At 41.7% G+C, this 72,089-nt stretch overlaps 3 protein-coding genes across 3 annotated transcripts; 1 reads left to right on the forward strand and 2 right to left on the reverse strand.

Moving 5' to 3' along the window:
- Positions 1-17,776: 17,776 nt before the first annotated feature.
- Positions 17,777-23,060, reverse strand: LOC128317188 (uncharacterized). Its single transcript, XM_053227825.1, has 6 exons — positions 23,018-23,060; positions 19,867-20,238; positions 19,367-19,621; positions 18,825-19,181; positions 18,016-18,270; positions 17,777-17,889 (listed from the first exon to the last, which is right to left on the reverse strand). The coding sequence occupies exons 1-6, from the start codon at positions 23,058-23,060 to the stop codon at positions 17,777-17,779; spliced, it is 1,395 nt and encodes a 464-aa protein (XP_053083800.1).
- A 6,691-nt stretch (positions 23,061-29,751) lies between these two features.
- Positions 29,752-33,716, forward strand: LOC128317045 (sialic acid-binding Ig-like lectin 8). Its single transcript, XM_034298042.2, has 5 exons — positions 29,752-29,794; positions 32,023-32,388; positions 32,936-33,190; positions 33,307-33,415; positions 33,563-33,716. The coding sequence occupies exons 1-5, from the start codon at positions 29,752-29,754 to the stop codon at positions 33,714-33,716; spliced, it is 927 nt and encodes a 308-aa protein (XP_034153933.2).
- A 17,384-nt stretch (positions 33,717-51,100) lies between these two features.
- Positions 51,101-56,292, reverse strand: LOC117595783 (uncharacterized). The gene is made up of 6 exons (XM_034298035.2): positions 56,250-56,292; positions 53,202-53,573; positions 52,700-52,954; positions 52,150-52,512; positions 51,340-51,594; positions 51,101-51,213 (listed from the first exon to the last, which is right to left on the reverse strand). The coding sequence occupies exons 1-6, from the start codon at positions 56,290-56,292 to the stop codon at positions 51,101-51,103; spliced, it is 1,401 nt and encodes a 466-aa protein (XP_034153926.2).
- Positions 56,293-72,089: the final 15,797 nt, after the last annotated feature.

The raw sequence follows: 72,089 nt of genomic DNA on the forward strand, positions 1-72,089 counted from the left end.
ACTGAGGACCATCAGGGGAGAAACCTCTAACTACTCACTACAGAGAGCTAACAATGGAAAAAAGAGGTTTTTTCCCCCAAGAGAAGGAAGCTGAAGACATGAGAGGGTGGCTAGGTTGACAAGGTGAAGCCAACCCAGCACAGAGGAAAGGACCAGAGAACAGCTCTAGTTTTCAAAATACCAATACCAGCTTAGTCTTGCCCTCACAGGATAAACTCAAGACTGAGCATTTGAGCAACCTGTAAGCAGCCCTCAAATAGGCCAGTCACAGGTGGCACAGGTTACCACTAATTACTGAGAGGCAGCTCTCTGTCTCCCTCTGGTGGCAGTCCGGGGCCACGGCAGCTGCCCCTTTCACCAAAGCATTTGTACAACCTGATAATTTGACTGTGGATAATAGTAACTAGAGGGAATGAAGATACTGAATCCTCTCACAGCACAAACCGGCTCAGGATATTCCACACCCCAGTATCTCTGCATGAGATCACCTGCAAAATAAGTGTGTAGAAAAATCATTCCAAACCTAAAGAAAAAAGAGACTGATAAAGTGTCAGTCATATTTATATTTACATTTATGGCATTTGGCAGAAGCTCTTATCCAGAGCGACTTACAATAGTGCTTTCAAGTCTATCAAAAATACATTCTGATATTGGCTCACTAGGTCACAAACTTACGAATACCATCAGTCCAAAACCCTGTTGGGGAGGTAATAAACAAGCGCTCAGACAGTACTTTTTTGTCGCTCAGACAGTACTTTTTTGTCGCTCAGACAATACTTTTTTTTTTTTTGGTAAGTGCTAACTTCAGTACTTTATGAAGAGGTAAGTCTTTAGACGTCGCCAGTGACTCAGCTGTTCGGACATCTAGGGGAAGTTCATTCCACCACCTTGGTGCCAGAACAGAGAAGAGTCTCGATGCAGGCCTTCCTTGTACCCTGAGAGATGGTGAGAGCAGTCGAGCAGTGCTAGAGGATCGGAGGGAGCATGGTGCCGTGCGAGGTGTGATAAGTGCTTTGAGATAAATGGGTGCTGGTCCGTTTTTGGCTTTGTAGGCAAGCATCAGTGTTTTAAATCTGATGCGGGCATCTACAGGAAGCCAGTGGAGGGAGCGCAGCAATGGGGTGGTGTGGGAAAATTTAGGAAGGTTGAAAACCAATCGTGCAGTTGCATTTTGGATCAGTTGCAGAGGACGAATGGCGCTCAGAGGCAGACCTGCCAGTAGTCCAGTCTTGAAATGACAAGGGACTGAACAAGCACCTGTGTGGCCTGTGAGAAAAGAAATGGACTAATTCTTCTAATGTTATAAAGGAGAAATCAACATGAGCATGTCAGATTAGCAATGTGAGAGGAGAAGGACAGTTGATTGTCCATGGTTACCCCAAGGTTGCGTGCAGTAACCAAAGGCGAGATCAGAGAATTGTCTAGGGAGATTGCAAGAGCCTGAGATGGGGATGAATCACCTGGGATGAACAGCAGTTCAGTTTTGGTGGGATTAAGTTTCAGCTGATGAGCTGTCATCCAGACATGCTGATATCCGAGCGGAAACATGAGTGTCTGAGGGAGGAAAGGAGAAGATGAGTTTAGTGTCATCTGCATAGCAGCGGTATGAAAACCCATGTGAGGATATGACCGCACCAAGAGATCGAGTATAGAGGGAGAACAGGAGAGGACTGAGTACTGAGCCTTGTGGGACACCAGTGGAGAGTCTGCAGGGAGCAGATGTGGATCCCCTCCATGTCACCTGATATGACTGACCTTCCAGGTAGGAAGCAAACCATTGCCATGCTGCACCATGAATTCCTAGGCTCATGAGGGTGGACAAGAGAGTCTTGTGGTTCACTGTGTCAAACGCTGCTGAAAAGTCAAGGAGGATGAGGACTGAAGACAGTTTGGCTGATCTAGCAGCATGTAGCTTCTCAGTGACATCCAAAAGGGCAGTCTCTGTGGAGTGTGTCAGTTTGAAGCCAGATTGATTGTGATCTTGGAGGTTGTTCTGTGAGAGATAGCAAGACAGCTGATTGTAGACGGTTCGTTCAAGGGTTTTAGAAAGAAAAGAGAGAAGTGATACCGTTCGGTAGTTGCTGATGTCAGAGGGATCTAGAGTGAGTTTCTTCAGGATGGGAGTAACCCTTGCTCTCTTGAATGAGGTTGGTACATGACCAGATGTTATGGAGCCATTGATGATAGTGGTGATGAAGAGGTCTTGAGAGATGGTCTGGAGCATTGCGGAAGGGATTGGATCCAATGGGCAGGTGGCAGGATTGCAGGATAAGATGATTTGCAGGATCTCTTCTGTTGTTAGTTTAGAAAACTGTGTCAGCGAATGAGAATCCTCAGTGTGTAGTGTAGAAGTAGGAGTAGAAGTCAATGTCTGGCAGATTTTTCCAATCTTCTCATCATAAAAAGTGGCAAAGTCTTCAGCAGTCAGGGAGGATGGAGCAGGAGGAGCCGGTGGGTTGAGTAGTGAAGAAAAGATGTTGTGGAGCTTGCGAGGATCTTGTGCAGAGGATTCCAGCTTTTCTTTGTAGAAGGCAGTCTTAGCAGAAGTATCTTGAGATGAAAATTTGGACAGGAGAGCACCGTAAGAGACCAGATCTGTGTCGAGTTCTTCCACTTTTTCTCTGCTGTTCTTAATTCTCCCTGATTACTGCGTAACACATCTGATAGCCAAGGAGCAGGGCAGGAAATCTTCCTGGGTTTAGAGGATAGAGGACAGAGGAGGTCCATGGATGAGGAAAGTGAGGAGAGGAAAGTGTCAGTGGCTACCTCCAATGGTAGGGAGGAAAAGGAGTCAGGGACAGGAAGGGATGATAGGGTGCAGGAAGCTAAGGAGGAAGGGGAGATAGAGTGGAGGTTTGGTGGGAGAGAAGTATAGATGGCTGGTTGTTTTAGGCAGGATAGGGAGGGTGATGGTGAAGGATACCAAGAGATGGTCAGAGATGGCTTAATTTGACATATCATTTGTAAACTTAAGTGCTCCTACAACACATACAAAATTCCAGGACAAGGACAGTTATAGTGATGACTTTTAATTAGTCATTTTATTTAGTTTTTCTGTAAGTAGATTTTTATGATGACTGGGTTATTTAAAAATAAAAAATAAAAACATGGTCACCATTGGTCAATCAGTGTTCACCAGGCATTTCTCAGTTCTTGGACCCCACAGATTGCTGCTTGTGTCTAGCTTTATTGTTTAATACATCATCAGCATTGTTAAAGGCATTACAATCAAAGTTTATAACTATATTTATAACTATAAAAGTGTGTGTTGTCATTTAATAATAAATATTCTCATTAAAGAAGAAATGTACAAATGCAATTCCAGTAGTGTGACGAATCAGTGCTAAATCCAACTCACATGAACCAGAACCACTGGCTTAATGCACCAAAACAACGACAAACTGACACCAAATCTCACACACTCACCTTTTCATAATCCCTCTCCACCACCCAAAGGGCTAAGCAGGAACTGAAAAATCATTTTCACAAAACTGTTTTCAGCTCTATAGAAACCTTTTATAAGGAAACATTTTACCACGGCTTAATGTGTTAAAACTGCGAGTGAGAAACACCAAATTTTCTCTCACATTTTATTCATCATACTGTCTATTATAGTAAACTAAATGTACAGTCAGGTCCATAAGTAGTTGGACAGGGACACAATTTTAATAATTTTTGCCTCTGTACACCACCACAACAGATTTGAAATGAAGCAATCAAGATGTGATTGAAGTGAAGTCTTTCAGCTTTAATTCAAGGGGTTTAACGAAATTCCTCATTAATTGTTTAGGAATTACAGCCATTTTCTACAGAGTCCCTCCATTTTCACAGGCTAAAAGTAATTGGACAATTGACTGATAAGCAGTTTCATGGCCAGGTGTGGCCTGTTTCCTCATTATTTCATGACAAATTAAGGAGATAAAATGTCTGGAGTTGATTCCAAGTGTTGAATTTGCATTTGGGAACCGTTCATGGGAACTCTCAATATGTGGTCCAAAGGGGTGTCGATGCAAGTGAAAGAGGCCATCATTAGGCTCAAAAAAAAACAACAGACCTATCAAAGAGAAAGCAGAAACCTTAGGAGTAGCCAAATCAACAATTTGGTACATTCTTAAAAAGAAGTAATGCACTGGAGAGCTCAGCAGCACAGAAAGGCCTGGAACACCACGGAAGACAACGAAGGCACAATCGACGTGGTGCTGGCAAACATAGTCCCCTATGTATGTAGACTTTTGGGACACCCTGTAGTTAATAAATATGCATCAGTAATGTTTATTTTAAAATATTGTGGGGGATTTTTTGATGGATTGCAGGAAACCAGCCTTCTCATGGTTGTTTCTATCTCCTGGTTTGTTCTCTCTGATTCACCATTGGATTGGTGAAGGAACTCAGAAGACAGGCTGGCTGAGGCACCATTAAGCTGTCAGCATTCCAGAATCAAGAAACAATCTAAGGGCCTCAATTTAAGTATGCAACCTGATGACATGTTGGAGCATAATTTTAGCAGTCTCTTGACTAAAGGGAACTTTGGGCAATGGTGTGAGGTGACAGGCCTTCGAAAATCTATATACCATGACAAGAATAACTGTATTACCATGTGAAGATGGTAAGACAGTGACAAAATCCATGGAAACATGCAACCAAGGGTGAGAGGGGTGGGATGAGGATGTAACAGGCCTTGTGGGGAAGATCTGGTGTTCCTGGTCCATGTACAGGTGCTACAGACGGCTACAAAAGATCTAATGTCCTACACCATCTTCAGCCACCAGAGACATCAACAGACGAAGTCTGAGGTCTTTGACACTCCTGGATGAAACTGTGAAGAATGCCTCCACTCCAAAACAATGGTCGGATGATCACCTCTGGGGACTAGGCTAGCTCAGAAGGGTTAAAATCCCTGGAAAGAGCATCAGGTTTCTCAGTTTTACTACCTGGTTGATAAGAGAGAATAAAATCAAATCTATTAAATAAAAGGTTAGGAGAGCTCGTATCAATGGTCTAGCAAGACTAAGGTTTCATTTTTGGCATCCACATCATCTTATTTGAAGTTAACAAATGTTTTAAAAAGGATTATTTTGGATTTTTTTTAAACTGAGTGCAACAGCACCACCAGCACTCATAAGAAACACACAGAATATCATGAAGGGCTAAGAGTATAATTAAACATTTAGTTACATTTTGTTACATTTAATTACATTTAGAGTATATAACAAATGCCCTTATCCAGAGGAGCTTGCAGATGATAAGGATCATTATTATTATTATTATTATTATTATTATTATTATTATTATTACTACTACTGTTGTTGTTGTTCAACCCTAGTTAAATTGTCCATTGCTATTGATAGATTTTAGCCCTCCCATTTAATATCAGCTGCCACTGCACATTACGTTTTAAGACCTATTAGTATTAGAAATGTGAGTTTATTTCCTGTAAACATCCTGTCTAGAAGAACATTTAAATCAATAACAATATAATACACTATAATATAAAAAGAATAATTCTTGTTATCTATATTTTCTCCATTTTGTAGTTTATAAGATAAAAACCCTTGTCATGTTACAGAGAAACCACAAAGAAGTGGAAACAACTCTGTCCTGAAGATGTGGAAAAGCTTAAAATTACAGCTTTACCTCTGACTGTTTCAAAGCACTGACACTGGAGACTCCTTCCATAAATAATATACAAACATCTCCTTGAAGAAAACTTTACCATATCAAAGACTATACAAGTTTTTTTTAATCAGTTTATGTGGCGCGTCCACTGTAATGAGCCGGTGAATGAGTTGTGAGTGAGCTTTTTCTACAGAACCAATAACATTTTAGAACAAGTGCATTAATATAAACCTGTGATATGCAGCTGTGCTACTGTCAGAGCTGCTGGTATAGAAAATTAATCAACACCTTCTGACCAATCACAATCCAGAATTCGACCGTGCTGTGGTGTAAGGTTGGTTTAGAAACAAGTGCTACTGATACTTAGCTTCTGGTTTATGTTCGCTTACTGCTTTAATGAATCTTTGTATCTTTAAGTTAATGTAATAATTTTCCCTCCTTTTCTTTTTGTCTGCTGTGGCTTGGCATTCATTTGAATAAAGGTTTTGTTATTTGAACTGGCTTCTCTTGTCTGAACATTTAATAAATAAATGTATAAATCTTTCAGTGTAAGGTTAGACTATACATTTCTGCAGAATTAAATTAAATGAAATTGATTTAGAGCTATAAATTGATCAATGCTTCCCTCTAGTGGCTGAATCCCAAAGAGCTACTGAAGTTCTATATTGAATGAATGGAGAAAGGCCAGGTGGACAGTGGGTCCGCCTCTCACCCACCCATATTAGTGATGGACACTTGTGCCTCTCGCCCACCCATATTAGTGATGGACACTCATACCTCAAACCCACCCATATTAGTGATGGACGCTCGTACCTCTGACACACCCATATTAGTGATGGACGTTCGTACCTCTGACCCACCCATATTAGTGATGGACACTCTTACCTCTGACCCACCCATATTAGTGATGGACACTCTTACCTCTGACCCACCCATATTAGTGAAGGACGCTCGTACCTCTGACCCACCCATATTAGTGATGGACGCTCGTACCTGAGCATGCACCCTGATATTACCTGAAGTGCAACATAAGATAAGCTACCATTTGCTAGCTAGCTGATGTTATCCATCATTTTAATCAAAGTAATGAAAGTATAAGTAGTGAATGTAATGTACCAACTGAAAATATAAAGAGATCAGGGTCAACTGAAGAATATTTCCAAAAATATTTTGTGGAGATTGATCTTAAAACGGAAGTTCACCACCTTTAACATTCACTAATGAGAATAGGCAGGGTTTAAAATTGTACTGCAGCCAGCCACTAGAGGGCCTCAGAGGCATTTTTGCTGTCAATAAATGACTCCGGACTGCTGTTAAAAAACTAAAACTATAGTTTGATTTTGTTCAATACTTTTTTATATATGTGCTATTTCATTATTTTTATTTTATTGTTAACCTTGAAATAGTACAAAATATTAAAAAGTGAATAAAACCATTCTTGAAACAGGTGTATTCAAACTTTTGACACACGCAGTGTGTGTGTCTATATATATATATATATATATATATATATATATATATATATATATATATATATATATATATATATATATATATATATAACATACACTGCCTAATATTGTCCCACCAAATCCTTTCTGATCCCTTGTTGCATGGACTCCACAAGACCCTGTAAGTCCTGTAAGTTGCGAGGTGAGGCCTCCATGGATAGAACCTGTTTGTCCAGCACAGACGCTGGATGGGATTGAGATCTGGGGAATTTGGAGGCCAAGTCAACACCTTGAACTCTTTGTCATGTTCCTCAAACCATCCCTGAACAATTTTTGAAGCGTGGCAATTTCCTGCTGAATGAGGCCACTGCAATTAGGGATTACCGTTGCCGTGAAGGGGTGTACTTGGTCTGCAACAAGGTTTAGGTAGGTGGTACGTGCCAAGGTAACAGGCACATGTATGCCAGGACCCAAGGTTTCCCAGCAGAACATTGCCCAGGACATCACACTGCCTCCACTGGCTTACCTTCTTCTCATAGTGCATCCTGGTGCCATCTTTTCCCAGGTAAGTGAAGCACATGCACCTGGCAAGTCCACATGATGTAAAAGTAAATGTGATTCGTCAGACCAGGCCACCTTCTTCCCTCACTCCATGGTCCAGTTCTGATGCTTACATGCCCATAGCAGACTCGTTCGGCGGTGGACAGGGGTCAGCATGGGCACTCTGACCAGTCTGCAGCTACGCAGCCCCATATACAGCAAGCTGCCATGCACTGTGTGTGGTGTTTGACGTTGTAGCTATAATAGGTGCGTTCTTTTGATCCAGGAAGTGGTTTTAGTTCTCACATATCATGACAAAGTCAGTGAGCTCAGTGTATATACATAGACCCAACACTTAGTGTGTGAAGTTCTTACTGAAGAAGAGATGAAGATGCTGCACTTGGCTACAATTCTGCTCACGCTGTCCGGTATGAAACATCATCTCACTCTTACACAGAATTATTGTTCAGAGTTTTAACTCTTTGCTGATTGATGTTGCAGTGTGTACGGTCAGTTATTGGCTTATCTAATATAAGAGAACATTTAATTTTTGATCAGATGAAAGAATTCTGATGATTTAGCAATAAGTAAGTTTCAGCTCTGTTGAGTCAATAACATGATAATTAATAAAAAATGAAACACAACATTGGTAATTATTAAAATTGCTGTTACTGTTAAAATCATGACATCAGTTACCATTTAGGAATTACAGCAAAGCCATTTTCAGTAAAGTACTTTTTCAGGGGCTCAAATGTATTGTCAGGAAATACAAGGCGGATTCAAGTGCGAGTTAAATATTGTAAGGGACCAGACGTGGAGGCAGTTTCTGAATCCATGTGCGGAGAGTTTATTAAACACAAGCAGCAAAAAACTCCAAACAATGAGGCAAAGAGGCGAGGTCGTTGAGTCAAGCAAAAGTCCGGTAATGTGAGAGGCAGTCCAACCAGGCAAATAAAACAAAGCAGTAATCCAAAAGACGTAATCCAGAAGTCAGGCACAAAGATCATGTAACAAGATACAAACAATAGGCAATGAAGAAACGCTCGGTAAGGCAGTGGTAAGCTGACAATACTTCGCAATGAATACAGGTGAGCTAGGCCCTGAAATACATGTGCCAAACAGGAAGTAGGCATAGAAGAAGAAGTACATCAGTATTCGGGAGAGGGCTCCCTCTGGTGGACGGCTGAATGGATATCAGCCTCAGTTGTGACAGAACCCCTCCCTCTACGAACACCTCCCGGTGTTCTTCTGCTGGGACGTCCCCTTGGTCGTGGTGCTGGGTGGTCAGGGTGTGCTTGGTGAAAGTCATGGATCAGCGACGGATCCAGTATTTCTCTGGCAGCTACCCAAGTTCTCTCCTCCGGTCCATAGCCCTCCCAGTCCACCAGGTACTGCATCTGGCCCCCTCTTCGTCTCGAGTCCAAGATCTCGTTGACCATGTATGCTGCCGCTCCATCACTGTCCAATGGAGGTGGGGGTTCATGACCCGTGGTTCCGGGGCCAGACATTGGGTGGACCAGTTTCAGCAGGGACACATGGAAGGAGGGAGAGATACGGTAATTAGTAGGAAGCTCCAAACGGTATGTAACTGGGTTAATCTGACGTAATATTTTGAAAGGCCCCACATACCTTGGGCTGAGCTTCCTACAGGGTAGCCACAACTTGAGGTCATGTGTGGATAGCCATACTCTTTGACCTGGCTGGTATTTTGGGTGAGGATGTCTTCGTCTGTCGGCCTGGATCCGTTGGGCTCGTACTGCCCGCTGCAGCCGAATGTGCGCACTATCCTACACCCGTTCACTCCACCTGATCCAATCATCCACCGCTGGCACTGAAGACGGTTCTCCCGACCAAGGGAACATTGGAGGTTGATAGCCCAGCACGCATTGGAAAGGAGTGAGGCCAGTAGAGGAATGAGTAAGGGAGTTCTGTGCATATTCAGCCAATGAGATGAAGTTGCTCCACCTTTGTTGCTCTCGGCTGCAATAAGACCTGAGATATCTGCCTATTTCCTGATTAAGTCTCTCTACCTGTCCGTTTGTTTGTGGATGATATCCCGAAGTTAAGCTTACGTTGATATCTAGTTGCTTGCAAAAGGCATGCCAGACTCTGGAGGTGAGGTCTCTGGAGTTTTAGACTGGGCACAAATTTGACAAGATTTGATATAAGCAGTAACATCGCTTGTTAGAGATGGCCACCAAAATGAGTTATGTACAAGATTGATTGTTCTCTGAATACCTGGGTGTCCTGTGCTCAAGGATGTGTGGACCCACTGGATAGTTCTTTGTTGCAGAGTTTGAGGTACGTAGTGTTTCGTTGGTGGACATTCAGGTGGTGCAGGATCAGACTGCTGCGCTCTTTGGATCTCCTCCATGATGTCCCAGGTAATGGGTGCGATGATGACTGAGGGTGGTAATATGGGCTCAGTATGTGATAACGCATGAGGTGGATCATACCTGCGTGAGAGGGCATCTGCTTTGCTGTTCTTTCTGCCAGGGTGGTAGGTGACTGTGAACTGGAACCTAGTAAAAAACAATGACCATCGGGCTTGACGGGGATTGAGTCTTTTGGCACTCGTAATGTATTCAAGGTTCTTGTGATCAGTGATGATTTGGAAAGGATGGATGGCCCCTTCTAGCCAGTGTCGCCATTCTTCTAGGGCAGCCTTCATAGAGAGTAGCTCTTTATTCCCAACGTCATAATTTCTTTCAGCTTCATTCAATTTCCTAGAGAAGAAAGCACAGGGGTAAAGTTTGCCTGGATTGCCATGACTGCACCAATACCACAGTCAGAAGCATCTACTTCCACAACAAAAGGGAGGTTAGGGTCTGGATGCTTGAGAATTGGTGCTGTGGTGAAGCTGGTCTTGAGGGAAACATAAGCTTTTTGTGCCTCATCAAAGTTTGCAAAACCCAAAAATCATTGAAGCTCTTTGACTGTATTGGGTCTTGGCCACTCAGAAACAGCTTGTATCTTTGAGCTATCCATTTCTACACCTTGGTGGCTGATGTAGTAACCGAGGAAGGTGGTTTGAGTACTGTGGAACTCACATTTTTCTGCCTTAACATACAGTTGGTGTTGTTGGAGGCGTGAGAGGACTGTCTTAACATGTTGTATATGTTGGGCCTTATCTTGAGAATATATGAGAATGTCATCTATGTAGGCTATCACACACTGGTTGAGGAGATCACGGAAGATTTCATTGATGAATGACTGGAAGACTGCTGGTGCATTGGCTAGCCCATATGGCATTACCTGATACTCATAGTGCTCCCTAGTGGTGATGAATGCTGTTTTCCATTCGTCCCCTTCTCTGATTCAAACGAGGTTGTAAGCACTTCTCAAGTCTAACTTGGTGTAAATATGTGCCTCCCGAAGTTGTTCAAGGGCTGAAGGAACAAGTGGTAGTGGATATCTATATTTTATGGTTACTGCATTTAATCCTCTGTAATCTATACATGGTCAGAGGCCTCCGTCCCTCTTCTCAATGAAGAAGAAGCCTGCTGCAGCCGGTGAAGTAGAAGGACGAATAAATCCAGATGCTAATGCCTCTTCTATGTAAGTCTCCATGGCTAAGGTTTCTGGTCGTGACAATGGATATACCTTGCTTTTAGGGGGTGTCATATTCGGTAGTAACTCAATTGCACAGTCCCAAGGTCGGTGAAGAGGGAGTTGAGTTGCCTTAGCTTTACTAAAAATTTTGGAGAATTCTGCATACTCATCAGGGATCTGGGCTTTCAATACTGGTAGTAAAACATGGCAGGGAAATTGCAACATGAAGACAGTGCGAGTAACAGTAGTCTGACCATTGTGTTAGCTCACCATATTTCCAGGAAATGGATGGGTCATGAGTAGCCAGCCATGGATGCCCCTGTAGAATAAACAAGAACCTGTAGAATAAACAAGATGTAATATATTGTATATTCTGTCTGAATTGACATGTTGATAAAGATTGCATTATATCCTGTGGGAAAAGAGTTTTTGTGCTTTTTCTTCAGTATAAAGACAGGAAAAGTTCCATCTTTTCTATTGTCTCCTGCCAAAACAGTTACTGACTTACTACTAGCCAGGGACATTTACATTTATGGCATTTGGCAGACGCGCTTATCCAGAGCGACTTACAGAAGTGCTTTTGAAGTCTCTATCAATAAATACATCCTGATGCAGTTCTTCCTTGTACCCTGAGAGATGGTGGGAGCAGTTGAGCAGTGCTAGAGGACCGGAGGGAGTGTGGTGCATTGTGTGGTGTGATAAGTGCTTTGAGGTAAGTAGGTGCTGGTCCGTTTTTGGCTTTGTAGGCAAGTGTCAGTGTTTTAAATCTGATGTGGGCAGCTACAGAAAGCCAGTGAAGGGAGTGTAGCAATGGGGTGGTGTGGGAGAACTTAGGAAGGTTGAAAACCAGTCGTCCAGCTGCATTCTGGATCAGTTGCAGAGGTCGAATGGCGCTCAGAGGCAGACCTGCCAGGAGCGAGTTGCAGTGGCAGGTACAGCCTGTATACATGTTATAGTCATGTGACCTCCTGATGCGCAAGCACGACTTGTGGCCACGCCCCCTCACAACCAGCACTTACTGTATAATAAAGGGCAAAGCAATCCGTTTGGATTAAATATATAAGGTGTGTGTAGTAGGCTACTTTTAGTGCAACGACCATGCGTACATCGTGAAGACACGCCCATCTGTGGGATTCATACAGAGAGCCCTGATCCTGTGTGATTTTGCTCAGAATCACTACAAACGTCCTCCAACAACATTACTTATGTCAGGACCAGAGCAGGATTTGAACCCAGGATCTCTGGGTATAGGTCTAATGCTCTACTGGTGGAGATAAACATAGATGAGAGGACCCAAAAGCAGAGGCTGGTATAGGAGTAGTTTGAATGGTTTAATAGGGGAAGAGCAAAAAAAGACAAGGAATGTCAGCAGGGTGACTAGTAGCAAAAGGCAAAAAATCCAAAAGGGAAAAAAAGGGAAAAAACTAGGCGAGCAAAAAACTCAAACAATGCAACGCTCAGAAGACATCAAAAATAAAACACAAAAGCTAGGGCAAAAATTCCAACAAAATACAAAAAACAGGGCAAAGATCCAAGGCAGGATTTTAGCAGTCACAGTCCATAAAAAAACTAGCAAGGTAGTCATACATGACAAAAAGCAGAAGAGCAGGGCAGAGACTTACAGAAGGTCAAAACCAAGGCAAAGACTGAGCAAAGATTCTAGCAAACAGGGCAACTTAATTACACAGGAAAATGAGACACAGCTGAAACACATAAACTAGTCTGGAGCTCTAATAGAAAGTCCTCAGGGTCACCATCAGGTGGCCAAAAGGCAAGTCTGAAACCTGACAGAACCCCCCCCGTTTATGGACGTCTCCTGACATTCCCAGCTGGACGATCAGGGTGTTGGGTGTGAAAGTCCCTAATGAGGTCCTTGTCCAGGATATCTCGGGCAGGAACCCAGGAGCGCTCCTCCGGACCATACCCCTCCCAGTCAACGAGGTACTGTAGGGCTCCACCGCAGGCTTTGCGGGAGACTAGGAGGCAACGAACAGTGAATGCAGGCTGACCCTCGATGATACGGGGTGGCGGTGGTGGTTTAGGGGCAGGGGCTAGAGGGCAGGAGACAACTGGCCTTAACAGGGACACATGAAATGTTGGGTTGATCTTCATGGATGCAGGAAAACGAAGCCGATAGGAGGTGACCAGTAGGTGGGATTGGAAACCAAACACCGCAGCATCATCTCCAGGACCTGGTAGATCCGTTCTGTCTGACCATTAGATTGAGGGTGGAACCCAGAGGACAGGCTGGCAGTGGCCCCAATCAACTTGCAGAATGCTTGCCAGAAGCGTGATGTGAACTGAGGCCCCCGGTCTGAAACAATATCCTGTCGTAGACCACAGACTCCAAAAACACGTGTGCATATTAGTTCAGCAGTTTCTCTAGCAGTGGGGAGTTTGGTCAATAGCAGAAAGAGACAGGCCTTAGAGAACCCATCAACAATAATGAGGATAACTGTATTACCTTGGGACGAAGGCAGTCCGGTAATGAAGTCAAGGGAAATGTGGGACCAAGGCCATTGGGGAATGGACAGAGAATGAAGCAACCCTTGAGGACGGAGGTGTTAATCCTTACTTTGGGAACAGGTCTGGCAAGCAGAGACAAATGCCCTGACATCCTCCCTGATGGTGGGCCACCAGAAGTGTCTCTGCAGGAATTCCAGGGTCCGCTTCGCTCCTGCACGGCAGGTGAGATGGGAGGAATGACCCCACTGTAGGACCTGAGAACGGACAGAATTGGGAACAAAGAGACAACCAGCAGGAACCCCGACAGGACTGGACTCACCTCGCAGGGCTTGTTTAACTACAGTTTCTATTCCCCACCGAACCGGCGCCACAATCTTAGTGCTGGGTAGTATGGGACTTTCATAGGCTCGAGGATCTTCCTGGAGGAAAACCCGAGACAGTTTGGCCTGCTGGAGATATTGGAGGTTTTTATGATCAGTCCATACCATGAAAGGATTTTGGGCTCTCTCCAGCCAGTGCCTCCATTCCTCCAGAGCCAGTTTCACTGCGAGCAGCTCCCTGTCTCCCACATCATAGTTCCTTTCAGAAGGTGACAATCTGTGAGAAAAAAAAGGCACAAGGGTGAATCTTATTATCAGCCCCTCTCTGTGACAGCACCGCCCCTACCCCTAGATCTGAGTGTTAAAAGCAGTCTTCCACTCATCACCCTCCCTGATGCGGACTAGGTGGTAGGCATTGCGAAGGTCCAGTTTAGTGAAGATGGTGCCTCCCTGCAAAAGATCAACGGCAGTAGTCATAAGAGGAAGAGGGTTTCGGTTTCTCACCATGATTTTATTCAGCCCCTGATAATCAATACAGGGGCGAAGACCCCCATCCTTCTTGCCTACAAAAAAAGAAACCAGCCCCAGCAGGAGATGTTGAGGGGCGAATGAGTCCTGAGGCCAGTGCGTCTCTGATATATTCATCCATGGCAACACGCTCGGGTGCAGACAGAGAAAGAATACGCCCCTGGGGGGGCATGTGCCTGGGAGCAGGTCAACACCACAGTCATAAGGGTGATGGTAGGGAGGTGGCTTTTCCTTTACTAAAAACCTCCTTAAGGTCCATGTACAGGGAAGGGACTTGAGATAAAACTAGGGACTCGGGAGACTCGGGAGGTTTGGGAGCTGGTGAGATGCTAGGAAAGTGTCAGGTAACAGAACATATGGAACTCCACTCAAGAACAGTACAGGTAGACCAGTTAATGTGAGGATTATGATAAGTAAGCCAGGGGTAACCAAGGACTACTGGAAACTCAGGGCAGTGGATGAGGTAGAATTGAATCTTCTCCTGAGTCGTGCTCTGGCAGATGCTGCCTTTACCCAGAGGGCGACCATCGAGGGCAGTAACAGACAAGGGAGAAGGCAGAGGAGAACAAGGAACTTGAAGTGAGTGGGCTAATGAAATGTCCATAAAGTTGCCAGCAGCTCCGGAATCCATGAGAGCCTTAAGATAGTGTACTTTAGCTTTACCCCAGGAGATAGTGATAGGCAAAAGAAAGCCTGGACTGGAGCAAGTGGGAGGGGAGGTAGTTCCCGTTAACAACCCTCCCTGTGCTGGACGGGGTCGGGCTTTTCCCAACAGCTCTGGACAGCTATCATGAAAATGGTCTTGCTTTCCACAGTACAAGTAGCATCTTTCCCTCATACGACGTTCACACTCTGCGGGAGAAAGGCGGGTGCTCCCCAATTGCATAGGTTCGGGTGTTTCTCGGAGTAGGTGAGAGTCCCCTTGTGGGTTGAAGTGGAGAGGGGGTCGAAAATCAGTTACAGAGGTGTGTGGGAGGGTGAGGGCAAGAGCCCTTTCCCGCAGTCGGTTGTCCAGGCGAAGGGACATCTCAATAAGATCCTCCAGTGAGAAGAGTGATAATGTAAGCTATACCAGTGAGAAGAGTGATAATGTAAGCTATACGGGAGCGATTAGTGGGGAAGGAGGAGGGCTGAAGCTCGAAGGTAAGTGAACACTTTGTCAAAAATCCTGAACAATCACTAGAATTCCCATCGTATTGCTGAGGGGCTGGGAGAGGAGGATTTGAACCCAGGATCTCTGGGTACAGGTCTAATGCTCTACTGGTGGAGATAAACATAGATGAGAGGACCCAAAAGCAGAGGCTGGTATAGGAGTAGGTTGAATGGTTTAATAGGGGAAGAGCAAAAAATGACAAGGAATGTCAGCAGGGTGACTAGTAGCAAAAGGCAAAAAATCCAAAAGGGAAAAAACAAGCAAGCAAAAAATTCAAACAATGTAACGCTCAGAAGACATCAAAAATAAAAAACAAAAGTCAGGGCAAAAATTCCAACAAAATACAAAAAACAGGGCAAAGATCCAAGGCAGGATTTTAGCAGTCACAGTCCATAAAAAAACTAGCAAGGTAGTCATACATGACAAAAAGCAGAAGAGCAGGGCAGAGACTTACACAAGGCCAAAACCAAGGCAAAGAATGAGCAAAGACTCGAGCAAACAGGGCAACTGAAACACATTAACTAGTCTGGAGCTCTAATAGAAAGTCCTCAGGGTCGCCATCAGGTGGCCAAAAGGCAGAATACAGCCTGAAACCTGACAACTTAAGTCCGCAAAACTAATCCTGTCTGAATACAGCTTTAGAAACAAGATTTTCTGATTCTGATGTTGATCATTACCATTTAATGCAGGGAATTTTTAATTATATAAAATCCCGGCACTGCCAAGCTGCCACTGTTGGATTCTTGAGCAAGTTCTTTAAACTTCATCTGCTCTGCTCAACTGTAAGTCACTTTGGATAAATGTGTCTGCCAAATGAGTAAATGTAAATGATTGTTCGCATCCTCATTTTAGCAGAGTGCTTTATTGTTTTTTCCCTAACAAAAACTTATTTTAAGCATAATGCAAAAAAAAGGGTTGTCTTTTTATGTATAAGGTAACATACATGCTGTGTGAAGTTTTTTGCTCATGCTGCAGGAGATTAGATTTCTTCCTATTTTTAAGCTGTTATTTATCTTTAAATTTTGTTACTGTAATAATTAACACAGTAACAGTGATGATAATGATCATGCCCACTGCTATGTTAATGTATTTGCCTACTTTGAATAATATAGACAAAGTTTTTTTTTTTCGCTATTACACCAGATCCTCAAGTCTCTAGTTTGATTTTCCAGAAAATATATGTATGAAGTTTGAGTGTAACAGCAGAGGGGATGCATGTTCATGTCTTCAAATACAGAAAATGTGTTGAGGTCTGCTGCAAAGAACAACATCGCCATCCAGTGATGGAAACCTGAACCTCTGTACGTTTTCTCTTCAATTACTGAGCAGTTGTAATAAAGCATCTGGTTAATCAGGCTACTGTGGATGTGAATTCATTCATGTCTTTTAACCATCATCCTCCCAAAAAAGAAAAAAATCACACACTTTAGAAGATAAACACAATTTTATTGTTCTAGAAGTTTAATGTGAAACAAGTCTGAGGCCTTAAAAATAAAACCCCATCATTCTGCAGAGGAAGTAACTGTAAAAGATGTGGTTTAACACAAAGAGACTGGAAGTATTTACTAAATATGCCGTGTATACAGACAAGTGTGTGTTGGTTTCTGTTACAGGTTGTGTAGGTTTCATTTGTGTATCAGTTGTAATTATACAGCAAAAGTAATAAATAAATAGAAATTAAGAATCGTTTCTAAACCAACTTCAAAAATTGCTCCATGACTGAAATTCCAATAAATGTAATAAATGGCTAAGTTGTCTATCTTGAAATTAAGCTCAAATGCAACACAAAGGAAATGTAAGTGATGTGTAACTTTTTCATCTCACACAGGAAATTCACAAGAAGAAGACTATGTTGAGCATGAGGTGTGAAACTGTGGTCAGCTCATTGCTATTACACATTAGCATAGATATCAGAATCGTCCTCCTTCTGCTGGACATTAGCATAGATATCAGAATCGTCTTCATTCTGCTGCTCAGTGTCGACACTCCTGCGCTCACACAAAAACCTGTTTGAGACACAAACTACACGTTAACTGCTGTTTACTACTAAATTAACAGTTTGGTAGTACAGCTTGTGACATGTCAAAATTGTATGCTTTTATAAAGACATTTTTTGTTTCACAAAAAGATTGTGAGTTTTTAAGACTGTTTTACCTCCTGTTGTAAATCACAGCTAGGATAGCTACGATGATGAAAATCAGTCCGGCTGTCACTAAAACAATGATCCAGATTGGCCAGTGATAAGGATTTTCAGGATTTTCACCTGTTAAACAACAGTATTTTAACATGTGAATATTTAACTGAACACAAGTCACATTATTTCCTTCAGTAATCATTAGAGACAGTCTGATATTTAAACTTCAGGAATGTTGTGAGCAGATGGACCCACCCTCGACCTGAAGGCTGATCGTTTCAGATCCTGACGTCTCATTGGTTTTCCAAGTGCAGGTATAATTCCCAGAATCCCTCACAGTTAGAGCAGGAAAGTGAAGAACGGGTCCTGGTGTGTTTAACTGCTCGTTGTTCTTAGACCACACAAACTGTGAGGAACTGTGTGTGCAGTTCACATCACATGTCAGATTTAACGAGTCTCCTTGTTTAAGGATTCCGTTTCCACTGAGCCTGATTAGTGACACCTTTAAATCTTTTTCAGAGAGCAGGAAAGACTCCACGTCAGTGAATCAGGACTGAGAGGGGGTTAATAATTATACTACAGTCGCATCCTAAAGTCTGAGTCAACAACACAGTCTTATATAATGTGCTTTGTTATTTTAAAAAAATTATATTTCTTGAAAAAGATTCCATCATTTTTATTAATATATGTTTTCTATGTAATGTCTACACCACAGAGCTGTTGAATTTTGGATTGTGATTGGTCAGAAGGTGTTGATAAATTTTCTATAACAGCAGCTCTGACAGTAGCACAGCTGCAAATCACAGGTTTCTATTAATGTGCTTGTTCTGTTATGAGAAAATAATCAACATTACGTCAGGCTGCATCACACCACCAGGTCATTGATTATTTTCCAATAACAGCATGCCCCATCATATTCTGCCATTAATTTATTAGCAGCTGAAAATATTTTTGATAACTGGTAGAATAAAAACACTCCTTCGCAGTGGAAACTTATGGAAAGTTCATTATGCACATAAAGAATATTTTATTTTAGCTTTTTATTTTTAAATCACAGCATTTACCTGCAACTTGTAGAATCACTCCAGGTTCACCGGTCCATTTGCCATCGATCACATTAGTTACAAATCTGAATCTGTACTCTCCAGAATCACTGGACTGTAGATTGTGGATTAACAAAGTGCAGTTTGATTTGTCGTCTCCAGCGTACTCAAAGTCTGACTTGGTGTTTGATGAGCTGTTATACGGTGGGCCAGGACACTGATCTCTGTTTGAGTTCATTGAGCACCAAAGCTTTTCTATCACCTGATAATTTTGCTGTGGATAATAATAACTACATGGAATGGAGACACTGAATCCTCTGACAGCACAGATCGGCTTATCAGGATATTTCACACCCCAGTCTCTGTGATTGAGAACACCTGCAAAATAAGTGTGCACATAATGCCATCAAGATTTAAAAAGGTAAAATTAAAAGAAAAAATCTCCCAACAGATCTATATTAGAGAGGAAGCATGTACAGATCCTATCAATAATTTTAGACATGTCTTCAAATATTCCGACACACACACACAGAGGCAGGAATGTTGTGAGCAGATGGACCCACCCTCAACCTGAAGACTGATCGTTTCAGATCCTGACGCCTCATTGGTTTTCCAAGTGCAGGTGTAATTCCCAGAATCCCTCACGGTTAGAGCAGGAAAGTGAAGAACGGGTCCTGATGCAGGTAAGCGCTCGTTGTTCTTAGACCACACAAACTGTGAGGAACTGTGTGTGCACTTCACATCACACATCAGATTTAACGAGTCTCCTTGTTTAAGGGTTCCGTTTCCACTGAGCCTGATTAGTGACACCTTTATATCTTTTCAGAGAGCAGGAAAGACTCCACGTCAGTGAATCAGGATTTCTCACACAGTTAAAAATGTATTATTGAATAATAAACATCAGCTAAATGAGATTTCTTGATAAAATTAAAGCTGATCTCGGCAATGGATTCAACAAGTTCACAACAAGAAAGATTTGCAAAACTATAATTTATTCCTATAGGGGAGTAAACTATACAGATAATGAATAATTTGGATTTTTATTTTAATCATTAAAATTTACCTGCAACTTGTAGAATCACTCCAGGATCACCTGTGTATCTGTCACTAGGCTGATCAGTTATAAATCTGAATTTGTACTCTCCAGAATAACTGAACTGTACGTTGTGGATTAACAAAGTGCAGTTTGATTTGTCGTCTCCAGCGTACTCAAAGTCTGACTTGGTGTTTGATGAGCTGCTATAAACATACGGTGGGTCCAAACACCTTCCTGTGTTTGTGTTCATTGAGCACCAAAGCTTTTGCGTCACCTGAATATTGGAATTTGATGTTGGATAAGAATAACTACAGGGAATGGAGACACTGAATCCTCTCACAGCACAGATCGGCTTATCGGGATATTTCACACCCCAATCACTGCTCTGAGAGAGAACACCTGTGTAGAGAAATAAATGGAGATTAAAGGAGATTGATGAAGTTACACTGATATATTGTTTTATACAGTATATTGTGTGTATTCATGTGTGTTCATCTGATACATATACATGATACATGGGAATAAGAAAGTACAGCTTCTTCAATTGTACTTTTATTTATCAGGGCCTAAATGACAACTGTGTGGTCTTCACCAACTTCAATAAACAAATAACCTCAGGTGACAAAAAAAAAAAAAAAACAGATTACAGAATGTAGTCATTTTTTTCCCAAAACTTAAACCAACGTACAGAAACCAGGTGGGGAAAAAATACGTACACCCTACATGTCGCATGTAAAACCACGTTTAGCAACAATAACAAAGTAAAACATTTTCTTTAGCAGTTTTTCAGTCTCTCATGTCGTTTTGGAGAAATTCTGGCCCACTCTTCTTTGCAAAGTTGCTTCAGTTCACTGATGTTTGAGGGCATTCGTTTATGCACAATTCTCTTAAGATCTCACCACGGCATCTCAATGGGGTTGAGATCTGGACTTTGACTTGGCCATTCCAACACCTTCATTTTTCTCTTCTTTAGCCATTGGGTTTTCGAATTGCTGCTGTGTTTGGGATCATTGTCCTGTTGCATGACCCAATTTCAGCCCAGCTTAAGCTGCTGGACAGATGATCTCACATTTATCTCAAGAATATTCTGGTATAACGTGGAGTTCATCGTTGTCTCAATGACTGCAAGTTTCCCAGCTCCTGTGGTTGCAAAACAAGCTGAAATCACCCCCTCCCCCTCCATCACCACATTTCACAGTTAGTATGAGGTGTTTGTGGTAATATGCTGTGTTTCATTTTCACCAAACATGGCACTGTGCATGATAACCAAACATCTCCACCTTGGTCTTATCAGTCCAAAGGATATTGTTCCAGAACTTTTGTGGTTTGTTCAGGGTACTCAATCTTCCATGAAAGTCATACTTGTTCAGTCTTTTTCTGATTATGCTGTGATGAACATAAACATTTAATGTACTTACAGAGGCCTGTATGTCACATGATAGCTCTGGGGCTTTTCTTTATACCTCTGAGCATTAAAGGGTCTGTTCATAGACTAAATTTGCTCACACACCCACTCCTGGGAAGATTGGCAACTGTCTTGAAGGCTCTCCTTTTGTAAACAATCTGTCACACTGTAGAATGACAAATTTCAAATTGTTTGGAGATGGCCTTATAATCCTTCTCAGATTGAGAAGCAGCAACAATTGCCTCTCTGAGGTCATGGTCCTTTCTTCTTGGTATGATGTTGACACACACCTGAGTGCTCCAGAACCCCAAACTGCCAAAAGTTCTGCTTTTATAAAAGGTAGTCACACTTCTTGATGATTAACTAATCTACAAATCTTGTGCATTTCTTTAGTGTGACACCTGGCTGCTAATCTCTGTCTTATGCATCATTGAGAAATAAATATTAACAATCATGGCAGCCAGATTTCAAATTAAATTTATTCATCTCCATTAAATTGACATGTTTTGAATATTTTAATAGAGATAGTAGACTAGACCTGAATCAGTATTTTAATAGTGTTATTAAGTGTTTTATTAGAATGTTTTAAAAAAAATGTACAAAGCTCTTGCTAAGGCCACAGCCCTGTAGTTAGCTAATCTTGTTAAATAATCCTGAATACTGAATGTTTAAAACTAATTTACAATATTTTCTAAAGAGGTCATATAAATGAAAATGAGGTGCGACACAACAACAAACACTAAGAACATGGACTAGAAAAACAAGAACCTTAACGTGACTCAGGTGTGCATGATCTCATGATGTGCATGGGGCTGATGGGTAATGTAGTCTTGACAGGTAGATTCACATTTATCCATTAATACTTTTTCAAAATGTTCCACGCAACTATTTATCCTATCTTCAAAGTCTCATGTGTCTCTCTGCACTCTTTCAAAAGCTAATCTCAGAAGCAGAAATGTTTCTGTTTCTTCAAAAGCTCCTTCAGCACACACCAGTCTATTTCTAAGTTATTCTTTTAACTTACTGCATGATTTTGCTGCCATCAAAAAGACTTTCCAAAAGAAGCAAAACATGACAAACATGACTCCTCATAAAATGTCTTCATCTTAATATTACCTCTGGAAAAAACTGACTTTCCTTACATGATGATATGAATGGTTTTATCAGCACATGGCAACCTGTCTGAAATGTAGTACAGCTACCTGGGGCTCAGTCTTTTCTGTCTGTTAGTTAAAGGTCAGAGGTTAGATGTACAGCAGGAGTCTAGTGGGTGCTCTTGTGTTCTTTGTCTTATCTGTTTTTGATCTATAATCACACTATTCAGTGTCTCCCAGATGAGGATGGGTTCCCTTTTGAGTCTGGTTCCTCTCAAGGACCCTTGCAACCGTCACCTCTGGCTTGCTCATTAGGAATAAACTAATAAATTTCAAATTTATATATTTCTGTCCAGCCTTTTTGTAACACTGTCCATTGTTAAAAGAGCTATACAGTACAAATAAAATTGAATTGAATCTTGATCTTAACAGTGCACTGAGATTTTAATGAGAGTTAATTACTAATGTTGTTTTGTTTCTTATTACTGAAACTTACTTAATCACCACCATTAGAAATCTTTTATCAGCTTGAAATCAAACATTCACTGACATTAGACAGTATAATGTGTTTGTCCAAGTGTATAATCCAATAACTGACCGTACACACTGCAACATCAATCAGCAAACACTTAAAACTCTGAACAATAATTGTGTGTAAGAGTGAGATGATGTTTCATACTGGACAGCGTGAGCAGAATCGTAGCCAAGTGCAGCATCTTCATCTCTTATTCAGTAAGAACTTCACACACTCAGTGTTGGGTCTATGTATATACACTGAGCTGAGCTCACTCACTTGGTCATGAAATATGAGAATTAAAAGTACTTCCTGGAATAATAGAATATACCCAATATAGCTACAAACTAAGCCACCACAAGAGTGTCAAAGCATTAAGACAGGAAGACGAGCAGAGGCCTCATGCACTGTCTTTCTCACACACACACACACACACACACACCCAGAAGTTATTAAAAAACAATTTTGATTCAGAAATACACTGTATGGCCAAAGTATGTGGACACTTGACCATCACATATGATCTTGTTGGACATCCCATTCCAAAAGCATGGACATTTACATGGAGCTGTTCCATCTCAGCAGTATAGATCCTGATGCATAACGTACAGAGGAGCATTCTGAGTTAAGATCATGTGATAGTCAGTACAAGAGCTCAGTGTGTGTGAACAGAATACATAAATAGATTTGTTGCCTATTGTTTTTTCCTCATTTATTTTTTATCGGTTTTAAATAATGCATTTTGAATCCTGTATTAGTTTTTGATTAACTGGCACTATCCACATTGGTTATAAATCTGAATTTGTACTCTCTGGAATAACTGAACTGTACATCGGGGATTAAGTGCAGTGTGATTTGTCTCCAACATACTGAAAGTACGACTTAGTGTTTTATGAGCTGTTAAACATGCGGTGGGTCTGTACACTTGCCCATTTTTGAGTTCATCAAGCAACAAAGGCGATTCACCATACAGTGGATTCAAACCCAGGCCTCAGGATACAGGACACCAGGGCAAACTGAGTTGTGGCTCATTAATACTCAAGATATAGAACTCAAGTACAGAGCAGATAAGGAGGATAAACAGAAACCTCCAAAACAGAAAATAAATTAGCTCAGGCCAACACACACTATCCTGGTTATGGAGAAAAGTAACAAAATGAAAAAAAAAAAAAAAGCAATTTCCTAAAATACACAAAAACATCACCCAGAATCGGATTCAAAATCACAATCTCTGGGTTAGAGAGCAAGCACATTACCAGTGTTCCATGAGAAGGACTGAAATCGGAAGGGGAGCTAGGTTTAAGGCATATGAACCCTAGCTTTCACCTTACAGCAAACCAAAACAAAGAAACCCAGATGAGCTAGCAAGAATAGGAACAAAGGAGAAACTAAAGGCACAAACTGAGGACCATCAGGGGAGAAACCTCTGACTGCTCACTACAGAGAGCTAACAAGGAAACAGAAGAGGTTTTTTTTCCCCCAAGAGAAGGAAGCTGAAGACATGAGAGGGTGACAAGGTGAGGCCAACCCAGCACAGAGGAAAGGACCAGAGAACAGCTCTAGTTTTCACAATACCAGCTTAGTCTTGCACTCACAGGATAAACTCAAGACTGAGCATTTGAGCAATCTGTAAGTAGCCCTTAAATAGGCCAGTCACAGGTGGCACAGGTTACCACTAATTACTGAGAGGCAGCGCTCTGTCTCCCTCTGGTGGCAGTCCGGGGCCATGGCAGCTGCCCCTTTCACCAAAGCATTTATTCAACCTGATAATTTGGCTGTGGATAATAGTAACTAGAGAGAATGAAGATACTGAATCCTCTCACAGCACAAACTGGCTCAGGATATTCCACAACCCAGTATCTCTCCATGAGATAACCTGCAAAATAAGTGTGTAGAAAAATCATTCCAAACCTAAAGACAAAAGAGACTGATAAAGTGTCAGTCATATCATTTGTAATCTTTAAGTGCTCCTACAACACATACAAAATTCCAGGACAAGGACAGTTATAGTGATGACTTTTAATTACTCATTTTATTTAGTTTTCTGTAAGTAGATTTTTATGATGACTGGGTTATTTAAAAATAAAATAAACAAAAAACATGATCACCATCGGTCAATCAGTGTTCACCAGGCATTTCTCAGTTCTTGGACCCCAAAGATTGCTGCTTGTGTCTAGTTTTATTGTTTAATACATCATCAGCATTGTTAAAGGCATTACAATCAAAGTTTATAACTATATTTATAACTATAAAAGTGTGCATTGTCATTTAATAATAAATAACCACATTAAAGAAGAAATGTACAAATGTAATTCCAGTAGTGTGACGAATCAGTGCTAAATCCAACTCAGGTGAACCAGAACCACTGGCTTAATGCACCAAAACAACGACAAACTGACACTAAATCTCACACACTTACCTTTTCATAATCCCTCTCCACCACCCAAAGGGCTAAGCAGGAACTGAAAAATCATTTTCACAAAACCATTTTCAGCTCTATAGAAACCTTTTATAAGGAAACAGCTTACCATGGCTTAATGTGTTAAAACTGCGACCGAGAAACACCAAATTTTCTCTCACATTTTATTCATCATACTGTCTATTATAGTAAACTAAATGTACAGTCAGGTCCATAAGTAGTTGGACAGGGACACAATTTTCATAATTTTTGCCTCTGTACACCACCACAACAGATTTGAAATGAAGCAATCAAGATGTGATTGAAGTGAAGTCTTTCAGCTTTAATTCAAGGGGTTTAACGAAATACTGCATTAATTGTTTAGGAATTACAGCCATTTTCTAGAGTCCCTCCATTTTCACAGGCTAAAAGTAATTGGCCAATTGACTGATAAGCAGTTTCATGGCCTGTTTCCTCATTATTTCATGACAAATTAAGGAGATAAAAGGTCTGGAGTTGATTCCAAGTGTTGAATTTGCATTTGGTAACTGTTCATGGGAACTCTCAATATGCGGTCCAAAGAGGTGTCAATGCAAGTGAAAGAGGCCATCATAAGGCTGAAAAAAAAACAGTTGGAGCATACTTTTAGCAGTCTCTCGAGCAAAGGGAACTTTGGGCAATGGTGTGAGGTGACAGGCCTTCGAAAATCTATATACCATGACAAGAATAATTGTATTTTGTAACATGTGAAGATGGTAAGACAGTGACAAAATCCATGGAAACATGCAACCAAGGATGAGAGGGGTGGGATGAGGATGTAAAAGGCCTTGTGGGGAAGATCTGGTGTTCTTGGTCCATGTGCAGGTGCTACAGATGGCTACAAAAGATCTAATGTCCTACACCATCTTCAGCCACCAGAACCATCAACAGACGAAGTCTGAGGTCTTTGACACTCCTGGATGAAACCATGAAGAATGCATCGACTCCAGAACATCCTTGGTGGTCGGATGATCACCTCTGGGGACTAGGCTAGCTCAGAACGGTTAAACTCCCTGGAAAGAGCATCAGGGTTCTCAGTTTTACTACCTGGTTGATAAGAGAGAATAAAATCAAATCTATTAAATAAAAGGTTAGGAGAGGTCGTATCAATGGGCTAGCAGGACTAAGGTTTCATTTTTGGCATCCACATCATCTTATTTGAAGTTAACAAATGTTTTAAAGAGGATTATTTTGGATTTTTTTTTTTAAAGTGAGTGCAACAGCACCACCAGCACTCATAAGAAACACACAGAATATCATGAAGGGCTAAGACTATAATTAGACATTTAGTTACATTTTGTTACATTTAATTACATTTAGAGTATATAACAAATGCCCTTATCCAGAGGAGCTTGCAGATGATAAGGATTATTATTATTATTATTATTATTATTATTATTATTACTGTTGTTGTTGTTCAATCCTAGTTAAATTGTCCATTGCTACTGATAGATTTTAGCCCTGCCATTTAATATCAGCTGCCACTGCACATTACGTTTTAAGACTTATTAGTATTAGTCTGAGTTTATTTCCTGTAAACATCCTGTCTAGTAGAACATTTAAACCAATTTTTTTCTATAACAATATAATACACTATAATATAATAAGAATAATTCTTGTTATCTATATTTTCTCCATTTTGTAGTTTATAAGATAAAAACACTTGTCATGTTACTGAGAAACCACAAAGAAGCTTAAAATTACAGCTTTACCTCTGACTGTTTCAAAGCACTGACACTGGAGACTCCTTCCATAAATAATATACAAACATCTCCTTGAAGAAAACTTTACCATATCAAAGACTATACAAGTTTTTTTTAATCAGTTTATGTGGCGCGTCCACTGTAATGAGCCGGTGAATGAGTTGTGAGTGAGCTTTTTCTACAGAACCAATAACGTTTTAGAACAAGTGCATTATTATAAACCTGTGATATGCAGCTGTGCTACTGTCAGAGCTGCTGTTATAGAAAATTAATCAACACCTTCTGACCAATCACAATCCAGAACTCGACCGTGCTGTGGTGTAAGGTTGGTTTAGAAACAAGTGCTACTGATACTTAGCTTCTGGTTTATGTTTGCTTACTGCTTTAATGAATCTTTGTATCTTTAAGTTAATGTAATAATTTTCCCTCCTTTTCTTTTTGTCTGCTGTGGCTTGGCATTCGTTTGAATAAAGGTTTTCTTATTTGAACTGGCTTCTCTTGTCTGAACATTTAATAAATAAATGGATAAATCTTTCAGTGTAAGTTTAGACTATACATTTCTGCAGAATTAAATGAAATGAAATTGATTTAGAGCTATAAATTGGTCAATGCTGCTCTCTAGTGGCTGAATCCCAAAGAGCTACTGAAGTTCTATATTGAATAAGTGGAGAAAGGCTAGGCGGACAGTGGGTTCGCCTCTCATCCACCCATATTAGTGATGGACGCTCGTACCTGTCACCCACCCATATTAGTGATGGACACTCGTATCTCTGACACACCCATATTAGTGATGGACGCTCGTACCTGAGCATGCACGCTGATATTACCTGAAGTGCAGCTTAAGATAAGCTACCATTTGCTAGCTAGCTGATATTATCAATCATTTTAATCAAAGTAATGAAAGTATAAGTAGTGAATGTAATGTACCAACTGGAAATATAAAAAACAGTCAACATTTACACTCAACACAGCTTTTTTCTGAGGAAAAAATTCACTGCTCTCCATGATGTTCATCTAGCTCTGACACCTGCAGTGAGTTACCCATCTGAATGGAGAAGTGCTTTTATATACTCCACTCATTCTTTCTGTGGCATTTGTTTAAAAAGGAGAGACTGGTTAACCTTAACACACCACACTGAGTGTTCTCTAAGGTCATATAGTTAATAGTGAATTATTATCAAATGTAGCTAGTGTTAGCGGCCTTGGTTTGTGCCATCACTTCATTCGCTCATGTTGGTTTACTAGTTATAACATCACTACAACGAGCTAGCTTAAGCATCACAACGAGCAACATACTGGAAAAACTGCAGAGAATTCCCCTCTGAGTGTCTGTTAGAACAGTTTACAGCAGAACAAGACATGGCTTTGCTACAGAACTGTCCAGAGCTTCAGGTGTGTGTTGGAAGGTGCACGCAACTCATGACTCGACTGTCATGTCCACAACTGTCAATCACCTCCTCAACCACGCCCTTTTATTCATCACCAAATAACTCCTATAAAACATCTCGTAAGGGCGAATACTTGGGGAGAGATCAGGGTCAACTGAAGACTATTTCCAAAAATATTTTGTGGAGATTGATCTTAAAATGGAAGTTCACCACCTTTAACATTCACTAATGAGAATAGGCAGGGTTTAAAATTGTACTGCAGCAAGCCACTAGAGGGCCTGAGTGGCATTTTTGCTGTCAAAAAATGACTCCGGACTGCTGTTAAAAAACTAAAACCATAGTTTGATTTTGTTCAAAACTTTTTTATATATGTGCTATTTTATTATTTTTATTTTATTATTAATTGAAATAGTACAAAATAGTAAAAGTGAATAAAACCATTCTTGAAACAGGTGTATTCAAACTTTGGACACAAGCAGTGTGTGTGTGTCTCTCTCTCTCCCTCTCACTCTTATTTTTATATATACTTATATATATATATATATATATAACATACACTGCCTAATATTGTCCCACCAAATCCTTTCTGATCCATTGTTGCATGGACTCCACAAGACCCCTGAAGGTGTGCTGTGGTATCTGGCACAAAGACGTTAGCAGCAGATCCTGTAAGTCCTGTAAGTTGTGAGGTGAGGCCTCCATGGATAGAACTTGTTTGTCCAGCACAGATGCTGGATGGGATTGAGATCTGGGGAATTTGGAGGCCAAGTCAACACCTTGAACTCTTTGTCATGTTCCTCAAACCATCCCTGAACAATTTTCGAAGCGTGGCAGGGTGCATTATCCTGCTGAATGAGGGATTGAGCCACTGACATTAGGGATTACTGTTGCCATGAAGGGGTGTACTTGGTCTGCAACAAGGTTTAGGTAGGTGCTACGTGCCAAGGTAACATCCACATGAATGCCAGGACCCAAGGTTTCCCAGCAGAACATTGCCCAGAACATCACACTGCCTCCACCAGCTTACCTTCTTCCCACAGTGCATCCTGGTGCCATCTCTTCCCCAGGTAAGTGATGCACATGCACCTGGCAAGTCCACATGATAAAAGTGCCCATTGCAGACACGTTCGGCGGTGGACTGGGGTCAGCATGGGCACTCTGACCAGTCTGCAGCTACACAGCCCCATATACAGCAAGCTGCCATGCACTGTGTGTAGTGTTTGACGTTGTAGCTATAATAGGTGCATTCTTGTGATCCAGGAAGTGGTTTTTGTTCTCACATATCGTGACCAAGTCAGTGAGCTCAGTGTATATACATACATGTATATATAGACCCAACACTTAGTGTGTGAAGCTCTTACCGAAGAAGAGATGAAGATGCTCCTCTTGGCTACGATTCTGCTCACGCTGTCCGGTATGAAACATCATCTCACTCTTACACGGAATTATTGTTCAGAGTTTTAACTGTTTGCTGATTGATGTTGCAGTGTGTACGGTCAGTTATTGGATTATACACTTCGACAAACACATTATACTGTCTAATGTTAGTGAACTATTAATTACTGTCTCAGAAAACAGACCTAATGATGATTTAAGTAAGTTTTGTTTTTGCTGAAGACATTTGGGTTTCAGATCAAAAGATGAATATGACACATTAGATCAGAATTTCAGCTTTCATTTCCTGATATTTACACCTAGACACGTTAAACAACTTAGAACATGGCACCTTTAGAGGCAGACAACCCAAGTGTTGCATATCCGTTACTTGCAATAACTGCATCAAGCCAGCAACCCACTGACATCACCAACCTGCTGCATTCTTCTTTTGTGTTGCTTTTCCAGGCTTGTAGTGTGGCTTCTTTCAGTTGTTGTTTGTTTTGGGGTGTTTCACCCTTCAGTCTCCTCTTCAGGGCGTGAAATGCTGCTCAGCTGGGTTAAGGTCTGGTGATTGACTTGGCCAGTCTAAAACCTTCCACTTTTTCCCCTGACGAAGTCCTTTGTTGTGTTGGCAGTGTGTTTTTGGGTTGTTATCTCGCTACATGATGAAGTTCCTCCCAAATAGATTGGATGCATTTCTGTGTAAATTGGCAGACAGAATGACTTCTGAAAACATTCTGCTGCTATCATCATGAGTTCCATCACCAATAAAGATTAGTGAGCTTGTTCCATGCAAGTCCAAGCCATGACACTACCTCCACCATGCTTGACCCATGAGCATGTATGTTTTGGATCATGAGCACATCCTTTCTTTCTCCAGATTTTGGCCTTTACATCACTCTGTATTTCTTTGTGAATTCAAATCTGGCCTTCCGATTCTTACTGCTGATGAGTGGTTTGCATCTTGTGGTATGGCCTCTATATTTCTGCTCTCAAAGTCTTCTCCGAATGGTGGATTGTGATACCTTCATCCTGCCCTGTGGAGGTAGTTGCTGATGTCACTGACTGATGTTTTGGGGGTTTTCTTCACAGCTCTCACAATGTTTCTGTCATCAACTGCTGTTGTTTTCCTTGGCCACCCTGTTCGATGTCTGGTTGTTAGTACACCAGTTCCAAATTGTTGTATTGGCCATGCACAATGCTTGTGCAATGGCTCTGATCGAATTTCCCTCTATTCTCAGCTTCAAAATGGCTTGCTTTTCTCCCAAAGACAGCTCTCTGGTCTTCATGTTGATTTATCCTTTACAACAACAAATGCAGTCTTCACAGGTGAAACCCAGGGCTCACACCAAGAGTAGATGTTCAGAGCTATTAATTGTGTAAACAGTCAGTCTATCAGGGCACACCTGGGCAACAAGAAACACCTGTCAGTCACATGTTCCAATATTTTTGATCACTTGAAAAATGCTCAATCCCATTCATTCAATCCCATCCAGCATCTGTGCCGGACAAACAAGTTCTCTCCATGGGGACCCCACCTCGCAACTTACAGGACTTAGAGGATCTGCTGCTAACACAGATACCACAGCACACCTTCAGAGGTCTTGTGGAGTCCATGCCACAACGGATCAGAAAGGTTTTGGTGGGACAACATTAGGCAGTGTACATTTATTTATATATATGTGTGTATATATATATGTATATATAAAAATAAGAGTGAGTATATATATATATATATATATATATATATATATATATATATATATATATATATATATATATATATATATATATACATATACACACACACACACACTCACACACTGCTTGTGTCCAAAGTTTGAATACACCTGTTTCAAGAATGGTTTTATTCACTTTTTAATATGTCAAACAAAAGGTGCCATTTTCTAAGTTGTTTAAGACTTTTACAGTTTTATTCTTCCTGCCTGCTTTAAATTATAACTCACAGGCAAATGCACCACAGTCTGATTGTAAAAGATTGTATATTGGTGTGGATGATTTTTAAAATAATTTGTATGAATGCAATATAAGATGTGAATTAAAAATAATTTCTGATTTATTTATTTACTTACAAATATAAATGAATAAAGGTGTGAATACATATAGCTAAACAGATATAAAGATATATTCTGTACCATGCAGTAATATGAAATAAAAGATGACCTCCCATGAACTTGAAAAAACACACAACAAATAAACAAAATATCAGAATTACTTTTAATCTCCATTTATTTCTCTACACAGGCGTTCTCACTCAGAGCACAGATTGGGGCGTGAAATATCCTGATAAGCCGATCTGTGCTGTGAGAGGATTCAGTGTCTCCATTCCCTGTAGTTATTATTATCCACAGCAAAATTATCAGGTGATAGAAAAGCTTTGGTGCTCAATGAACTCAAAGAAAGATCAGTGTTATGGCCCACCGTATGTTTATAACAGCTCATCAAACACCAACTCAGACTTTGAGTACGCTGGAGACGACAAATCAAACTGCACTTTGTTAATCCACAATCTAGAGTTTAACAATTCTGGAACGTACAGATTCAGATTTATAACTAATGTGACCGAAGGCAAATGGACCGGTGTACCTGGAGTGATTCTACAAGTTGCAGGTAAATGCTATGATTTAAGAAAGCTAAAATAAAATATTCTTTATGTGCATAATGAACTTTCCATGAGATTCGACTGCGAAGGAGTGTTTTTATTCTACCAGATATCAAAAATATTTTCAGCTGCTAATAAATTAATGACAGAATATGATGGGGCATGCTGTTATTGGAAAATAATCAATGACCTGGTGGTGTGATGCAGCCTGACGTGATGTTGATTATTTTCTCATAACAGAACAAGCACATTAATAGAAACCTGTGATTTGCAGCTGTGCTACTGTCAGAGCTGCTGTTATAGAAAATTAATCAACACCTTCTGACCAATCACAATCCAAAATTCAACAGCTCTGTGGTGTAGACATTACATAGAAAACATATATTAATCAAAATGATGGAATCTTTTATGAAGAAATATAATTTAAGAAAAATAAAGCACATTATAAAAGAACATGTTGTTGACTCAGACTTTAGGATGCGACTGTAGTATAATTATTAACCCCCTCTCAGTCCCGATTCACTGACGTGGAGTCTTTCCTGCTCTCTGAAAAAGATTTAAAGGTGTCACTAATCAGGCTCAGTGGAAACGGAACCCTTAAACAAGGAGACTCGTTAAATCTGACGTGTGATGTGAACTGCACACACAGTTCCTCACAGTTTGTGTGGTCTAAGAACAACGAGCAGTTAAACACATCAGGACCTGTTCTTCACTTTCCTGCTCTAACCGTGAGGGATTCTGGGAATTACACCTGCACTTGGGAAACCAATGAGGCGTCAGGATCTGAAACGATCAGCCTTCAGGTCGAGGGTGGGTCCATCTGCTCACAACATTACTGAAGTTTAAATATCACACTGTCTCTAGTGATTACTGAAGGAAATAATGTGACTTGTGTTTAGTTAAATATTCACATTGTTTTTTAACAGGTGAAAATCCTGAAAATCCTGATCATTGGCCAATCTGGATCATTGTTGTGTTGACAGCTGGACTGATTTTCATCATCGTAGCTATCCTAGCTGTGATTTACAACAGGAGGTAAAACAGTCTAAAAACTCACAATCTTTTGGTGAAACAAAAAATGTCTCTATAAAAGCATACGATTTTGACATGTCACAAGCTGTACTGCCAAACTGTTAATTTAGTAGTAAACAGCAGTTAACGTGTAGTTTGTGCCTCAAACAGGTTTCTGTGTGAGCGCAGGAGTGTCCACACTGAGCAGCAGAAGGAGGACGATTCTGATATCTATGCTAATGTCCAGCAGAAGGAGGACAATTCTGATATCTATGCTAATGTCCAGCAGAAGGAGGACGATTCTGATATCTATGCTAATGTGTAATAGCAATGAGCTGACCACCGTTTCACACCTCATGCTCAACTTAGTCTTCTTCTTGTGAATTTCCTGTGTGAGATGAAAAAGTTACACACCCCTTACATTTCCTTTGTGTTGCATTTGAGCTCAATTTCATGATAGACAACTTAGCTATTTATTACATTTATTGGAATTTCAGTCATAGAGCAATTTTTGAAGTTGATTTAGAAACGATTCTTAATTTCTATTTATTTATTACTTTTGCTGTATACACAACCTGTAACAGAAACCAACACATACTTGTCTGTATACACGGCATATTTAGTAAATACTTCCAGTCTCTTTGTGTTAAAGCACATCTTTTACAGTTACTTCCTCTGCAGAATGATGGGGTTTTATTTTTAAGGCCTCAGACTTGTTTCACACTAAACTTCTAGAACAATGAAATTGTGTTTATGTTCTAAAGCGTATGATTTTTTTGGGAGGATGATGGTTAAAAGACGTGAATGAATTCACATCCAGAGTAGCCTGATTAACCAGATGCTTTATTACAACTGCTCAGTAAATGAAGAGAAAATGTACAGAGGGTCAGGTTTCCATCACTGGATGGCGATGTTGTTCTTTGCAGCAGACCTCAACACATTTTCTGTATTTGAAGACATGAACATACATCCCCTCTGCTGTTACACTCAAACTTCATACATTTATTTTCTCAAAAATATAATATAGTTTTCAGGCAACTGTAGGCTCAAGAAGAGAATCTTGCCTTTGCAGAACTATGCATTTATTCCTTTAAGTTGGGAAAGGAAATTATGCTGATCGACATTTATTTTCTTTATTAAAAATTAGCTGCAACATTAAGAGTCACTCCAGGATCACCTGTATATCTGGCACTGTCCACATTGTTTATAAATCTGAATTTGTACTCTCTGGAATAACTGAACTGCACATTGGGGATTAAGTGCAGTGTGATTTGTCTCCAACATACTCCAAGTACGACTTGGTGTTTGATGAGCTGTTAAACATGCGGTGGGTCTGTACACTTGCCCATTTTTGAGGTGGGTGCAGTGAATCTCTCCCACCCTCAATACCACGACTGAGACCCTTGAGCAAGGCACCGAAATCCCAAAAAAAGGCTGCCCACTGCTCCGGGTGTGTGTGTGTTCACTACTGTGTGTGTGCACTTGGATGCGTTAAATGCAGAGCGCAAATTCCGAGTATGGGCGACCATACTTGGCCACAAGTCACTTCACTCACTCACTTTCACCCTACAGCAAATCAAAACAAAGAAACCCAGATGAGCTAGCAAGAATAGGAAGAAAGGAGAAACTAAAGGCACAAACTTAGGACCATCAGGGGAGAAACCACCGACTGCTCACTACAGAGAGCTAACAAGGCAACAAAAGAGGTTTTTTCCCCCAAGAGAAGGAACCTGAAGACTTGAAAGGGTGGCTAGGTTGACAAGGTGAGGCCAGCCCAGCGCAGAGGAAAGGACCAGAGAACAGCTCTAGTTTTCAAAATACCAATACCAGCTTAGTCTTGCACTTACAGGGTAAACTCAAGACTGAGCATTTGAGCAACCTGTAAATAGCCCTTAAATAGGCCAGTCACATGTGGCACAGGTTACCACTAATTACTGAGAGGCAGCTCTCTGTCTCCCTCTGGTGGCAGTCCGGGGCCACGGCAGCTGCCCCTTTCACCAAAGCATTTGTACAACCTGATAATTTGACTGTGGATAATAGTAACTAGAGGGAATGAAGATACTGAATCCTCTCACAGCACAAACCGGCTCAGGATATTCCACACCCCAGTATCTCTGCATGAGATCACCTGCAAAATAAGTGTGTAGAAAAATCATTCCAAACCTAAAGAAAAAAGAGACTGATAAAGTGTCAGTCATATTTACATTTACATTTATGGCATTTGAAGTCTATCAAAAATACATTCTGATATTGGCTCACTAGGTCACAAACTAGGAATACCATCAGTCCAAGACTCTGTTGGGGAGGTAATAGACAAGTGCTCAGACAGTACTTTTTTGTCACTCAGACAATACTTAATTTTTTTTTTTTGGTAAGTGCTAACTTCAGTACTTTATGAAGAGGTAAGTCTTTAGACGTCGTTTGAAGACTGCCAGTGACTCAGCTGTTCGGACATCTAGGGGAAGTTCATTCCACCACCTTGGTGCCAGAACAGAGAAGAGTCTCGATGCATGCCTTCCTTGTACCCTGAGAGATGGTGGGAGCAGTCGAGCAGTGCTAGAGGATCGAAGGGAGCATGGTGCCGTGCGAGGTGTGATAAGTGTTTTGAGATAAGTGGGTGCTGGTCCGTTTTTGGCTTTGTAGGCAAGCATCAGTGTTTTAAATCTGATGCGGGCATCTACAGGAAGCCAGTGGAGGGAGCGCAGCAATGGGGTGGTGTGGGAAAATTTAGGAAGGTTGAAAACCAATCGTGCAGCTGCATTTTGGATCAGTTGCAGAGGACGAATGGCACTCAGAGGCAGACCTGCCAGGAGTGAGTTGCAGTAGTCCAGTCTTGAAATGACAAGGGACAGAACAAGAACCTGTGTGGCCTGTGTGAAAAGAAATGGACTAATTCTTTTGATGTTATAAAGGAGAAATCGACATGAGCGTGTCAGATTAGCAATGTGAGAGGAGAAGGACAGTTGATTGTCCATGGTTACCCCAAGGTTGCATGCAGTAACCGAAGGCAAGATCAGAGAATTGTCTAGGGAGATTGCAAGATCCTGAGATGGGGATGAATCACCTGGGATGAACAGCAGTTCAGTTTTGGTGGGATTAAGTTTCAGCTGATGAGCTGTCATCCATGATGAGATGTCTGCCAGACATGCTGATAACTGACCGGAAACATGAGTGTCTGAGGGAGGGAAGGAGAGGATGAGTTTAGTGTCATCTGCATAGCAGTGGTATGAAAACCCATGTGAGGATATGACCGCACCGAGAGATCGAGTATAGAGGGAGAGCAGGAGAGGACCAAGTACTGAGCCTTGTGGGACACCAGTGGAGAGTCTGCGGGGAGCAGATGTGGATCCCCTCCATGTCACCTGATATGACCGACCTTCCAGGTAGGAAGCAAACCATTGCCATGCTGCACCATGAATTCCTAGGCTCATGAGGGTGGACAAGAGAGTCTTGTGGTTCACTGTGTCAAACGCTGCTGAAAGGTCAAGGAGGATGAGGACTGAAGACAGTTTGGCTGATCTAGCAGCATGTAGCTTCTCAGTGACGTCCAAAAGGGCAGTCTCTGTGGAGTGTGTCAGTTTGAAGCCAGACTGATTGGGATCTTGGAGGTTGTTCTGCGGTTTGTTCAAGGGTTTTAGAAAGAAAAGAGAGAAATGATACCGGTGGGTAGTTGCTGATATCAGAGGGATCTAGAGTGGGTTTCTTCAGGATGGGAGTATCCCTTGCTCTCTTGAATGAGGTTGGTACATGACCAGATGTTATGGAGCCATTGATGATAGTGGTGATGAAGGGGAGGAGGTCTTGAGAGATGGTCTGGAGCATTGTGGAAGGGATTGGATCCAATGGGCAGAGACAAGATCTGTGTTGAGTTGCGATTTCTTCCACTTTTTGTCTGCTGTTCTTAATTCTCTCCAATTACTGCGTAACACATCTGATAGCCAAGGAGCAGGGCAGGATATCTTCCTGGGTTTAGAGGATAGAGGACAAAGGAGGTCCATGGATGAGGAAAGTGAGGAGAGGAAAGTGTCAGTGGCTACCTCCAATGGTAGTGAGGAAAAGGAGTCAGGGACAGGAAGGGATGACAGGGTGCAGGAAGCTAAGGAGGAAGGGGAGATAGAGTGGAGGTTTTACGAGTGGGAGAGAAGTATAGATGGCTGGTGGTTTTAGGCAGGATAGGGAGGGTGATGGTGAAGGATACCAAGAGATGGTCAGAGATGGCTTAATTTGTCATATCATTTGTAATCTTAAGTGTTCCTACAACACATACAAAATTCCAGGACAAGGACAGTTATAGTGATGACTTTTAATTAGTCATTTTATTTAGTTTTTCTGTAAGTAGATTTTTATGATGACTGGGTTGTTTAAAAATAAAAAAAAAAAACATGGTGACCATCGGTCAATCAGTGTTCACCAGGCATTTCTCAGTTCTTGGACCCCACAGATTGCTGCTTTTGTCTAGTTTTATTGTTTAATACATCATCAGCATTGTTAAAGGCATTACAATCAAAGTTTATAACTATATTTATAACTTTAAAAGTGTGTGTTGTCATTTAATAATAAATAAACACATTAAAGAAGAAATGTACAAATGTAATTCCAGTAGTGTGACGAATCAGTGCTAGATCCAACTCAGATGAAACAGAACCACTGGCTTAATGCACCAAAACAACGACAAACTGACACTAAATCTCACACACTTACCTTTTGATAATCCCTCTCCACCACCCAAAGGGCTGGTAAAATGAAGCAATCAAGATGTGATTGAAGTGGAGACTTTCAGCTTTAATTCAAGGGGTTTAACGAAATACTGCATTAATTGTTTAGGAATTACAGCCATTTTCTAGAGTCCCTCCATTTTCACAGGCTAAAAGTAATTGGACAATTGACTGATAAGCAGTTTCATGGCCAGGTGTGGCCTGTTTCCTCATTATTTCATGACAAATTAAGGAGATAAAAGGTCTGGAGTCGATTGCAAGTGTTGAATTTGCATTTGGTAACTGTTCATGGGAACTCTCAATATGTGGTCCAAAGAGGTGTCGATGCAAGTGAAAGAGGCCATCATTAGGCTGAAAAAAAAACAGACCTATCAAAGAGATCTTTGATAGAAACCTTAGGAGTAGCCAAATCAACAATTTGGTACATTCTTAAAAAGAAGTAATGCACTGGCGAGCTCAGCAACACCAAAAGTCCTGGAACACCACGGAAGACAACGAAGGCACAATCGATGTGGTGCTGGCAAACATAGTCCCCAATGTATGGAGACTTTTGGGACACCCTGTATGTATGTATGTTAATACATATGCATCAGTAATGTTTATTTTAAAATATTGTGGTTTTTTTTTTTTTTTGATGGATTGCAGGAAACCAGGCTTCTCATGGTTGTTTCTATCTCCTGGTTTGTTCCCTCTGATTCACCATTGGATTGGTGAAGGAACTCAGAAGACAGGCTGGCTGAGGCACCATTAAGCTGTCAGCATTCCAGAATCAAGAAACAATCTAAGGTCCTCAATGTAAGTATGCAACCTGATGACATGTTGGAGCATAATTTTAGCAGTCTCTCGACCAAAGGGAACTTTGGGCAATAGTGTGAGGTGACAGGCCTTCGAAAATCTATATACCGTGACAAGAATAACTGTATTACCATGTGAAGATGGTAAGACAGTGACAAAATCCATGGAAACATGCAACCAAGGATGAGAGGGGTGGGACGAGGATTTAACAGGCCTTGTGGGGAAGCTCTGGTGTTCTTGGTCCATGTACAGGTGCTACAGATGGCTACAAAAGATCTAATGTCCTACACCATCTTCAGCCACCAGAGACATCAACAGACGAAGTCTGAGGTCTTTGACACTGCTGGATGAAACTGTGAAGAATGCCTCCACTACAAAACAATGGTTGATGGTCGGATGATCACCTCTGGGGACTAGGCTAGCTCAGAAGGGTTAAACTCCCTGGAAAGAGCATCAGGTTTCTCAGTTTTACTACCTGGTTGATAAGAGAGAATAAAATCAAATCTATTAAATAAAAGGTTAGGAGAGGTCGTATCAATGGGCTAGCAGGACTAAGGTTTCATTTTTGGCATCCACATCATCTTATTTGAAGGTAACAAATGTTTTAAAGAGGATTATTTTGGATTTTTTTTTAAACTGAGTGCAATATCACCACCAGCACTCATAAGAAACACACAGAATATCATGAAGGGCTAAGACTATAATTAGACATTTAGTTACATTTTGTTACATTTAATTACATTTAGAGTATATAACAAATGCCCTTATCCAGAGGAGCTTGCAGATGATCATTATTATTATTATTATTATTATTATTATTGCTACTACTACTACTAATACTGTTGTTGTTGTTGTTCAACCCTAGTTAAATTGTCCATTGCTACTGATAGATTTTAGCCCTCCCATTTAATATCAGCTGCCACTGCACATTACGTTTTAAGACTTATTAGTATTATAAGTCTAAGTTTATTTCCTGTAAACATCCTGTCTAGTAGAACATTTAAACCAATTTTTTTCTTTAACAAAATAATACACTATAATATAATAAGAATAATTCTTGTCATCTATATTTTCTCCATTTTGTAGGTTATAAGATAAAAACACTTGTCATGTTACTGAGAAACCACAAAGAAGTGGAAACAACTCTGTCCTGAAGATGTGGAAAAGCTTAAAATTACAGCTTTACCTCTGACTGTTTCAAAGCATTGACACTGGAGACTCCTTCCATAAATAATACACAAACATCTCCTTGAAGAAAACTATACCATATCAAAGACTATACAAGTTTTTTTTTTATCAGTTTATGTGGCGCGTCCACTGTAATGAGCCGGTGAATGAGTTGTGAGTGAGCTTTTTCTACAGAACCAATAACATTTTAGAACAAGTGCATTAATAAACCTGTGATATGCAGCTGTGCTACTGTCAGAGCTGCTGGTATAAAAAATTAATCAACACCTTCTGACCAATCACAATCCAGAACTTGACCGTGCTGTGGTGTAAGTTTGGTTTAGAAAGAAGTGCTACTGATACTGAGCTTCTGGTTTATGTTCGCTTACTGCTTTAATGAATCTTTGTATCTTTAAGTTAATGATTTAATAATAATTTTCCCTCATTTTCTTTTTGTCTGCTGTGGCTTGGCATTCATTTGAATAAAGGTTTTCTTATTTGAACTGGCTTCTCTTGTCTGAACATTTAATAAATAAATGTATAAATCTTTCAGTGTAAGGTTAGACTATACATTTCTGCAGAATTAAATTAAATGAAATAGATTTAGCGCTATAAATTGGTCAATGCTGCCCTCTAGTGGCTGAATCCCAAAGAGCTGCAGAAGTTCTATATTGAATGAATGGAGAAAGGCCAGGTGGACAGTGGGTCCGCCTCTCACCCACCCATATTAGTGATGGACACTCGTACCTCTGACACACCCATATTAGTGATGGACATTCGTACCTCTGACCCACCCATATTAGTGATGGACACTCGTACCTCTGACCCACCCATATTAGTGATGGACGCTCGTGCCTCTTGCCCACCCATATTAGTGATGGACGCTCGTACCTGAGCATGCACGCTGATATTACCTGAAGTGCAACATAAGATAAGCTACCATTTGCTAGCTAGCTGATGTTATCCATCATTTTAATCAAAGTAATGAAAGTATAAGTAGTGAATGTAATGTACCAACTGAAAATATAAACAGCAGTCAACTTTTACACTCAACACAACTTTTTTCTGAATGGAGAAGTGCTTTTATATACTCCACTCATTCTTTCTGTAGCATTTGTTTAAAAAGGAGAGACTGGTTAACCTTAACACACCACACTGAGTGTTCTCTAAGGTCATATAGTTAATAGTGAATTATTATCAAATGTAGCTAGTTTTAGCGGCCTTGGTTTGTGCCATCACTTCATTCGCTCATGTTGGTTTACTAGTTATAACATCACTACAACGAGCTAGCTTAAGCATCACAATGAGCAACATACTGGAGAAACTGCAGAGAATTCCCCTCTGAGGGTCTATTAGAACAGTTTACAGCATAACAAGACACGGCTTTGCTATAGAACTGTCCAGAGCTTCAGGTGTGTGTTGGAAGGTGCACGCAACTCATGACTCGACTGTCATGACCACAACTGTCAATCACCTCCTCAACCACGCTCTTTTATTTATCACCAAATAACTCCTATAAAACATCTCGTAAGGGCGAATACTTGGGGAGAGATCAGGGTGAACTGAAGACTATTTCCAAAAATATTTTGTGGAGATTGATCTTAAAATGGAAGTTCACCACCTTTAACATTCACTAATGAGAAAAGGCAGGGTTTAAAATTGTACTGCAGCCAGCCACTAGAGGGCTTCAGAGACATTTTTGCTGACTCCGGACTGCTGTTAAAAAACTAAAACCATAGTTTGATTTTGTTCAAACTTTTTTATTTATGTGCTATTTTATTATTTTATTATTAACCTTGAAATAGTACAAAATATTAAAAAGTGAATGGTTTTATTCTTAACATTTATTCTTTAAACAGGTGTATTCAAACTTTTGACACAAGCAGTGTGTGTGTCTATATATATATATATATATATATATATATATATATATATATATATATATATATATATATATATATATGTGGAAGGTGGAGTCCATGCAACAAGGGATCAGAAAGGATTTGGTGGGACAATATTAGGCAGTGTACGTTTATATGTATATATATATATATATATATATATATATATATATAAACGTATACTGCCTAATATTGTCCCACCAAATCCTTTCTGATCCCTTGTTGCATGGACTCCACAAGACCCCTGAAGGTGTGCTGTGGTATCTGGCACAAAGACATTGTAAGTCCTGTAAGTCCTGTAAGTTCCGAGGTGAGGCCTCTATGGATAGAACCTGTTTGTCCAGCACAGATGCTGGATGGGATTGAGATCTGGGGAATTTGGAGGCCAAGTCAACACCTTGAACTCTTTGTCATGTTCCTCAAACCATCCCTGAACAATTTTCGAAGCGTGGCAGGGTGCATTATCCTGCTGAATGAGGCCACTGCAATTAGGGATTACCGTTGCCATGAGGGGGTGTACTTGGTCTGCAACAAGGTTTAGGTAGGTGGTACGTGCCAAGGTAACAGCCACATGAATGCCAGGACCCAAGGTTTCCCAGCAGAACATTGCCCAGGACATCACACTGCCTCCACCGGCTTACCTTCTTCTCATAGTGCATCCTGGTGCCATCTCTTCTCTCTCTCTGAGTGTGTGAAGTTCTTACTGAAGAAGAGATGAAGAAGCTGCACTTGGCTACAATTCTGCTCACACTGTCCGGTATGAAACATCATCTCACTCTTACACAGAATTATTGTTCAGAGTTTTAACTGTTTGCTGATTGATGTTGCAGTGTGTATGGTCAGTTAATGGATTATCTAATATTAGAGAACATTTAATTTTTGATCAAATGAAAGAATTCTGATGATTTAGCAATAATTAAGTTTCAGCTCTTTTGAGTCAATAACGTGATAATTAATAAAAAATGAAACACAATTACATTGGTAATTATTAAAATTGCTGTTACTGTTAAAATCATGACATCAGTTACCATTTAGGAATCACAGCAAAGCCATTTTCAGCAAAGTACTTTTTCAGGGGCTCAAAGATATTGTCAGAAAATACAAGGCGGATTCAAGTGCGAGTTAAATATTTATTATTAAAGAGTTGGAGAGAGAGTACAGACAGAGTTCTCTGGGTGGACAAACGTGGGTGCGGTGGTGGCAGGTTTCCTTAGCAGCCCTCAGCTGCAAATGAGAAACAAACAGTCCTATGATCCAGGCTAGCTGGATTAATAGGAGAGTGATAAAACTTTCAATTTAGATACGTGAAAGACGGGATGGATTCTTCTGTACGCTGGAGGAAGTTTGAGGCGGACTGTCACTGGGCTAAGAACTTTAGTGACAATGAATGGGCCAATGAATTTAGGAGCCAACTTACTAGATACGGAGCGAAGCGGAATATCTTTACTAGAAAGCCACACTTTTTGACCGACAACATAGACGGGAGGCTTCGACCGGTGGCGATGAGCCTGAGCCTTAGCGCACGCACCCACCCGGAGAAGCGTCTGACGAGCAGTTCTCCAGGTGAGGCGGCACTTCTGAACGAAAGCGTGGGCAGAGGGGACCACGACTTTGTCCGTCGGGAGGCCATAAATGCAAAAGACGCGGTCAATGACAGCAACCGCTGTCTCCCTGGCAGGAGGTAATTTGGGCAGGGGAATAAAATGGGCCGCCTTCGAGAACCCGGTCCACCACGGTCAAAACCACCGTGTTACCCTGGGACGGAGGTAGGGCAGAAACGAAATCTAGCGCTATGTGGGACCAGGGTCTCGAAGGGACAGACAGTGGTTGAAGGAGACCCTCCGGGGGACGATTGGAAGTCTTACAACTAGCACAGACCGAACAGGCCAAAACAAAATCACGAATGTCACGAGCCATCAATGGCCACCAGAACCATTGTTTGACCAAAAAGGCAGTACGATTAATCCCCGGATGACAAGCGACCTTAGAACAGTGGCTCCAGCGGATGATGTCAGACCTTAAAACCTCCGGCACAAATAACCCACCCGGTGGGCACCAAGGACTGAGGCGTTACCCCTTGTAAGGCCGTGCGGACCTTAGACTCAATCTCCCAAGTGATAGTGGAGACCACAAGTCTCTCAGGTAAAATAAGCTCGTCTGTCGATCGGAACGATCAAAAACGCGGGACAAAGCATCGGGCTTGATGTTTTTTAGAGCCCGGACTTTATGAGATGGAAAAGACGAAGCGACCAAACAAAAAGAGCCCACCGAGCCTGCCTGGAGTTGAGACGTTTGGCCGACCTGATGTATTCAAGGTTCTTATGATCTGTCCAGACGATAAAAGGCACCCCCGAGCCTTCCAACCAATGACGCCACTCCTCCAAGGCTAACTTGATCGCCAACAACTCTCTATTACCAATGTCATAATTCTGTTCGGCGAGGGACAAACGATGAGAAAAAAAGACGCACCGATGCATCTTGCCGTCCGCGGAGGAGCGCTGGGAAAGAACCACGCCACGCCAGTTAGAAAATGCAGTGTGGGCTGCACTAGACCACCTGAAGGCACTCTTGGTGGAGGTCAAGGCGGTCAGAGGGACGGCTAGTTGGCTGAAGTTGCGAATAAAACGCAGGTAAAAATTGGCGAACCACAGAAACCTCTGCAGGGCCTTGCGGGAGTCAGGGGTCGGCCACTCCACCACAGCCTTGATCTTGTTGGGATCCATGCGCACCCCCTCGGACGAAACGATGAACCCCAAAAACGGGACTGACTGTGCATGAAAAACGCATTTCTCCGCCTTCACAAAAAGCCCATTCTCGAGCAGCCAAAGGAGCACTCGTCTGACGTGCTGAACATGTTCCTGGAGAGAGGAGGAAAAAATCAGTATGTCATCCAGGTAGACATATATGAACTGGTCAACTATGTCTCTCAGCACGTCATTCACGAGTGCCTGGAAAACCGCCGGAGCATTAGACAGGCCGAAGGGCATAACCAGGTATTCAAAATGCCTCCTGGGGGTATTAAAGGCAGTTTTCCACTCATCCCCCTTCCTTATGCGAACTAGATGATAGCCGCTCGAAAGCTGAAGACATCAGCGGCAAGGGATAAGTGTTCCTTACCGTGATGCTGTTCAGTCCCCGGTAATCAATACACGGCCGCAGAGATATATCCTTTTTCACGACAAAAAAGAACCCGGCACCTGCGGGGGAAAAGGAATGACGGATGAGCCCGGCTGCCAAAGAATCAGAAATATATTTCTCCATGGCCTCCCTCTCTGGGGCAGATAGCGAGTAAAGCTTGCCTTTAGGCGGAGACTTACCTGGCAATAATTCTATGGCACAGTCATAGGGACGGTGCGGAGGGAGAGAAGCGGCCCGAGACTTACTGAACACTTCCTTCAGGTCCATGTACTCCTTAGGCACATTAGACAGGTCCACCAACTCCTTCTGGAAAACAGAACTAGACACAGACGAACAGGCAGACACAAGACAATTAGCATGACACTGTTCGCTCCACGATAAAACTGTATTAGAATTCCAATCAATGTGAGGGTTATGGAGTGTGAGCCGGGGTGACCAAGGACAACAGGAACGAGCGGGGAATCAGCGAGTAGGAAGCGTATTTCTTCAAAGTGATTCCCCGACGTGATGAGGGTTAACGGAGTGGTGGTGTGAGTGATAGTGGAGAGAGTTTGGCCATTGAGAGCTCTGACAGAAATGGGGCGGTTAAGCGTCGACACAGGGAGGTGAAGTTGGTGAGCAAACCGATAGTCCATGAAGTTACCTTCAGCTCCAGAGTCCAAGAGGGCATGACCGGGATGAAGGGTGCCTCCCCATTGCAGCCGAACTGGGAGGAGAGTGGTGGAAGAGGTTTTACCCGCAGAAATCCCACCCGACAGTAACCTCCGACCTACTGCCGGGCATTGGCTTTTAACGGGCAGACTGAGGCAATATGTTCTGCCCCTCCGCAGTAGAGACACAAACTTCTCGTCCGATGGCGATCCTTCTCCTCCCGGGATAGCCGAGCTGTACCCACCTGCATTGGCTCCGGATAGTGCGCTGGACTGGCTGCATCAGTGGGAAAAGGGGCAAGGACATCTGTGGCTGGCGGAACTGCGCATCGTAGCCCCCATTGTTCCTGCTGCTGCAGACGCGCGTCCACCCGAATGGCGAGAGCGATAAGCTGATCCAGGGTCGTTGGAAGCTCCAGCATGAAGATCTCCTTCTGGATGCGGTCTGCCAGGCCATGCAGGAACATATCCCACTGCGCCTCCTCGTTCCAGTTGCACTCGGCCACCAGGGTGCGGAATTCGATTGAGTAATCTGAGACAGAGAGCTCACCTTGATGTAAATCGGCCAGCCTCCGAGCCGCTTCACGTCCCATCACAGCACGATCAAATACTCTCTTCATCTTCTCGGCTAGCACTTGGAATGAGGAACAGCATGGATGTTGGTTCTCCCATACCGCTGTCCCCCACAAAGCCGCCTTCCCAGACAGCAGAGACAACACCAGAGCAACCTTAGACCGCGCGGTAGAAAAAGTCTGGGTTTGGAGCGAGAAAAACAATGAGCACCTGGTGAGAAAGGCTCGGCAGAGACACGGCTCACCAGAGTATGACGCGGGAGGTGGTAGGCGTGGCTCGGGTTGAGTTGTGAGCGGCGAAATGGGGGGTAAGCGCTGGGGAGCTGACGCAGCGGGTGATGTTGCCGGCTCGGTTCTCAGGAGTTGAACCTGGGCAGTGAGCTCGGACACCTGCACTACCAAGGCTTGCACCGCACAACCCGTAGCGACCATCTGCTCCTCTCGTCATTCAAGACGCGCGGCCGCGTTCGACAGGAAGTCGCTGACATCTGAGGCACTCGCTGAATCCTAAATATTTATTATTAAAGAGCCAGAGAGAGAGTACAGACAGAGTTCTCTGAGTGGACGAACGTGGGTGTGGTGGTGGCAGGTTTCCTTAGCAGCCCTCAGCTGCAAAGTAGAAACAAACAGTCCTATGATCCAGGCTAGCAGACAATAATCCACCGGGGTGCAGGGAATCAGGAACAGAGCAATCACGGAAGCTACACAGAACACAGACACGAAAACAACGAACTGACAAAGACAGGACAAACACTGAGGCTTAAATAGAGCAGTAAATGAGTGGCAGCTTACATTTACGGCATTTGGCAGACGCCCTTATCCAGAGTGACTTACAATTATCTCATTTATACAACTGAGCAGTTGAGGGTTAAGGGCCTTGCTCAAGGGCCCAGCAGTGGCAGCCTGGTGGTACTGGGATTTGAACTCTCATCCTTCCGATCAGGAGTCCAACATCTTAACCACTGAGCTACCACTTCCCAGCTGAAACTAATGAGCTAATCAACGGTAGTGCACAACACGGCCAGAAGAGGCCGGTGAACCCATGAACCGTGACAGGTATTTGGACAAAGTGGCATAATTGTAAATATAACAATAATTTTAATACTTGGATGAAAATCCTTTGCAGTCAATGACTGCCTGAAGTCTGGAGCCAGTGTTCTCAAAACTCAAATTCTGAGTTTCCTCCCTGGAGATGCTTTGCCAGGCCTTCACTGCAACCACCTTGAGTTGCTGCTTGTTTGTGGGTCTTCACCTCTGTAGGATTTAAGACTTGCTAATATCATAGGAAGTGTCAGTTTATTTGCTGTAAACATCTTGTTTGGAAGGAGATTTAAAATGAATTTGTTTAACACATTCTTGTGATTTTTTAATTGTAATTCATGTTCTTTTTGAGTAAACTGGCTTCTTTTACCTCTTAGGGTGCTTTAAGCCCTATTCAGACAGGTTTAGTTTTACATGTGGAGATGGATTTAATTTCTCTGGGATTTTAGTCCCGCCTGAATCCGTCATGTCAGAAATTGTTTACATACATGCAAATGAACGCGTCTGGAAAGGTTACACTGTATTTTAAAAAGAGCCTGTAGAATAAACAAGAGGTAATATATTGTATATCCTGTCTGAATTGACATGTTGATAAAGATTGCATTATAGCCTGTGTGAAAATAGATTTTGTGCTTTTTCTTCAGTATAAAGACAGGAAGTGTTCCATCTTTTCTATTGTCTCCTGCCAAAACAGTTACTGACTTACTACTAGCCAGGTGCATTTACATTTATGGCATTTGGCAGACAAGTGCAGAAGTGCTTTTGAAGTCTCTATCAATAAATACATCCTGATACTGGTACACTAGGTCATGGACTAAGAATACCATCAGTATAGAAGCTCTGTTCGGGAGGTAATATAGTAAGAAAAGCACACAGACACCTGGCAGTTTGAAGACTGCCAGTGACTCAGCTGTTCAGACATCTAGGGGAAGTTCATTAAACCATCTAGGTGCAGAACAGAGAAGAGTGTTGATGCAGGTCTTCCTTGTACCCTGAGAGATGGTGGGAGCAGTTGAGCAGTGCTAGAGGACTGGAGAGAGTGTAGTGCATTGTGGGGTGTGATAAGTGCTTTGAGGTAAGTGGGTGCTGGTCCGTTTCTGGCTTTGTAGGCAAGTGTCAGTGTTTTAAATCTTATGTGGGCAGCTACAGGAAGCCAGTGAAGGGAGTGTAGCAATGGGGTGGTGTGGGAGAACTTAGGGAGGTTGAAAACCGGTTGTGCAGCTGCATTCTGGATCAGTTGCAGAGGTCGAATGGCACTCAGAGGCAGACCTGCCAGGAGCGAGTTGCAGTGGCAGGTACAGCCTGTATACATGTTATAGTCATGTGACCTCCTGATGTGCAAGCACGACTTGTGGCCACGCCCCCTCACAACCAGCACTTACTGTATAATAAAGGGCAAAGCAATCAGTTTGCATTAAATATATAAGGTGTGTTTAGTAGGCTACTTTTAGTGCAACGACCATGCGTACATCGTGAAGACACGCCCATCTGTGGGATTCATACAGAGAGCCCTGATCCTATGTGATTTTGCTCAGAATCACTACAAACATACTCCAACAACATTACTTATGTCAGGACCAGAGCAGGATTTGAACCCAGGATCTCTGGGTATAGGTCTAATGCTCTACTGGTGGAGCTAAACATAGACGAGAGGACCCAAAAACAGAGGCCGGTATAGGAGTAGGTTGAATGGTTTAATAGGGGAAGAGCAAAAAAAGACAAGGAATGTCAGCAGGGTGACTAGTAGCAAAAGGCAAAAAATCCAAAAGGGAAAAAAAGGGAAAAAACCAGGCAAGCAAAAAATTCAAACAATGCAACGCTCAGAAGACATCAAAAATAAAAAACAAAAGCTAGGGCAAAAATTCCAACAAAATACAAAAAACAGGGCAAAGATCCAAGGCAGGATTTTAGCAGTCACAGTCCATAAAAAAACTAGCAAGGTAGTCATACATGACAAAAAGCAGAAGAGCAGGGCAGAGACTTACACAAGGCCAAAACCAAGGCAAAGACTGAGCAAAGACTCATTATGAACACATTATCTAGTCTGGAGGTCTAATAGAAAGTCCTCAGGGTCGCCATCAGGTGGCCAAAAGGCAGAATACAGCCTGAAACCGCAAAACTAATCCTGTCTGAATACGGCTTTAGAAACAAAATTTTCTGATTATATATCAGAAAATTATATATATATGATTATATATTATATATAAAATCCCGGCACTGCCAAGCTGCCACTGTTGGATTCTTGAGCAAGTTCTTTAAACTTCATCTGCTCTGCTCAACTGTAAGTCACTTTGGATAAATGTGTCTGCCAAATGAGTAAATGTAAATGATTGTTCGCATCCTCATTTGAGCAGAGTGCTTTATCATTTTTCCCTAACAAAAACTTATTTTAAGCAAAATGCAAAAAAACAGGGTTGTCTTTTTATGTATAAGGTAACATACATGCTGTGTGAAGTTTTTTGTTCATGCTGCAGGAGATTAGATTTCTTCCTATTTTTAAGCTGTTATTTATCTTTAGATTTTGTTACTGTAATAATTAACACAGTAACAGTGATGATAATGATCATGCCCACTGCTATGTTAATGTATTTGCCTACTTTGAATAATATAGATAAAGGTTTTTTTTTTTTTCGCTATTACATCAGATCCTCAAGTCTCTAGTTTGATTTTTCAGAAAATAAATGTATGAAGTTTGAGTGTAACAGCAGAGGGAATGTATGTTCATGTCTTCAAATACAGAAAATGTGTTGAGGTCTGCTGCAAAGAACAACATTGCCATCCAGTGATGGAAACCTGAACCTCTGTACATTTTCTCTTCATTTACTGAGCAGTTGTAATAAAGCATCTGGTTAATCAGGCTACTCTGGATGTGAATTCATTCACGTCTTTTAACCATCATCCTCACAAAAAAGAAAAAAATCACATGCTTTAGAACATAAACACAATTTTATTGTTCTAGAAGTTTAATGTGAAACAAGTCTGAGGCCTTAAAAATAAAACCCCATCATTCTGCAGATTAAGTAACTGTAAAAGATGTGGTTTAACACAGAGAGACTGGAAGTATTTACTAAATATGCCGTGTATACAGACAAGTGTGTGTTGGTTTCTGTTACAGGTTGTGTAGGTTTCATTTGTGTATCAGTTGTAATTATACAGCAAAAGTATTAAATAAATAGAAGTTAAGAATCGTTTCTAAACCAACTTCAAAAATTGCTCTATGACTGAAATTCCAATAAATGTAATAAATGGCTAAGTTGTCTATCATGAAATTAAGCTCAAATGCAACACAAAGGAAATGTAAGGGGTGTGTAACTTTTTCATCTCACACAGGAAATTCACAAGAAGAAGACTAAGTTGAGCATGAGGTGTGAAACTGTGATCAGCTCATTGCTATTAGACGTTGGCATAGATATCAGAATCGTCCTCCTTCTGCTGGACATTAGTGTAGATATCAGAATCGTCCTCATTCTGCTGGACATTAGCATAGATATCAGAATCGTCTTCCTTCTGCTGGACATCAATGTCGATATCAGAATCGTCCTCCTTCTGCTGCTCAGTGTCGACACTCCTGCGCTCACACAAAAACCTGTTTGAGACACAAACTACACGTTAACTGCTGTTTACTACTAAATTAACAGTTTGGTAGTACAGCTTGTGACATGTCAAAATTGTATGCTTTTATAAAGACATTTTTTGTTTCACAAAAAGATTGTGAGTTTTTAAGACTGTTTTACCTCCTGTTGTAAATCACAGCTAGGATAGCTACGATGATGAAAATCAGTCCAGCTGTCACTAAAACAATGATCCAGATTGGCCAGTGATAAGGATTTTCAGGATTTTCACCTGTTAAACAACAGTATTTTAACATGTGAATATTTAACTGAACACAAGTCACATTATTTCCTTCAGTAATCATTAGAGACAGTCTGATATTTAAACTTCAGGAATGTTGTGAGCAGATGGACCCACCCTCGACCTGAAGGCTGATCGTTTCAGATCCTGACGTCTCATTGGTTTTCCAAGTGCAGGTATAATTCCCAGAATCCCTCACAGTTAGAGCAGGAAAGTGAAGAACGGGTCCTGATGTGTTTAACTGCTCGTTGTTCTTAGACCACACAAACTGTGAGGAACTGTGTGTGCAGTTCACATCACATGTCAGATTTAACGAGTCTCCTTGTTTAAGGATTCCGTTTCCACTGAGCCTGATTAGTGACACCTTTAAATCTTTTTCAGAGAGCAGGAAAGACTCCACGTCAGTGAATCAGGACTGAGAGGGGGTTAATAATTATACTACAGTCGCATCCTAAAGTCTGAGTCAACAACACAGTCTTATATAATGTGCTTTGTTATTTTAAAAAAATTATATTTCTTGAAAAAGATTCCATCATTTTTTATTAATATATGTTTTCTATGTAATGTCTACACCACAGAGCTGTTGAATTTTGGATTGTGATTGGTCAGAAGGTGTTGATAAATTTTCTATAACAGCAGCTCTGACAGTAGCACAGCTGCAAATCACAGGTTTCTATTAATGTGCTTGTTCTGTTATGAGAAAATAATCAACATCACGTCAGGCTGCATCACACCACCAGGTCATTGATTATTTTCCAATAACAGCATGCCCCATCATATTCTGTCATTAATTTATTAGCAGCTGAAAATATTTTTGATATCTGGTAGAATAAAAACACTCCTTCGCAGTGGAAACTTATGGAAAGTTCATTATGCACATAAAGAATATTTTATTTTAGCTTTTTATTTTTAAATCACAGCATTTACCTGCAACTTGTAGAATCACTCCAGGTTCACCGGTCCATTTGCCATCGATCACATTAGTTATGAATCTGAATCTGTACTCTCCAGAATCACTGGACTGTAGATTGTGGATTAACAAAGTGTAGTTTGATTTGTCGTCTCCAGCGTACTCAAAGTCTGACTTGGTGTTTGATGAGCTGCTATAAACATACGGTGGGCCAGGACACTGATCTCTGTTTGAGTTCATTGAGCACCAAAGCATTTGTACCACCTGATAATTTTGCTGTGGATAATAATAACTACATGGAATGGAGACACTGAATCCTCTCACAGCACAGATCGGCTTATCAGGATATTTCACACCCCAGTCTCTGTGATTGAGAACACCTGCAAAATAAGTGTGCACATAATGCCATCAAGATTTAAAAAGGTAAAATTAAAAGAAAAAATCTCCCAACAGATCTATATTAGAGAGGAAGCATGTACAGATCCTATCAATAATTTTAGACATTTCTTCAAATATTCCGACACACACACACACAGAGGCAGGAATGTTGTGAGCAGATGGACCCACCCTCAACCTGAAGGCTGATCGTTTCAGATCCTGACGCCTCGTTGGTTTTCCAAGTGCAGGTGTAACTCCCAGAATCCCTCACGGTTAGAGCAGGAAAGTGAAGAACGGGTCCTGATGTGTTTAACTGCTCGTTGTTCTTAGACCACACAAACTGTGAGGAACTGTGTGTGCACTTCACATCACACATCAGATTTAACGAGTCTCCTTGTTTAAGGGTTCCGTTTCCACTGAGCCTGATTAGTGACACCTTTATATCTTTTTTCAGAGAGCAGGAAAGACTCCACGTCAGTGAATCAGGATTTCTCACACAGTTAAAAATGTATTATTGAATAATAAACATCAGCTAAATGAGATTTCTTGATAAAATTAAAGCTGATCTCGGCAATGGATTCAACAAGTTCACAACAAGAAAGATTTGCAAAACTATAATTTATTCCTATAGGTGAGTAAACTATACAGATAGTGACTAATTTGGATTTTTATTTTAATCATTAAAATTTACCTGCAACTTGTAGAATCACTCCAGGATCACCTGTGTATCTGTCACTAGGCTGAACAGTTATAAATCTGAATTTGTACTCTCCAGAATAACTGAACTGTACGTTGTGGATTAACAAAGTGCAGTTTGATTTGTCGTCTCCAGCGTACTCAAAGTCTGACTTGGTGTTTGATGAGCTGCTATAAACATACAGTGGGTCCAAACACCTTCCTGTGTTTGTGTTCATTGAGCACCAAAGCTTTTGCGTCACCTGAATATTGGAATTTGATGTTGGATAAGAATAACTACAGGGAATGGAGACACTGAATCCTCTCACAGCACAGATAGGCTTATCGGGATATTTCACCTCCCAGACACTGCTCTGAGAGAGAACACCTGTGTAGAGAAATAAATGGAGATTAAAGGAGATTGATGAAGTTACACTGATATATTGTTTTATACAGTATATTGTGTGTATTCATGTGTGTTCATCTGATACATATACATGATACATGGGAATAAGAAAGTACAGCTTCTTCAATTGTACTTTTATTTATCAGGGCCTAAATGACAACTGTGTGGTCTTCACCAACTTCAATAAACAAATAACCTCAGGTGACAAAAAAAAAAAAAAAAAAACAGATTATAGAATGTAGTCATTTTTTTCCCAAAACTTAAACCAACGTTCAGAAACCAGGTGGGGAAAAAATACGTACACCCTACATGTCGCGTGTAAAACCACGTTTAGCAACAATAACAAAGTAAAACATTTTCTTTAGCAGTTTTTCAGTCTCTCATGTCGTTTTGGAGAAATTCTGGCCCACTCTTCTTTGCAAAGTTGCTTCAGTTCATTGATGTTTGAGGGCATTGGTTTATGCACAATTCTCTTAAGATCTCACCACGGCATCTCAATGGGGTTGAGATCTGGACTTTGACTTGGCCAATCCAACACCTTCATTTTTCTCTTCTTTAGCCATTGAGATGTCGATTTGCTGCTGTGTTTGGGATCATTGTCCTGTTGCATGACCCAATTTCAGCCCAGCTTAAGCTGCTGGACAGATGATCTCACATTTATCTCAAGAATATTCTGGTATAACGTGGAGTTCATCGTTGTCTCAATGACTGCAAGTTTCCCAGCTCCTGTGGTTGCAAAACAAGCTCAAATCACCCCGTCCCCCTCCATCACCACGTTTCACAGTTAGTATGAGGTGTTTGTGGTAATATGCTGTGTTTCATTTTCACCAAACATGGCACTGTGCATGATAACCAAACATCTCGACCTTGGTCTTATCAGTCCAAAGGATATTGTTCCAGAACTTTTGTGGTTTGTTCAGGGTACTCAATCTTCCATGAAAGTCATACTTGTTCAGTCTTTTTCTGATTATGCTGTGATGAACATAAACATTTAATGTACTTACAGAGGCCTGTATGTCACATGATAGCTCTGGGGCTTTTCTTTATACCTCTGAGCATTAAAGGGTCTGTTCATAGACTAAATTTGCTGGGACACCCACTCCTGGGAAGATTGGCAACTGTCTTGAAGGCTCTCCTTTTGTAAACAATCTGTCACACTGTAGAATGACAAATTTCAAATCGTTTGGAGATGGCCTTATAACCCTTCTCAGATTGAGAAGCAGCAACAATTGCCTCTCTGAGGTCATGGTCCTTTCTTCTTGGTATGATGTAGACACACACCTGAGTGCTCCAGAACCCCAAACTGCCAAAAGTTCTGCTTTTATAAAAGCTAGTCACACTTCTTGATGATTAACTAATCTACAAATCTTGTGCATTTCTTTAGTGTGACACCTGGCTGCTAATCACTGTCTTATGCATCATTGAGAAATAAATATTAACAATCATGGCCGCCAGATTTCAAATTAAATTTATTCATCTCCATTAAATTGACATGTTTTGAATATTTTAACAGAGATAGTAGACTAGACCTGAATCAGTATTTTATTAGTGTTAAGTGTTTTATTAGGATGTCTCCTTTAAAAAAAAAAAATGTACAAAGCTCTTGCTAAGGCCACAGCCATGTAGTTAGCTAGTCTTGTTAAATAATCCTGAATACTGAATATTTAAAAGGAGCTAATTTATAATATTTTCTAAAGAAGCATTATAAATGAAAATGAGGTGCGACACAAACACTAAGTGTCCTGACAGGTAGATTCACACTTATCCATTAATACCTTTTCAAAATGTTCCACGCAACTATTTATCCTGTCTTAAAAGTCTCATGTGTCTCTCTGCACTCTTTCAAAAGCTAATCTCAGAAGCAGCAATGTTTCTTTCTTCAAAAGCTCCTTCAGCACACACAATTCTAACTTATTCTTTTAGCTTACTGCATGATTTTACTGCCATCAGAAAGACTTTCCAAAAGAAGGAAAACATGACAAACATGACTCCTCATAAAATGTCTTCATCTTAATATTACCTCTGGAAAAAACTGACTTTCCTTACATGATGATATGAATGGTTTTATCAGCACATGGCAACCTGTCTGAAATGTAGTACAGCTACCTGGGGCTCAGTCTTTTCTGTCTGTTAGTTAAAGGTCAGAGGTTAGATGTACAGCAGGAATCTAGTGGGTGCTCTTGTGTTCTTTGTCTTATCTGTTTTTGATCTATAATCGCACTATTCAGTGTCTCCCAGATGAGGATGGGTTCCCTTTTAAGTCTGGTTCCTCTCAAGGACCGTCACCTCTGGCTCGCTGATTAGGGATGAATTAATAAATTTCAAATTTATATATTTCTGTCCATCTGTTTTCTTACACTGTCCATTGTTAAAAGCGCTATACAGTACAAATAAAATTGAATTGAATCTTGATCTTAAATCTTGAGATTTTAATGAGAGTTAATTACTAATGTTTTGTTTCTTATTACTGAAATTTACTTAATCACCATTAGAAATCTTTCATCAGCTTGAAATCAAACATTCACTGACATTAGACAGTATAATGTGTTTGTGGAAGTGTATAATCCAATAACTGACCGTACACACTGCACCATCACTCAGCAAACAGTTAAAACTCTGAACAATAATTCTGTGTAAGAGTGAGATGATGTTTCATACCGGACAGCGTGAGCACAATCGTAGCCAAGTGCAGCATCTTCATCTCTTCTTCAGTAAGAACTTCACACACTCAGTGTTGGGTCTATGTATATACACTGAACTCACTGACGTGGTCATGAAATGTGAGAATTAAAAGTACTTCCTGGAATAATAGAATATACCCAATATAGCTACAAACTAAGCCACCACAAGAGTGTCAAAGCATTAAGACAGGAAGACGAGCAGAGGCCTCATGCATTGTCTCACACACACACAGAAGTTATTAAAAAACAATTTTGATTCAGAAATACACTGTATGGCCAAAGTATGTGGACACTTGCCCATCACATATGATCTTGTTGGACATCCCATTCCAAAAGCATGGACATTTACATGGAGCTGTTCCATCTCTGCAGTATAGATGCTGATGCATAACGTACAGAGGAGCATTCTGAGTTAAGATCATGTGATAGTCAGTACAAGAGCTCAGTGTGTGTGAACAGAATACATAAATAGATTTGTTTGCAATTGTTTTTTCCTCATTTATTTTTTATCAGGTTTAAATAATGCATTTTGAATCCTGTATTAGTTTTTGATTAACTGGCACTATCCACATTGGTTATAAATCTGAATTTGCACTCTCTGGAATAACTGAACTGTACATTGGGGATTAAGTGCAGTGTGATTTGTCTCCAACATACTGAAAGTATGACTTGGTGTTTGATGAGCTGTTAAACATGCAGTGGGTCTGTACACTTGCCCATTTTTGAGTTCATCAAGCAACAAAGTTATGTGGCGATTCACCATACAGTGGATTCAAACCCAGGCCTCAGGATACAGGACACCAGGGCAAACCGAGGTGCGGCTAACTAATACTCAAGAGATAGAACCCCAGTACAGAGCAGATAAGGAGGATAAACAGAAACCTGCAAAACAGAAAATAAATGAGCTCAGGCCAACACACACTATCCTGGTTATGGAGAAAAGTAACAAAATGAAAAAAAAAGCAATTTCCTAAAATACACAAATTAAACATTAACCAGAATCGGATTCAAAATCACAAACTCTGGGTTAGAGAGCAAGCACATTACCAGTGTACCATGAGAAGGACTGAAATCAGAAGGGGAGCTAGGTTTAAGGCATATGAAGCCTAGCTTTCACCCTACAGCAAACCAAAACAGAGAAACCCAGAGGAGCTAGCAAGAATAGGAACAAAGGAGAAACTAAAGGCGCAAACTGAGGACCATCAGGGGAGAAACCTCTAACTACTCACTACAGAGAGCTAACAAGGGAAAAAAGAGTTTTTTTCCCCCAAGAGAAGGAAGCTGAAGACATGAGAGGGTGGCTAGGTTGACAAGGTGAAGCCAACCCAGCGCAGAGGAAAGGACCAGAGAACAGCTCTAGTTTTCAAAATACCAATACCAGCTTAGTCTTGCCCTCACAGGGTAAACTCAAGACTGAGCATTTGAGCAACCTGTAAGCAGCCCTTAAATAGGCCAGTCACAGGTGGCACAGGTTACCACTAATTACTGAGAGGCAGCTCTCTGTCTCCCTTTGGTGGCAGTCCGGGGCCACGGCAGCTGCCCTTTCACCAAAGCATTTGTACAACCTGATAATTTGACTGTGGATAATAGTAACTAGAGGGAATGAAGATACTGAATCCTCTCACAGCACAAACCGGCTCAGGATATTCCACACCCCAGTATCTCTGCATGAGATCACCTGCAAAATAAGTGTGTAGAAAAATCATTCCAAACCTAAAGAAAAAAGAGACTGATAAAGTGTCAGTCATATTTATATTTACATTTATGGCATTTGGCAGACGCCCTTATCCAGAGCGACTTACAATAGTGCTTTGAAGTCTATCAAAAATACATTCTGATATTGGCTCACTAGGTTACAAACTACGAATACCATCAGTCCAAAACCCTGTTGGGGAGGTAATAAACAAGCGCTCAGACAGTACTTTTTTGTCGCTCAGACAGTACTTTTTTGTCGCTCAGACAATACTTTTTTTTTTTTTGGTAAGTGCTAACTTCAGTACTTTATGAAGAGGTAAGTCTTTAGACGTCGCCAGTGACTCAGCTGTTCGGACATCTAGGGGAAGTTCATTCCACCACCTTGGTGCCAGAACAGAGAAGAGTCTCGATGCAGGCCTTCCTTGTACCCTGAGAGATGGTGGGAGCAGTCGAGCAGTGCTAGAGGACCGGAGGGAGCATGGTGCCGTGCGAGGTGTGATAAGTGCTTTGAGATAAATGGGTGCTGGTCCGTTTTTGGCTTGTAGGCAAGCATCAGTGTTTTAAATCTGATGCGGGCATCTACAGGAAGCCAGTGGAGGGAGCGCAGCAATGGGGTGGTGTGGGAAAATTTAGGAAGGTTGAAAACCAATCGTGCAGCTGCATTTTGGATCAGTTGCAGAGGACGAATGGCGCTCAGAGGCAGACCTGCCAGGAGTGAGTTGCAGTAGTCCAGTCTTGAAATGACAAGGGACTGAACAAGCACCTGTGTGGCCTGTGAGAAAAGAAATGGACTAATTCTTCTGATGTTATAAAGGAGAAATCAACATGAGCATGTCAGATTAGCAATGTGAGAGGAGAAGGACAGTTGATTGTCCATGGTTACCCCAAGGTTGCGTGCAGTAACCAAAGGCGAGATCAGAGAATTGTCTAGGGAGATTGCAAGAGCCTGAGATGGGGATGAATCACCTGGGATGAACAGCAGTTCAGTTTTGGTGGGATTAAGTTTCAGCTGATGAGCTGTCATCCAGACATGCTGATATCCGAGCGGAAACATGAGTGTCTGAGGGAGGAAAGGAGAAGATGAGTTTAGTGTCATCTGCATAGCAGCGGTATGAAAACCCATGTGAGGATATGACCGCACCAAGAGATCGAGTATAGAGGGAGAACAGGAGAGGACTGAGTACTGAGCCTTGTGGGACACCAGTGGAGAGTCTGCAGGGAGCAGATGTGGATCCCCTCCATGTCACCTGATATGACTGACCTTCCAGGTAGGAAGCAAACCATTGCCATGCTGCACCATGAATTCCTAGGCTCATGAGGGTGGACAAGAGAGTCTTGTGGTTCACTGTGTCAAACGCTGCTGAAAAGTCAAGGAGGATGAGGACTGAAGACAGTTTGGCTGATCTAGCAGCATGTAGCTTCTCAGTGACATCCAAAAGGGCAGTTTCTGTGGAGTGTGTCAGTTTGAAGCCAGACTGATTGGGATCTTGGAGGTTGTTCTGTGAGAGATAGCAAGACAGCTGATTGTAGACAGTTCGTTCAAGGGTTTTAGAAAGAAAAGAGAGAAGTGATACCGTTCGGTAGTTGCTGATGTCAGAGGGATCTAGAGTGGGTTTCTTCAGGATGGGAGTAACCCTTGCTCTCTTGAATGAGGTTGGTACATGACCAGATGTTATGGAGCCATTGATGATAGTGGTGATGAAGAGGTCTTGAGAGATGGTCTGGAGCATTGCGGAAGGGATTGGATCCAATGGGCAGGTGGCAGGATTGCAGGATAAGATGATTTGCAGGATCTCTTCTGTTGTTAGTTTAGAAAACTGTGTCAGCGAATGAGAATCCTCAGTGTGTAGTGTAGGAGTAGAAGTGAATGTCTGGCAGATTTTTCCAATCTTCTCATCATAAAAAGTGGCAAAGTCTTCAGCAGTCAGGGAGGATGGAGCAGGAGGAGCCGGTGGGTTGAGTAGTGAAGAAAAGATGTTGTGGAGCTTGCGAGGATCTTGTGCAGAGGATTCCAGCTTTTCTTTATAGAAGGCAGTCTTAGCAGAAGTAACTTCAGATGAAAATTTGGACAGGAGAGCACCGTAAGAGACAAGATATGTGTCGAGTTCTTCCACTTTTTCTCTGCTGTTCTTAATTCTCTCTGATTACTGCGTAACACATCTGATAGCCAAGGAGCAGGGCAGGAAATCTTCCTGGGTTTAGAGGATAGAGGACAGAGGAGGTCCATGGATGAGGAAAGTGAGGAGAGGAAAGTGTCAGTGGCTACCTCCAATGGTAGGGAGGAAAAGGAGTCAGGGACAGGAAGGGATGATAGGGTGCAGGAAGCTAAGGAGGAAGGGGAGATAGAGTGGAGGTTTGGTGGGAGAGAAGTATAGATGGCTGGTTGTTTTAGGCAGGATAGGGAGGGTGATGGTGAAGGATACCAAGAGATGGTCAGAGATGGCTTAATTTGACATATCATTTGTAATCTTAAGTGCTCCTACAACACATACAAAATTCCAGGACAAGGACAGTTATAGTGATGACTTTTAATTAGTCATTTTATTTAGTTTTTCTGTAAGTAGATTTTTATGATGACTGGGTTATTTAAAAATAAAAAAAAAAACATGGTCACCATTGGTCAATCAGTGTTCACCAGGCATTTCTCAGTTCTTGGACCCCACAGATTGCTGCTTGTGTCTAGTTTTATTGTTTAATACATCATAAGCATTGTTAAAGGCATTACAATCAAAGTTTATAACTATATTTATAACTATAAAAGTGTGTGTTGTCATTTAATAATAAATAATCTCATTAAAGAAGAAATGTACAAATGCAATTCCAGTAGTGTGACGAATCAGTGCTAAATCCAACTCACATGAACCAGAACCACTGGCTTAATGCACCAAAACAACGACAAACTGACACCAAATCTCACACACTTACCTTTTCATAATCCCTCCCCACCACCCAAAGGGCTAAGCAGGAACTGAAAAATCATTTTCACAAAACCGTTTTCAGCTCTATAGAAACCTTTTATAAGGAAACAGTTTACCACGGCTTAATGTGTTAAAACTGCGAGTGAGAAACACCAAATTTTCTCTCACATTTTATTCATCATACTGTCTATTATAGTAAACTAAATGTACAGTCAGGTCCATAAGTAGTTGGACAGGGACACAATTTTAATAATTTTTGCCTCTGTACACCACCACAACACATTTGAAATGAAGCAATCAAGATGTGATTGAAGTGAAGTCTTTCAGCTTTAATTCAAGGGGTTTAACGAAATTCCTCATTAATTGTTTAGGAATTACAGCCATTTTCTACAGAGTCCCTCCATTTTCACAGGCTAAAAGTAATTGGACAATTGACTGATAAGCAGTTTCATGGCCAGGTGTGGCCTGTTTCCTCATTATTTCATGACAAATTAAGGAGATAAAATGTCTGGAGTTGATTCCAAGTGTTGAATTTGCATTTGGGAACCGTTCATGGGAACTCTCAATATGTGGTCCAAAGGGGTGTCAATGCAAGTGAAAGAGGCCATCATTAGGCTCAAAAAAACAACAGACCTATCAAAGAGAAAGCAGAAACCTTAGGAGTGGCCAAATCAACAATTTGGTACATTCTTAAAAAGAAGTAATGCACTGGCGAGCTCAGCAGCACCAAAAGGCCTGGAACACCACGGAAGACAATGAAGGCACAATCGACGTGGTGCTGGCAAACATAGTCCCCTATGTATGTAGACTTTTGGGACACCCTGTAGTTAATAAATATGCATCAGTAATGTTTATTTTAAAATATTGTGGGGGATTTTTTGATGGATTGCAGGAAACCAGGCTTCTCATGGTTGTTTCTATCTCCTGGTTTGTTCTCTCTGATTCACCATTGGATTGGTGAAGGAACTCAGAAGACAGGCTGGCTGAGGCACCATTAAGCTGTCAGCATTCCAGAATCAAGAAACAATCTAAGGGCCTCAATTTAAGTATGCAACCTGATGACATGTTGGAGCATAATTTTAGCAGTCTCTCGACCAAAGGGAACTTTGGGCAATGGTGTGAGGTGACAGGCCTTCGAAAATCTATATACCATGACAAGAATAACTGTATTACCATGTGAAGATGGTAAGACAGTGACAAAATCCATGGAAACATGCAACCAAGGATGAGAGGGGTGGGATGAGGATGTAACAGGCCTTGTGGGGAAGATCTGGTGTTCTTGGTCCATGTACAGGTGCTACAGACGGCTACAAAAGATCTAATGTCCTACACCATCTTCAGCCACCAGAGACATCAACAGACGAAGTCTGAGGTCTTTGACACTCCTGGATGAAACCGTGAAGAATGCCTCCACTCCAAAACAATGGACGGATGATCACCTCTGGGGACTAGGCTAGCTCAGAAGGGTTAAACTCCCTGGAAAGAGCATCAGGTTTCTCAGTTGTACTACCTGGTTGATGAGAGAATAAAATCAAATCTATTAAATAAAAGGTTAGGAGAGCTCGTATCAATGGGCTAGCAAGACTAAGGTTTCATTTTTGGCATCCACATCATCTTATTTGAAGTTAACAAATGTTTTAAAAAGGATTATTTTGGATTTTTTTTAAACTGAGTGCAACAGCACCACCAGCACTCATAAGAAACACACAGAATATCATGAAGGGCTAAGAGTATAATTAAACATTTAGTTACATTTTGTTACATTTAATTACATTTAGAGTATATAACAAATGCCCTTATCCAGAGGAGCTTGCAGATGATAAGGATCATTATTATTATTATTATTATTATTATTATTATTATTATTATTACTACTACTGTTGTTGTTGTTCAACCCTAGTTAAATTGTCCATTGCTATTGATAGATTTTAGCCCTCCCATTTAATATCAGCTGCCACTGCACATTACGTTTTAAGACCTATTAGTATTAGAAATGTGAGTTTATTTCCTGTAAACATCCTGTCTAGAAGAACATTTAAATCAATAACAATATAATACACTATAATATAAAAAGAATAATTCTTGTTATCTATATTTTCTCCATTTTGTAGTTTATAAGATAAAAACCCTTGTCATGTTACAGAGAAACCACAAAGAAGTGGAAACAACTCTGTCCTGAAGATGTGGAAAAGCTTAAAATTACAGCTTTACCTCTGACTGTTTCAAAGCACTGACACTGGAGACTCCTTCCATAAATAATATACAAACATCTCCTTGAAGAAAACTTTACCATATCAAAGACTATACAAGTTTTTTTTAATCAGTTTATGTGGCGCGTCCACTGTAATGAGCCGGTGAATGAGTTGTGAGTGAGCTTTTTCTACAGAACCAATAACATTTTAGAACAAGTGCATTAATATAAACCTGTGATATGCAGCTGTGCTACTGTCAGAGCTGCTGGTATAGAAAATTAATCAACACCTTCTGACCAATCACAATCCAGAATTCGACCGTGCTGTGGTGTAAGGTTGGTTTAGAAACAAGTGCTACTGATACTTAGCTTCTGGTTTATGTTCGCTTACTGCTTTAATGAATCTTTGCATCTTTAAGTTAATGTAATAATTTTCCCTCCTTTTCTTTTTGTCTGCTGTGGCTTGGCATTCATTTGAATAAAGGTTTTGTTATTTGAACTGGCTTCTCTTGTCTGAACATTTAATAAATAAATGTATAAATCTTTCAGTGTAAGGTTAGACTATACATTTCTGCAGAATTAAATTAAATGAAATTGATTTAGAGCTATAAATTGGTCAATGCTTCCCTCTAGTGGCTGAATCCCAAAGAGCTACTGAAGTTCTATATTGAATGAATGGAGAAAGGCCAGGTGGACAGTGGGTCCGCCTCTCACCCACCCATATTAGTGATGGACACTTGTGCCTCTCGCCCACCCATATTAGTGATGGACACTCATACCTCAAACCCACCCATATTAGTGATGGACGCTCGTACCTCTGACACACCCATATTAGTGATGGACGTTCGTACCTCTGACCCACCCATATTAGTGATGGACACTCTTACCTCTGACCCACCCATATTAGTGATGGACGTTCGTACCTCTGACCCACCCATATTAGTGATGGACACTCTTACCTCTGACCCACCCATATTAGTGAAGGACGCTCGTACCTCTGACCCACCCATATTAGTGATGGACGCTCGTACCTGAGCATGCACCCTGATATTACCTGAAGTGCAACATAAGATAAGCTACCATTTGCTAGCTAGCTGATGTTATCCATCATTTTAATCAAAGTAATGAAAGTATAAGTAGTGAATGTAATGTACCAACTGAAAATATAAAGAGATCAGGGTCAACTGAAGACTATTTCCAAAACTATTTTGTGGAGATTGATCTTAAAACGGAAGTTCACCACCTTTAACATTCACTAATGAGAATAGGCAGGGTTTAAAATTGTACTGCAGCCAGCCACTAGAGGGCCTCAGAGGCATTTTTGCTGTCAATAAATGACTCCGGACTGCTGTTAAAAAACTAAAACTATAGTTTGATTTTGTTCAACACTTTTTTATATATGTGCTATTTCATTATTTTTATTTTATTGTTAACCTTGAAATAGTACAAAATATTAAAAAGTGAATAAAACCATTCTTGAAACAGGTGTATTCAAACTTTTGACACACGCAGTGTGTGTGTCTATATATACATATATATATATATATATATATATATATATATATATATATATAACATACACTGCCTAATATTGTCCCACCAAATCCTTTCTGATCCCTTGTTGCATGGACTCCACAAGACCCTGTAAGTCCTGTAAGTTGCGAGGTGAGGCCTCCATGGATAGAACCTGTTTGTCCAGCACAGACGCTGGATGGGATTGAGATCTGGGGAATTTGGAGGCCAAGTCAACACCTTGAACTCTTTGTCATGTTCCTCAAACCATCCCTGAACAATTTTTGAAGCGTGGCAATTTCCTGCTGAATGAGGCCACTGCAATTAGGGATTACCGTTGCCATGAAGGGGTGTACTTGGTCTGCAACAAGGTTTAGGTAGGTGGTACGTGCCAAGGTAACAGCCACATGAATGCCAGGACCCAAGGTTTCCCAGCAGAACATTGCCCAGGACATCACACTGCCTCCACTGGCTTACCTTCTTCTCATAGTGCATCCTGGTGCCATCTTTTCCCAGGTAAGTGAAGCACATGCACCTGGCAAGTCCACATGATGTAAAAGTAAATGTGATTCGTCAGACCAGGCCACCTTCTTCCCTCACTCCATGGTCCAGTTCTGATGCTTACATGCCCATAGCAGACTCGTTCGGCGGTGGACAGGGGTCAGCATGGGCACTCTGACCAGTCTGCAGCTACGCAGCCCCATATACAGCAAGCTGCCATGCACTGTGTGTGGTGTTTGACGTTGTAGCTATAATAGGTGCGTTCTTTTGATCCAGGAAGTGGTTTTAGTTCTCACATATCATGACAAAGTCAGTGAGCTCAGTGTATATACATAGACCCAACACTTAGTGTGTGAAGTTCTTACTGAAGAAGAGATGAAGATGCTGCACTTGGCTACAATTCTGCTCACGCTGTCCGGTATGAAACATCATCTCACTCTTACACAGAATTATTGTTCAGAGTTTTAACTCTTTGCTGATTGATGTTGCAGTGTGTACGGTCAGTTATTGGCTTATCTAATATAAGAGAACATTTAATTTTTGATCAGATGAAAGAATTCTGATGATTTAGCAATAAGTAAGTTTCAGCTCTGTTGAGTCAATAACATGATAATTAATAAAAAATGAAACACAACATTGGTAATTATTAAAATTGCTGTTACTGTTAAAATCATGACATCAGTTACCATTTAGGAATTACAGCAAAGCCATTTTCAGCAAAGTACTTTTTCAGGGGCTCAAATGTATTGTCAGGAAATACAAGGCGGATTCAAGTGCGAGTTAAATATTGTAAGGGACCAGACGTGGAGGCAGTTTCTGAATCCATGTGCGGAGAGTTTATTAAACACAAGCAGCAAAAAACTCCAAACAATGAGGCAAAGAGGCGAGGTCGTTGAGTCAAGCAAAAGTCCGGTAATGTGAGAGGCAGTCCAACCAGGCAAATAAAACAAAGCAGTAATCCAAAAGACGTAATCCAGAAGTCAGGCACAAAGATCATGTAACAAGATACAAACAATAGGCAATGAAGAAACGCTCGGTAAGGCAGTGGTAAGCTGACAATACTTCGCAATGAATACAGGTGAGCTAGGCCCTGAAATACATGTGCCAAACAGGAAGTAGGCATAGAAGAAGAAGTACATCAGTATTCGGGAGAGGGCTCCCTCTGGTGGACGGCTGAATGGATATCAGCCTCAGTTGTGACAGAACCCCTCCCTCTACGAACACCTCCCGGTGTTCTTCTGCTGGGACGTCCCCTTGGTCGTGGTGCTGGGTGGTCAGGGTGTGCTTGGTGAAAGTCATGGATCAGCGACGGATCCAGTATTTCTCTGGCAGCTACCCAAGTTCTCTCCTCCGGTCCATAGCCCTCCCAGTCCACCAGGTACTGCATCTGGCCCCCTCTTCGTCTCGAGTCCAAGATCTCGTTGACCATGTATGCTGCCGCTCCATCACTGTCCAATGGAGGTGGGGGTTCATGACCCGTGGTTCCGGGGCCAGACATTGGGTGGACCAGTTTCAGCAGGGACACATGGAAGGAGGGAGAGATACGGTAATTAGTAGGAAGCTCCAAACGGTATGTAACTGGGTTAATCTGACGTAATATTTTGAAAGGCCCCACATACCTTGGGCTGAGCTTCCTACAGGGTAGCCACAACTTGAGGTCATGTGTGGATAGCCATACTCTTTGACCTGGCTGGTATTTTGGGTGAGGATGTCTTCGTCTGTCGGCCTGGATCCGTTGGGCTCGTACTGCCCGCTGCAGCCGAATGTGCGCACTATCCTACACCCGTTCACTCCACCTGATCCAATCATCCACCGCTGGCACTGAAGACGGTTCTCCCGACCAAGGGAACATTGGAGGTTGATAGCCCAGCACGCATTGGAAAGGAGTGAGGCCAGTAGAGGAATGAGTAAGGGAGTTCTGTGCATATTCAGCCAATGAGATGAAGTTGCTCCACCTTTGTTGCTCTCGGCTGCAATAAGACCTGAGATATCTGCCTATTTCCTGATTAAGTCTCTCTACCTGTCCGTTTGTTTGTGGATGATATCCCGAAGTTAAGCTTACGTTGATATCTAGTTGCTTGCAAAAGGCATGCCAGACTCTGGAGGTGAGGTCTCTGGAGTTTTAGACTGGGCACAAATTTGACAAGATTTGACATAAGCAGTAACATCGCTTGTTAGAGATGGCAACCAAAATGAGTTATGTACAAGATTGATTGTTCTCTGAATACCTGGGTGTCCTGTGCTCAAGGATGTGTGGACCCACTGGATAGTTCTTTGTTGCAGAGTTTGAGGTACGTAGTGTTTCGTTGGTGGACATTCAGGTGGTGCAGGATCAGACTGCTGCGCTCTTTGGATCTCCTCCATGATGTCCCAGGTAATGGGTGCGATGATGACTGAGGGTGGTAATATGGGCTCAGTATGTGATAACGCATGAGGTGGATCATACCTGCGTGAGAGGGCATCTGCTTTGCTGTTCTTTCTGCCAGGGTGGTAGGTGACTGTGAACTGGAACCTAGTAAAAAACAATGACCATCGGGCTTGACGGGGATTGAGTCTTTTGGCACTCGTAATGTATTCAAGGTTCTTGTGATCAGTGATGATTTGGAAAGGATGGATGGCCCCTTCTAGCCAGTGTCGCCATTCTTCTAGGGCAGCCTTCATAGAGAGTAGCTCTTTATTCCCAACGTCATAATTTCTTTCAGCTTCATTCAATTTCCTAGAGAAGAAAGCACAGGGGTAAAGTTTGCCTGGATTGCCATGACTGCACCAATACCACAGTCAGAAGCATCTACTTCCACAACAAAAGGGAGGTTAGGGTCTGGATGCTTGAGAATTGGTGCTGTGGTGAAGCTGGTCTTGAGGGAAACATAAGCTTTTTGTGCCTCATCAAAGTTTGCAAAACCCAAAAATCGTTGAAGCTCTTTGACTGTATTGGGTCTTGGCCACTCAGAAACAGCTTGTATCTTTGAGCTATCCATTTCTACACCTTGGTGGCTGATGTAGTAACCGAGGAAGGTGGTTTGAGTACTGTGGAACTCACATTTTTCTGCCTTAACATACAGTTGGTGTTGTTGGAGGCGTGAGAGGACTGTCTTAACATGTTGTATATGTTGGGCCTTATCTTGAGAATATATGAGAATGTCATCTATGTAGGCTATCACACACTGGTTGAGGAGATCACGGAAGATTTCATTGATGAATGACTGGAAGACTGCTGGTGCATTGGCTAGCCCATATGGCATTACCTGATACTCATAGTGCTCCCTAGTGGTGATGAATGCTGTTTTCCATTCGTCCCCTTCTCTGATTCAAACGAGGTTGTAAGCACTTCTCAAGTCTAACTTGGTGTAAATACGTGCCTCCCGAAGTTGTTCAAGGGCTGAAGGAACAAGTGGTAGTGGATATCTATATTTTATGGTTACTGCATTTAATCCTCTGTAATCTATACATGGTCAGAGGCCTCCGTCCCTCTTCTCAATGAAGAAGAAGCCTGCTGCAGCCGGTGAAGTAGAAGGACGAATAAATCCAGATGCTAATGCCTCTTCTATGTAAGTCTCCATGGCTAAGGTTTCTGGTCGTGACAATGGATATACCTTGCTTTTAGGGGGTGTCATATTCGGTAGTAACTCAATTGCACAGTCCCAAGGTCGGTGAAGAGGGAGTTGAGTTGCCTTAGCTTTACTAAAAATTTTGGAGAATTCTGCATACTCATCAGGGATCTGGGCTTTCAATACTGGTAGTAAAACATGGCAGGGAAATTGCAACATGAAGACAGTGCGAGTAACAGTAGTCTGACCATTGTGTTAGCTCACCATATTTCCAGGAAATGGATGGGTCATGAGTAGCCAGCCATGGATGCCCCTGTAGAATAAACAAGAACCTGTAGAATAAACAAGATGTAATATATTGTATATTCTGTCTGAATTGACATGTTGATAAAGATTGCATTATATCCTGTGGGAAAAGAGCTTTTGTGCTTTTTCTTCAGTATAAAGACAGGAAGTGTTCCATCTTTTCTATTGTCTCCTGCCAAAACAGTTACTGAATTACTACTAGCCAGGGACATTTACATTTATGGCATTTGGCAGACGCCCTTATCCAGAGCCACTCACAGAAGTGCTTTTGAAGTCTCTATCAGTAAATACATCCTGATACTGGTTCACTAGGTCATGGACTAAGAAAACCATCAGTCTAGAAGCTCTGTTGGGGAGGTAATATAGTAAGAAAAGCACACAGACACCTGGCAGTTTGAAGACTGCCAGTGACTCAGCTGTTCAGACATCTAGGGGATGTTCATTAAACCATCTAGGTGCAGGACAGAGAAGAGTGTTGATGCAGGTCTTCCTTATACCCTGAGAGATGGTGGGAGCAGTTGAGCAGTGCTAGAGGACCGGAGGGAGTGTGGTGCATTGTGGGGTGTGATAAGTGCTTTGAGGTAAGTAGGTGCTGGTCCGTTTTTGGCTTTGTAGGCAAGTGTCAGTGTTTTAAATCTGATGTGGGCAGCTACAGAAAGCCAGTGAAGGGAGTGTAGCAATGGAGTGGTGTGGGAGAACTTAGGAAGGTTGAAAACCAGTCGTGCAGCTGCATTCTGGATCAGTTGCAGAGGTCGAATGGCGCTCAGAGGCAGACCTGCCAGGAGCGAGTTGCAGTGGCAGGTACAGCCTGTATACATGTTATAGTCATGTGACCTCCTGATGCGCAAGCACGACTTGTGGCCACGCCCCCTCACAACCAGCACTTACTGTATAATAAAGGGCAAAGCAATCCGTTTGGATTAAATATATAAGGTGTGTATAGTAGGCTACTTTTAGTGCAACGACCATGCGTACATCGTGAAGACACGCCCATCTGTGGGATTCATACAGAGAGCCCTGATCCTGTGTGATTTTGCTCAGAATCACTACAAACATCCTCCAACAACATTACTTATGTCAGGACCAGAGCAGGATTTGAACCCAGGATCTCTGGGTATAGGTCTAATGCTCTACTGGGGGAGATAAACATAGACGAGAGGACCCAAAAGCAGAGGCCGGTATAGGAGTAGTTTGAATGGTTTAATAGGGGAAGAGCAAAAAAAGACAAGGAATGTCAGCAGGGTGACTAGTAGCAAAAGGCAAAAAATCCAAAAGGGAAAAAAAGGGAAAAAACAGGCAAGCAAAAAACTCAAACAATTCAACGCTCAGAAGACATCAAAAATAAAACACAAAAGCTAGGGCAAAAATTCCAACAAAATACAAAAAAACAGGGCAAAGATCCAAGGCAGGATTTTAGCAGTCACAGTCCATAAAAAAACTAGCAAGGTAGTCATACATGACAAAAAGCAGAAGAGCAGGGCAGAGACTTACAGAAGGTCAAAACCAAGGCAAAGACTGAGCAAAGATTCTAGCAAACAGGGCAACTGAATTACACAGAAAAATGAGACACAGCTGAAACACATTAACTAGTCTGGAGCTCTAATAGAAAGTCCTCAGGGTCACCATCAGGTGGCCAAAAGGCAAGTCTGAAACCTGACAGAACCCCCCCGTTTATGAACGTCTCCTGACATTCCCAGCTGGACGATCAGGGTGTTGGGTGTGAAAGTCCCTAATGAGGTCCTTGTCCAGGATATCTCGGGCAGGAACCCAGGAGCGCTCCTCCGGACCATACCCCTCCCAGTCAACAAGGTACTGTAGGGCTCCGCCGCAGGCTTTGCAGGAGACTAGGAGGCAACGAACAGTGAATGCAGGCTGACCCTCGATGATACTGGGTGGCGGTGGTGGTTTAGGGGCAGGGGCTAGAGGGCAGGAGACAACTGGCCTTAACAGGGACACATGAAATGTTGGGTTGATCTTCATGGATGCAGGAAAACGAAGCCGATAGGAGGTGACCAGTAGGTGGGATTGGAAACCAAACACCGCAGCATCGTCTCCAGGACCTGGTAGATCCGTTCTGTCTGACCATTAGATTGAGGGTGGAACCCAGAGGACAGGCTGGCAGTGGCCCCAATCAACTTGCAGAATGCTTGCCAGAAGCGTGATGTGAACTGAGGCCCCCGGTCTGAAACAATATCCTGTGGTAGACCACAGACTCGAAAAACATGTGTGCATATTAATTCAGCAGTTTCTCTAGCAGTGGGGAGTTTGGTCAATGGCAGAAAGTGACAGGCCTTAGAGAACCCATCAACAATAATGAGGATAACTGTATTACCTTGGGACGAAGGCAGTCCGGTAAAGTCAAGGGAAATGTGGGACCAAGGCCATTGAGGAATGGACAGAGAATGAAGCAACCCTTCAGGACGGAGGTGTGAATCCTTACTTTGGGAACAGGTCTGGCAAGCAGAGACAAATGCCCTGACATCCTCCCTGATGGTGGGCCACCAGAAGTGTCTCTGCAGGAATTCCAGGGTCTGCTTCGCTCCTGCACGGCAGGTGAGATGGGAGGAATGACCCCACTGTAGGACCTGAGAACGGACAGAATTGGGAACAAAGAGACAACCAGCAGGAACCCCGACAGGACTGGACTCACCTCGCAGGGCTTGTTTAACTACAGTTTCTAATCCCAATTCTAATTGGTGAGTGCAGAGAGAGTGGCAGCCACAGAGCTGAAGCTGCGAATGAATTTCCTATAAAAATTAGCAAAACCCAAGAAATGCTGTACCTCTTTGATGGACCTGGGTTGTGGCCAATCCTGAACTGCTGTGGTCTTCTTCAGGTCCATCTGGATACTCCCCTGTTTAATGAGAAAACCCAGGAAATAACCTACAGAGGAGTGGAATTGGCATTTTTCTGGTTTAACATAAAGGTGATTGCTTAAGAGCCATTCGAGAACCTGGTGGACATGGGACACATGCTCATGAAGAGATCGGGAGAAGATTAGAATGTCATCCAAGTATATAAAAACAAATTTGTTTAAAAAATCCCAGAGAACATTGTTAATAAGAGCCTGGAAGACTGCTGGGGCATTAGTGAGACCAAATGGCATAACTAGCTACTCATAATGGGCAGTGGGAGTGTTAAAAGCA

Source organism: Pangasianodon hypophthalmus, chromosome 22 (assembly GCF_027358585.1).
Source record: "Pangasianodon hypophthalmus isolate fPanHyp1 chromosome 22, fPanHyp1.pri, whole genome shotgun sequence".
In the NCBI taxonomy this organism is placed as follows: Eukaryota; Metazoa; Chordata; class Actinopteri; order Siluriformes; family Pangasiidae; genus Pangasianodon; species Pangasianodon hypophthalmus.

Bases quoted from the DNA above. Each gene is read 5' to 3' on its own strand.
- LOC128317045 (XM_034298042.2), top strand. From the start codon at position 29,752: ATGAAGATGCTCCTCTTGGCTACGATTCTGCTCACGCTGTCCG. The intron at 29,795-32,022 runs GTATGAAACATC...TTCTCTACACAG, and splicing joins GATTCTGCTCACGCTGTCCG to GCGTTCTCACTCAGAGCACA. The intron at 32,389-32,935 runs GTAAATGCTATG...TCTCTGAAAAAG, and splicing joins AGTGATTCTACAAGTTGCAG to ATTTAAAGGTGTCACTAATC.
- LOC117595783 (XM_034298035.2), bottom strand. From the start codon at position 56,292: ATGAAGATGCTGCACTTGGCTACGATTGTGCTCACGCTGTCCG. The intron at 52,955-53,201 runs GTAAATTTTAAT...CTCTGAAAAAAG, and splicing joins AGTGATTCTACAAGTTGCAG to ATATAAAGGTGTCACTAATC. The intron at 51,214-51,339 runs GTGGGTCCATCT...GTTGTTTAACAG, and splicing joins GATCAGCCTTCAGGTCGAGG to GTGAAAATCCTGAAAATCCT.
- LOC128317188 (XM_053227825.1), bottom strand. From the start codon at position 23,060: ATGAAGATGCTGCACTTGGCTACGATTCTGCTCACGCTGTCCA. The intron at 18,271-18,824 runs GTAAATGCTGTG...TCTCTGAAAAAG, and splicing joins AGTGATTCTACAAGTTGCAG to ATTTAAAGGTGTCACTAATC. The intron at 17,890-18,015 runs GTGGGTCCATCT...GTTGTTTAACAG, and splicing joins GATCAGCCTTCAGGTCGAGG to GTGAAAATCCTGAAAATCCT.